This window comes from Stomoxys calcitrans, chromosome 4, assembly GCF_963082655.1.
Source record: "Stomoxys calcitrans chromosome 4, idStoCalc2.1, whole genome shotgun sequence".
NCBI classification, from domain to species: domain Eukaryota; kingdom Metazoa; phylum Arthropoda; class Insecta; order Diptera; family Muscidae; genus Stomoxys; species Stomoxys calcitrans.
Genome location: NC_081555.1, coordinates 130,226,431 through 130,298,519, shown reverse-complemented (window position 1 = coordinate 130,298,519; position 72,089 = coordinate 130,226,431).

Genomic DNA, 72,089 nt, shown 5'->3' with positions numbered 1-72,089 from the left:
GTCGGAGACTAAATTACCTTGTCTGCTGATTTACACCGGTGGATGAGAGGCTTGACACAATCCCCATAAAGGCCAAATGATATTGATATCGTTCTGAGACATTTTTACGCCCCGATATGAAAAGGAAAATATCTTTGGCCGAACAATCGGAAAAATTGGGGCTTCACGAGATAACGTCCAGTAATGGTTTGAGGTTAATAGACTCCGCCGCGGCAAAAAACATAGTAGTTAACAGCACCAGGTTCTACATAAAATAAGTAAAAACGTATAAAGTCCGGCCATTTCCACCATTTATATATGCGTCATACTATTTTATTATTACTTCACTTTCATACAATGCAAATGCAAATTTGCCCATGAACATTCCAATACGGAACTGGGACAAACTCCTCACATATCACTGACTGCTGCTTTTATAACAGAGTCCAGAGTACGACACCACAACCGCTGACAATTTTTCGTGATGTTCTTGCCAGGATTCGAACCCAGGTATTCAGCGTCGTGGGTGGACATGTTAACCTCTTCGCTACAGTGGCCTCCGCTCCACTACCACATCAATAGTTATATCCAACCAGGAAAGAGGGGCAAAAGTCAGGCGGTGCCGACTGTATACCCTACAGCTACCCTTTAAGTACAATGTGGGAGCTATATCCAATTCTGAACCAATTTGGATGGACCTTGGCGTATGTTTTCAGATGGGTTATTAAACAACCCGTATCAAATTTCGAGCAAACCAAATATGTTCAACCTGCAATAAGTACGGTTGACAAATGGCAACATTATTGCAAATTACTCAAAATCTGACGAACTTATATATTGGAGGCCACCGTAGCACAGAGGTTAGCATGTCCGCCTATGACGCTGAACGCCTGGGTTCAAATCCTGGCGAGACCATCAGAAAAAATTTTCAACGGTGCTTTTCCCTCTTCTAATGTTGGCAACATTTGTAAGGTACTATACCATGTAAAACTTCTCCCCAAAGAGGTGTCACACTGCGGCACGCTGTTCGGACTTGGCTATAAAAAGGAGGCCCCTTATCATAGAGCTTAAAACTTGAATTGGACTGCACTCATTGATATATGAGAAGTTTGCCCCTGTTCCTTAGTGGAATGTTCATGGGCAAAATTTGAATTTATATAATGGGAGCTACATCTATTTACAGACATCTAAATCATTGTAAGTAAAATTGTAAATGGGTTTCATCGGCCCATGTTTCGATATAGCTGCCCGATAAACCGATCCTGAATCTTGACTTTTTGAGCCTCTAGGGGGCGCTATTCTTATCCGATTTGTCTGAAATTTTGCATGAGGTGTTTTGTTATAACTCCCAACAACTGTGCTTAGTGCGGTCACAATCGGTTTATACCCTTATATAGCTCCAATATGAACCGATTTTAAATCTTGACTTCTTGAGCCTCTAGAGGGCGCAATTCTTATACGATTTGTCTGAAATTTGGCATGAAGGGTTTTTTGTTTATACCCTCCACCATAAGATGGGGGGTATACTAATTTCTTCATTCTGTTTGTAACTACTCGAAATTTTCGTCTGAGACCCCATAAAGTATATATATTCTTGATCGTCGCGACATTTTATGTCGATCTAGCCATGTCCGTCCGTCTGTCCGTCCGTCCGTCTGTCTGTCGAAAGCACGTTAACTTCCGAAGGAGTAAAGCTAGCCGCTTGAAATTTTGCACAAGTACTTCTTATTGGTGTAGGTCGGTTGATATTGTAAATGGGCCATATCGGTCCATGTTTTGATATAGCTGCCATATAAACCGATCTTGGGTCTTGACTTCTTGAGCCTCTGAAGTGCGCAATTCTTATCCGATTGGGATGAAATTTTGCACGACGTGTTTCGTTATGATATCCAACAACTGTGCCAAGTATGGTTCAAGTCGGTCCATAACCTGATATAGCTGTCATATAAACCGATCTTGGGTCTTGACTTCTTGAGCCTCTAGAGTGCGCAATTCTTATCCGATTGGAATGAAATTTTGAACGACGTGTTTCGTTATGATATCCAACAACCGTGCTAAGTATGGTTCAAATCGGTCCATAACCTGATATAGCTGCTATATAAACCGATCTGGGATCTTGACTTCTTGAGCCTCTTGAGCAATTTTTATCCGATTTGCCTAAAATTTTGTACGACGGATCCTCTCATGACCATCAACATACGTGTTTATTATGGCCTGAATCTGTCTGTAGCCCGATACAGCTCCCATATAAATCGATCTCTCTATTTTACTTCTTGAGCCCCCAAAGGGCGCAATTCTTATTCGAATTGGCTGACATTTTACACAGGTCTCCAACATATAATTTAATTGTGGTCTAAACCGGATCATATCTTGATATCGCTCTAATAGCAGAGCAAATATTTTCTTATATCATTTCTTTGCCTAAGAAGAGATGCCGGGAAAAGAACTCGACAAATGCGCTCCATGGTGGAGGGTATATAAAATTCGGCCCGGCCGAACTTAGCACGCTTTTACTTGTATACTTTTTATATCAATTATAACTTGAATTTTGACTTCTTAAGCCACTAGAGATCGCAATTCTTATACGATTTGTCTGAAATTTAGTATGAAGTGCTTTTTTTTTGACTTCATTAAAATATGTCAACTATGGTCTTAATCGTCTTATAACCTAATATATGTAGCACCCATATAAACCGATTTCCCGATTTTACTTCTTGTGCCTCTATATGGTGAAATTTTTAATCGATTTGGATAAAATGTTGCAGAATAACTTTTACCATGGTCGATTTGTACAGCCTGACACAGCTCCAATAGCATAGCAATTCTTATCCATTATCCTTTGTTTGCCAATAAAGAGTTATAGGGCAAAAAACTTGACAAATCCGTTACTTGGTGGTCGACCCGGCCGAACTTAGCACGCTTCTTATTGTTATTACTTTTAATAGTCTTGATAATTACTATCCATCTCGGTCCATAACTTGATGTATCTCCTATATGTTTATAAAGAAGCCACTCAATGAACGTGTCAAATGCAATCCATGTTGAAGGGTACATAAGATTCGGCCATTTTTCAAAAAAGTTTTTATTAAACCGATTTGACTTCTTGGGCACCTAAGTGGCGTAATTCTTATACGCTTTGGGTGAAATTTCGTTCAATGTCGTTGGTTACAACATTTAATATATGTGCCAAGTTTGATGCGAGAGAGCTTTAACAATGTGGCTTTATGTGCCCTCATGAAAGAAATAAACTCTAGAAATCTGTCAGTCATGTATGACTATGAAGCTAAACTTTTAGAGATGTGTTGCTATAGTTTTTGAGCTTGTCCTTTTTCTCTATTATCCTTGCTTACGGTTTAATCATTATTCAAATTTGTCTATCATTACATACGTACATTTAGCTTTAGCATATGTATGTATTTAAACCATATGATTTCGAATAAATCCCAATCCTTTCCTAAATGGTTCACAGCTTTGCAATTTCTAAGAAATTCTTCGAAGGATTTATAATTTAAATATGTAAAGATTATTAAATCCCCACAAAACTCAAAAATTTTCCCTGAGGTTGGAAATCTAAATGGGATGAAGATGCTTTATTCACAAAATAGTATGAAGAATAAATGTTGTTTAACACTCAAGCAAAAGTATCCATTTGTCCCTAAAATGTAGAGGAGAATTGAGTTTGGAGTTGGGAAAAGTGAAATATTATTCAAATGGCTTGGGATTACTTAAGTGAGCCCATGTAAATATAAAAAGGGACCTTACAACTTCAAATTTACTCAACTTATTCATCATGTAAAGCAAACGAACGAAAAACGTCAACAAACAAAAAAAAAATTTTTACCGAAATTGGGATTGGGTGACCGCTACTTTAAGAGTGAAATCCAAGCAAATTCATCTTCAGTGACGAAACTCATTTTTGGCTAAATGGGTTCGTCAATAAGCAAAAAATGCGTTATTGGTCAGTTGACAATCCATATGTGGGTTGCGAATCAAGACTTCATCGAGCCATATTTCTTCGTCAACGATGCCAATCACCACTTTACCTTGAATGGACAACTCTACCGAACCATGTTCACTGATTGTTATACCCTACACCACAGGGTACAGGGTAGTATATTGGTTTGCCCAAAAAGTAATTGCGGATTTTTCATATAGTCGGCGTTGACAAATTTTTTCACAGCTTGTGACTCTGTAATTGCATTCTTTCTTCTGTCAGTTATCAGCTGTTACTTTTAGCTTGCTTTAGAAAAAAAGTGTAAAAAAAGTATATTTGATTAAAGTTCATTCTAAGTTTTATTAAAAATGCATTTACTTTCTTTTAAAAAATCCGCAATTACTTTTTGGGCAACCCAATATGTTCATGTTCGTCCGATTTGGAATAATATTGCAATAATGTGGTAATTTGTTAATCGATTCTATCGAAATTTGGCAGGAAAGGTTTCCTTATTATTATTGTTATTGCAGTTTGAACATAATTGCTCGAAATTTAATGCGGATTGTTTAATATCCCATCTGAAAGCATCCGCTGAGGTCTATCAATATTGGTTCAGAATTAGATAAAGCTCCCACTTTGCACTGAAGGGGCAGGTGTAGAGTATCATACAGTCGTCACCTCCCGATTTTTGCCTTTGCTTATTGGTTTTTGGCCTAAAGTTGAAAATATGGACCTGGACGACACGTGGTTTCAACAGGACGCTGCCAAAAGCCACATAAAAAACGTAACAGTCGATTTATTGAAGACTAATTTTGATGACCGCCTCGTTCGTGTGTTTAACGCCTCTAAACTATTTTCTTTCGGGCTACGTCAAGTCATTGGACTATGCTAACAAGCAGACTATGAAGAAAAATTGTGGAAATAAGTCTGCCATTTTTGATCGGAAAAAGATATCATCAAGAAATTTTAGATGGTTATAGGTATTAACCAGTTGATGTGCAAAATTTCAGGGCTCTAGATGGTGAGAGGGCCAGTTGGTGGGCCTTCAAATTTGATCACATTGGCCCCTCAAAACTTAGTTCGATGAGTCTTTTCGCAGAGTCTTGTCCCTTATTTTGTTACTTGTGAAAGCATTTCTCAACTGATTTTAAATTTTTTGACTGATTGAAAAGCTGATAAAATTTAATATATTTTTGTTGCGATATATGCTAACGTCCGATCCTTCAGTCAAAAGATACGCTTTTTGCAACTCAAAAAAAGTGAAAAGTCAATTTTTGTAATTTTTTGCCAAAAAATTTAGTTTTATTGTTTCATCTCTATAGCACTGACCTAACACTTCCAATTTGGCTATTTATACCATAAAGAGGACTTAATGTAAATGTGTTTTAAATGCAAAATTTATAAATTGTGCTAAATACAACGTTTTTTTATGAAAAAACTGAAAAAAACCCTTCGAGATCTCAAAAGGCAAAGCTGATGATAATATTGGGTTGCCCAAAAAGTAATTGCGGATTTTTCATATAGTCGGCGTTGACAAATTTTTTCACAGCTTGTGACTCTGTAATTGCATTCTTTCTTCTGTCAGTTATCAGCTGTTACTTTTAGCATGCTTTAGAAAAAAAGTGTAAAAAAAGTATATTTGATTAAAGTTCACTCAAAGTTTTATTAAAAATGCATTTACATTCTTTTAAAAAATCCGCAATTACTTTTTGGGCAACCCAATATATTCTTGTTACCCCAAGTGTCCCTAATTACATGCAAAGGTTGTTTGCGCCATCCACGAATTGAGGTCTAAACGGCCATTTTACTAAAAAAATATTTTTTGCAAATGTCTTTCCACAGCAAAAGGATTGTGGATATTTTCATTCAGATTTGTGGCCAAAATGTAAGCTTTTTTTAGAAGATAATAAATACTTAAAATACTAAACAATTAAAAAGGTGTTAGAACCCATCACCTCGGGTATATATGTAAACCTCCCTTTATCAAAATCCGGTGAAAAATTCATATCTTATGCCCCATTGCATGTATATCGAAATATGTTCCGATTTGGACCAAATATTAATAATTACAATTAGTAGCTATATCTAAAAATAAGTCGATCTGAACCATATACGACACGGATGTCGAAAAGCCCTACATACGTCATTGCGGCAAATTTCAGTGAAATCGGATTATTAATGCGCTTATTATGGGGCCAAGATTTTAAATCGAGATATCGGTCTATATGGCAGCTATATCCAAATTTGGACCAATCTGAGCCAAGTTGCAGAAAAATGTCGAAGGGCCTAATACAAATCACTGTCCCAAATTTCATCGAAATCGGACAATAAGTGCGCCTTTTTTGGCTCCAAAACCTAGAACGAGAGATCGGTCTATATGGCAGCTATATTCAAATCTGGACCGATCTGTACCATATTGCAGAAGTATGTCAAGGGGCATAACTTAACTCACTGTCCTAAATTTCCGCGACATCGGACATTAAATGAGCTTTTCATGGGCCCAAAACCTTAAATCGGAAGGTCGGTATATATGACAGCTATATCCAAATCTGGACCGATCTGGACCAAATTGACGAAGAATGTCGAAGGGCCTAACACAACTCACTGTCCCAAATTTAAGCAAAATCGGATAATAAATGTGGCTTTTATGGGCCTAAGACCCTAAATCGGAGGATCGGTCTATATGGCAACTATTTCCAAATCTAAACCGATCTGAGCCATATTGACAAGGGATGTCGAAGGGCCCAACACAACTCACTGTCTTAAATTTCAACAAAATCGGATTATAAATGTGGCTTTTATGGGCCTAAGACCCTAAATCGGCCGATCGTTCTATATGGGAGTTATATTAAGATATAGTCCGATATAGCCCAACTTCGAACTTAACCTGCTTATGGACAAAAAAAGAACCTGTGCAAAATTTCAGCTCAATATCACTATTTTTAAAGACTGTAGCGTGATTTCAACAGACAGACGGACAGACGGAGGGACATGTCTAGATCGTCTTAGATTTTTACGCTGATCAAGAATATATATACTTTATAGGCTCGGAAATGGATATTTCAATGTGTTGCAAAGGGAATGACAAAATGAATATATACCCCCATCCTTCGGTGGTGGGTATAAAAAGTTGTCTAGTTCTCATTGAATAAGCAGACATTAGTATGCAATTTTCACCTTAAGCTAAAGTATAAAACATTAATTTCGAAAAGACAGTATTTAGTATGAAAATGGAGATGTTTAAACATTAACAATAAATGGATTTCATATGATACTAGCTGATCCGGGCCCCCTCCGCTGCGCCTTCTTTTACTATATATGGGACAAAAGTTTCCTTGGAATATTTATTGTCGACAATTAAAGATCTTTTAGTGAAATACCATGCTACGAAAAAAAGTATATCGCTTGACTAACAATTTAACAATATAAGTGCCTTTATCTAAATCCCATATGATCTTTATTGGTCTACGAATTTAAGTTTGGATGTAAGGTGTACTCAATTCTTAAAATACTTCATTTCAGCCCGATATTCTCATCATGTCTGATTTAGTGGTGTTTTCAGGGGAAAGGTGGTCCCCCAGATACTTGGCCCTGAAAAAATTTCAGCATCGTGCTCTTCTCTCAAACACAATTTATTTAAATCCCATATTGCCATTGGCTTAAGAGGAGTTTACAGGATGGGACAGGGCGTCCCCCAAACACATGCCCCAAAAATAGGTTATCAAATTCGTTTTCTAATCTCAAATACCTTTCATTTGAGCCACATATTGGAATGGTCGAAAAATTTTTTCCATTTGGGGGTGTTTTGGGAAAGGGGTGATGCCCCGGAAACGTGGTCCCACATTTGAATATCTGATTCGTATTCTACTCGCAAATGCCATTCATTTGAGTCCCATATTGCCATGGTCGGTAAATATGTCCGATTAGGGGTGTTTTGGGGCTTGGGGTGGTCCCCCTAGCACTTGGTCCGACAATTGGATATCAGATATGTTTTCTTATCCTAAATACCTTTCTTTTGAGTCCCATATTGTCGTGATTGGTCTAAATATATGTTTGGTAGGTTTTAGGGTGGGGCAGCCTCCGTAGGTATCCCATCCGAAATTTGGATACCAAATTTTTATTTTTAGGGTACTATATGAGAGCACACAAAATTTCGCTTAAATCGCACCACCCATCTCCGAGATCTGGCGTTTCTGAAAATTAGGGTAAGGGGGAGGGTCCGTTCGTTAGACTAAAACTCAGTTTTTTTTTATACCCTCCACCATAAGATGGGGGGTATACTAATTTCGTCATTCTGATTGTAACTACTCGAAATATTCGTCTGAGACCCCATAAAGTATATATATTCTTGATCGTCGTGAAATTTTATGTCGATCTAGCCATGTCCGTCCGTCCGTCCGTCTGTCTGTCGAAAGCACGCTAACTTCCGAAGGAGTAAAGCTAGCCGCTTGAAATTGTAAATGGGCCATATCGGTCCATGTTTTGATATAGCTGCCATATAAACCGATCTTGGGTCTTGACTTCTTGAGCCTCAAGAGTGCGCATTTCTTATCCGATTGGAATGAAATTTTGCACGACGTGTTTCGTTATTATATCCAACAACTGTGCCAAGTATGGTTCAAATCGGTCCATAACCTGATATAGCTGCCATATAAACCGATCTTGGGTCTTGACTTCTTGAGCCTTTAGAGGGCGCAGTTCCTATCCGATTTGGCTGAAATTTACCAAGACGTTTTTTATTGTTACTTTCAACAACTATGTCAAATAAAGTACAAGTCGGTTCATAACCGGATATAGGTGCCATATAAACCGATCTGGGATCTTGACTTCTTGAGCCTCTAGAGGTCGCAATTATTATCCGATTTGTCTGAAATTTTGAACGACGGATTCTTTCATGACCATCAACATACGTGTTTATTATGGTCTAAATCGGTCCATAGCCCGATGCAGCTCCCATATAAATCGATCTCTCTATTTTACTTTTTGAGCTCACAAAGATCGCAATTCTTATTCGAATTGGCTGACATTTTACACAGGTCTCCAACATATAATTTAATTGTGGTCCAAACCGAACCATATCTTGATATCGCTCTAATAGCAGAGCAAATCTTTTCTTATATCCTGTTTTGCCTAAGAAGAGATGCCGGGAAAAGAACTCGACAAATGCGATCCATGGTGGAGGGTATATAAGATTCGGCCCGGCCGAACTTAGCACGCTTTTACTTGTTTGTTTTATTTTATTAAAATTCTAGAATTTCTCTAAAGAAAAGTTACTTTCGTCCTCTTGCCTTAAGTAATAAAAGTCTTAACGTTAAATGTGCAAAATTTAATTAAAGAGTGTTGTAAATCCCCTCACTAATATGTCAGCAATGCTTGCTAATATTGCAAGAGTGTCATAAAAATGCACAAGTCACTGGTAAAATAATGTTGTTTGCAAAGTAAAGCAAAGCGTCAGCCGTCTATTAGCTGCATCAAGTAAATGTGAACACCGACACAGCAATATGCAATTTTGCTGCTTTACTTTTTCTTTCGTTTTCCCGGAAAACGGTGTTGTGTCATTTTTCACCGTTTTTCTTAAACAAAGTCAGTCCTGCTTTTCATAAGAATATGCGTGATATAACTACAGACATCCAATTAGCAGAGAATTACATAAAAATACACGCATATGCTTCAAAAGTAAATGACATCAATGGTTTAACTATCATCCAAACAACGTAGTAACTGGTTCACACATCCGTGCTATATCTTATTTTCTTTCGTCTTTGCACATAATACAATATATGTCTGCAGTTACCAATTCAAATCCCAGTAATTTTGTTCAAACATAATATTTTTATTTATTTTGTTTGCCCATTAGTGTGAATGAGCCAGAGCAATTCTGGTCATATAGAGTAATAATGAAGGAAATCTACAATTTATGTTAGCTTGATTTAGATTTAGATTAGGTTTAAGAGGTAGTCTCCCATCAGACTCACTTAGACGTTTTCGTACATTGTGATACCACAGGAGAAGAAAGGTGCTTCTAGTTCTTACCGATGAACTATACAGATCGCTTGAAAAACCCCAATAACTTGCGAAAACTTACATCCGCTAAATCGGACAAGTTCTCAAAGCAATGAGAACCTAAAGCGGAACTCCTTCTGACTGCCAGTGCGGGTCACACACACATCAGATGTAGCCTTAGTCTGTCAGCATGGTTACCGATCAGACAATGACCTGTGATGACGGACACAATGACTGAGACGTCTATTGTATCAAACATCAGGAAGGCTCTTTTTCAAGCCTAGACTAGGCTACATAATTTTGGAGTGTTCACAACCCTCACCTTGTGATCATCTGTCGTTCGTTGCCGTTTGGTGCTGGTGCTGAAGACTGCGGTTACATGTCATTAGAGGCATAATCACCGATTCCAGTTCACCTGAAATGTGTAACGTAGTTCCTAGTCTCGCAAACTTGTCTTGTATACAACCCCTTGGGATATCTCTGTGACCCGGCATTCAGAACAGATGAATTTTGAACTGTTCAGCCATCTCGTTGAGAGATCTTCGACAATCGAGGGCGGTTTTTGAATTCGGAAATAGGTTCTCCAGGGATTTAATGGCGGCTTGGCTGTCTGAGAAGATATTTATAAAAATTGTCGTTGTGAAATATTTTAAGTCATTGCACCACTTCCTTAGTTGCAAGAATCTTCGCTTAGTTCATACTACAGTGATCGATTTATTTTCTCGATATGGCCAGTCCTAGTTCTTCAGAGTACACCACAAGGCCATTTGGTCGTTTAGTTTGTAACCACGCTTATAGAAGTTTGTGCAATTTTTATTAACAAGGATATTGTAGTTCCAATGGGTTCTATCAGGAACAGTGGTACATTACTTTTTGTCAAAAAGCGGCTCTGGCAAAGTGTAACTCACACTACCTGAAACATCGGGTATTGTGCGCAGTGTAAAACAGTGAGAAAAATAATACAAGGATAAAAAAGATCTAGCCTCACAGCGTAATCCTCAACAGGATTACGACTGCACTGGTGGCGTCTTCCGAATATAGTTGTCCTCTTCGGGAAAGGAAATCAGCCAAAGAAATACCCTGGATGACTGAGGAGATTCGCAATATTGGAAAGAAGGTCCGCAGACTTTTTAACAGAACACCTCGTAAAAAAGCGGAAGTTTATTGGGATGTGTATTACACACGGTTCAAAGAATACCAAAAGATTACCAGAGTGGCAAAACGTGCCTCCTGGAATCTTTTCTGTGAACAGGTCGACAGGGTTAATGACGCCGCTAATATAAACAAGTAAAAAGGCGTTAAGTTCGGCCGGGCCGAACTTTGGATACCCTACACCTCGGGTATATATGTAAACCAAATTTCATCCAAATCCTGTAAAAATTGCATACCTTATGTCTCATAGCAGTTATATCGAAATATGTTCCGATTTGGACCAAATACTAATAAGTACGAGTCACTGTTCAATTGTGTATAACAAAATATTGGTCTTTTTAATAGCTATATCTAAACCGATCTGAACCATATACGACATGGATGTCGAAGACCCTAACATAAGTCACTGTGTTAAATTTCAGTGACATCGGATTACAAATGCGCCTTTTATGGGGCCAAGACTTTAAATCGAGATATCGGTCTATATGGCAGCTATATTCAAATCTGGACCGATCTGAAGAAGGATATCGATGAGCCTAAGGCAACTCACTGTCCCAAATTTCAGCAAACTCGGATAATAAATGTGGCTTTTATGTGCCTAAGACCCTAAATCGGCGGATCGGTCTATATGGCAGCTATATCCAAATCTGGACCGATCTGGGCCAAATTGACGAAGGATGTCGAAGGGCCTAACACAACTCACTGCCCCAATTTTCAGCAAAATCGGATAATAAATGTGGCTTTTATGGGCGTAAGTCCTTAAATCGGGGGATCGGTCTTTATCCAAATCTGAACCGATCTGGGCCAAATTGATGAATGATGTCGAATTGGATAATAAATGTGGCTTTTATGGGCTTAAGACCATAAATAGGCGGATCGGTCTATATGGCGGCTATATCAAGATATAGTCCGATATAGCTCATCTTCGAATTTAACCTGCTTATGAACAAAAAAAGTATCTGTGTAAAGTTTTAGCTCAATATCTCCGTTTTTGAAGACTGTGGCGTGATTTCAACAGACAGACGGACGGACATGTCTAGATCGTCTTAGATTTTTAAGCTGATCAAGAATATATATACTTTATAGGGTCGGAAATGGATATTTCGAATATACCCGCATCCTTCGATGGTGGGTATAAAAAGTTTCTCTCAAATATCCATATCCAAGCCCAAATTGTAGACGACATGGGAGTGAGAGCAGAGACAACGGAGGACATGTTAAGGCTTTTGATGAAAACCCATTTTTCACAGGATACAACGGGACTCATGGAGACACCGGAATCTTGGAATAATGATGGAATATTTGCGGCCTTACTACAAAAGGAGGCAGACTATCTGACGCCTCACCTGGCCAATATTTGCAAATCATGCATGGGACTTACGTATGCTCCGAAAGCCTGGCAAGAGGCAAGGGTGGTATTTATACCTAAGCCCGGCGAGACATGTTATGCGATATCATAGACCTACAGAACTTTAAGTCTTACGTCCTGGAACCATGATAAAGAGTTGGACATGTAGCGAACTGCTCAGATACAAACAGCATGCATATATTAAGGGAGGGTCGGTGGAGACTGCCCTGCACGAGTTTGTGCATAAAATATAAGAATACTTCGATGCCAAAACGTACACACAGGCGGAGGCTTTTCACAATATGCCGACCGACACACTGATCCGATCCTTAGACCAGTACCGGGTGGACCCGGTACTCAGAGACTAGATACCATATGCTAAGGAGCAGCTGGATAAGTTGTGTGTCCTATGACATAAATATAAGGGAGAGAGTGGCACAAGGCACGCCACAGGGGGGGCATTTTTTCGCCACTCGTATGGGTGACCACCATAAATGACCTATTACGAATGCCAACTGAGGACGGATTTGAACCCGTCGACGCAGACGATGTTATAATACTTCTAAGGGGTAAGGATCCAAACCAGCTATGCAAAAGGGGCGAAAGGGTCTTGTGTATGGAATATGATTGGGCTAGACCCAGAGTTTTCAATCTTAACCCAGAGAAGACTGAAATATGTCTGTTCACGATGAAGATGAAGGTGAGCCAAATTAACACACCACGTTTCCTCAATAAGGAGATTTCGATATCTGATAAGGTCAAATACTTAGGTGTGATTTTGGACAGGAAACTTGGAGATATTACCCGCACTTTAATTATTAGAATTTTATATTCTTGTTGTGCGGCTGTAAATAAATAAATTACAAATTACAAATTAAACTTAATCGGAAGAGTCACATTCAGGAGCGTACTGAGAGGGCTCACAGATGTTGGGCACTATGTAGACGGGCCGTAGGATCGAAATGGGGCCTGAATCCGAGCATAGTTAACTAACTCTACAGGAGTGTGATTAGATCAATACTACCTTACGCCTCAGTAGTTTGGTGGACTGCTATGGAGAAAAAGTGCTACATAAGGACCATACAACAGGTTTAGGGGACATGTTGTCTTGCCATAGGCGGAGCGAACTCCATTGCCACGCCCACGAGGGCATTGGAGATCGCTTTTCTTTACAAGAAAACAGAATTGTAAACAAAGAAAAATAGAAGCATACATTAAAAAAGGGTCAAAAAAAGGTAGTGACTAGGAAGTGTCACAAAAACAAGGACAATGTTTCAAAAAAGGGTCAAATTGACCCTTTAAGGTCACAACGGTATCGCTGGCTGTGATACAGGAACAAGCCATTTCTGGAAACCGGCTGAGAATTGAATAGTAGGTATACTTTTGAAGCGCTGTGCACCAGACCAAAAAGCCATATAGCATTCCCGGTACGGGATAGTTGTAAGCTCCAAACAGGCTGGAACTTTGAGGTCCAATCTGTTCATTGCTGTCTCGAGAAGCTTAGCTGCGAGCTATCGGGAGTGGCCACAGGTTGCGGATAGTTTAATGCTCCATACAGAGTAGGTGCAACGGCAGTTGCGGACAATCAACCGAATAAAACGAAGAGTCTCAGTGAGAGGCCGGGCGGCACCGGCTCTTGTATAAATACTGAGTGCCTATGATGCTCGATATGACAAGGCGAGTTATTGGCGCCGTTTAATAAACAATTGCCAACCTGTTCCCGTGGCGATCATTCCTATGAGAAGGGAACGAGCTTGCTCACCTACAGGAGCTTCATGAGGATCGCTACATCCACATGAAAATGTGGCTACAACTACAAAAACAACAATCATATAGCATTATATGTAGGTCTGACATCTGCATTATACACCCAGTGGGTGACAGATGATTTAAACCCCGATTTGTTTGCCAATGGCTCTCTTGTAGGTGTTATTGTATAGGGCATGAGTTAACTTTCTTGTCCGTTCCAAATTTTTTGATTTGAACTTCAATTTTCTGTCCAGCAAAGCACCCAAACACACAGAACTACTTCCGCCTTAGATGGATTTACGCCCAGTTCATTTTCGGCAGCCTGCTTCGCTGACGCTCGTAAAGCTTCCTGAAGGATATCTCTAAGAGTGTCGGCAAATTTTTTCGTCAACCCCAAAAGCCACTCCATTCACAAGCTTTTTCCTCCAGAGAGAATTGTATATTGTTTACTACTATATTCCAAAGTAGAGGAGACAATAAACCTTCTTGAGGAGCTCCTCCGCTGACCCACCGTTTTAGATTTACAGATCTGATGCCTGCAGTAATGCATCTTTTAAAAAGTAAGCTATCAATAAATTTTCTTAGGTAGTATTGATGCATAGCAACCCCATGATTACAATAGCAATTGCTCATGATTGACGTTGGTTTTACATTATTGAAGGCACCTTCAATGCAAAGAAATGCTACCATTGTGAACTCCTTATCAGAGGGAGGCCACCGTAGTGTAGAGCCTATGACGCTGAACGCCTGGGTTCGAATCCTGGCGGACCATCATTAAATTTTAATCGGTGGTTATTACCTCCTAATGTTGGCGACATTTGTGAGGTACTATGCAATGTAAAAACTTCTCCTCAAAAGAGGTGTCGCACTGCGGCACGCCGTTCGGACTTGTCTATAAAAAGGAGGCCCCTTATCATTGATCTTAAACTTGAATCGGACTGCACTCATTGATATGTAAGAGGTTTGCCCTGTTCCTTAATGGAATGTTCTTAGGCAAATCTGCATTGTCAGTGAGAGCAACTTCGATGTAGTCGACAAGATCATGGGGGGTTGTTTCAGTACACTTGCCCTTACTATATGCATGCTGTTGCTTAGGCAGGCAATCTCCAGCGATCTTTGCCCTATGATATGTTTCTATCAACCCCTCTAAAATCTTCAGCATAAAGGATGACAGACTGATAGAACGAAAATTGTTTACCTTCGTGTGGTAAGGCTTTCCTGCTTTTGGGATGAAAATGACATTTGACCGACCCTTCTACCTACAGGTATAGACGACATGCTGACATACCTACACGCATACACATAAAAGCAGAGTATATCCCCCTTAACCAAGGGGCCTGTCTGTCGGACACAGCTTATAATTCAACTGGGGATATATCATCAGGGCTTGCCGACTTAAAGGAGTCGAAATTTTTTATTGCCACAACGATTTTCGACTCAGACACCATTTCACCAAGAACATCCGTTAGACAATTTCTCAAAAATGTCTATTATGAGTAGTTCTGCTGTTTCATTATTAGAGATTGTCTATTCTCTGACTTTTGAATGTATTCTACCGTAATAAGTTTCGAGCATAGGATCTTCCTTAGCCAATAGGCTCAGATGTTTTCTCCATGGAGCTAAAAATTTGGTATGAAAATTTGTCAGCTCGCCCTTGTGTTTTCTTAGCTCAGCCTTATAGACGCCCCAATCGTGTGGTGCTCATTTGGCTTTCGCCCTGTTGAACAGTTTTCTGCAACCCTTCCTTAGGCCAAACAGTTCTGCGGTCCACGATGGCGGTCGCCGTTTGCGCCCTTGTTTTGGCACTAGGGTATAATGACTCAATTGAGCCATTCAGAGCCTTCGTGATCCGCTTTCTCATTACGCCTATGTTGCCCGCAATTTCCACCTTCTTTTATATTACTTTCACACATTATCATCTTTTGATGCAATAAAAAAATATTTTCACCTAAATAAATGTGGTCGTTTAAATTGGTTACACTTCGTGTCAGCTATCTTTTAGTTTGCACACTATACATTAGTGGGTCAATATTGTTAATTGGTAGTGTATTTTTTTAGTGATATGTTTTTTTACCAAGCTTTAAACAATCATCTTAGATATCAAACCGTTGTACAATACAATGGGTGTTGGCTAGTGATTTGTAACTCATTGGTGTACATTGTTGCGTATGAACAACGTAAAGAATGTTCACGGTGTTCATACGCACCCAAGGCCCGAATCTTATATTCTCAAAGCATAATGCTGCATAAACGCATCGTAAGGCAAACGAAAAGAATTTGGCAAAAATCAAAAGCGAAACAATTAATGATCAAATTGTAAAATAGACAAACTAGTCAAATTCGGTCTGGCTGAATCTTATTACCCTCCACCATGGATCGCATTTTAAGATTTCTTTCAAATATATCGAGCTACATATACCCAATATAAACGTATTGAGTTTGGGCGGGCCGAATTTTGGATACTCACCACCCTCGGATATACATATTAAACTCTTAACGTCAGGGACGCCGAGTGGTCTAACACAATTCATGAGATATTGGTTATATAGCTACATCCGAATATGGTCTGATCTACACCATATCCATGATGTGTAGATATTTAATCCAATTTATTATACCAAAATTCGGCGAAATCGGGTGAAAAATCCGCCTTTTTGGGCCCTAGAATTTAAAGTGGAAGAACGGTGTATATAACATCTATTTTTATACACTCCACCGAAGGAGCGAGTATATTCATTTTGTCATTCCTTTTGCAACACATCGAAATATCCATATCCACCCTATAAAGTAAATATTCTTGATCGTCATAAAAATCTAAGATGATCCAGCCATATCCGTTCGTCTGTTCGCCTGTCTGTTGAAATCATGTTTCAGACTTTAAAAATAGAGATATTGAGACGAAACTTTACACAGATTCTTTTTTTTTTTTGTCCATGGGCAGGTCAAGTTCGAAGATGGGCTATATCGGTTTATATCTTAATATAGCCCCCATATAGACCGATCTGCTGAGTTAAGGTCTTAGGCTCATTAAAGCCATATTTATCATCATATATCGCTGAAATTTGGTGCACTGAGTTGTGTTAGGCTTCTCGACATTGTTGTACGGCTCAGACCAGTCCAGATTTCGATAAATCTGCCATATAGATCGATCTCTCGATTTAAGGTCTTGGACCCAATCAAGCCATATTTATTATCCTACTAGCTGACCCGGGCCCGCTCCGCTGCGCCTTCTTTAACTTTATATATGAAACAAAAGTTTCCTTGGAATATTTATTTTCGACAATTAAAGAGCTTTTAGTGAAATACCATGCTACGAAAATAGTATATCGCTTGACTAACAATTTAACAATATAAGTGCCTTTGTCCGAATCCCATTTGATCTTTATTGGTCTACGAATTTAAGTTTGGATGTAAGGTGTACTCCATTCTTGAAATACTTTATTTCAGCCCGATATTCTCATGATATCTGGTTTAGGGGTGTTTTCGGGGGTTGGGTGGTGTTGTGGGGGTGGGGTGGCCCCATAGACACTTTTCCCGAATATTGATACCAGATTTGTGCTTTACTCCCAAAGACCTTTCATTTGAGCCCCATGTGGCTATGGTCGTAAATGTGTCCCCTTTGGAGGAGGTTTTTGGGAAGAGGCCGCCCCCAAATACTTAGTCTCATATTTGGATATCAGATTCGATTTCTACACTCAAATACCTTTTATTTAAGCCCAATATTCCCATGGTCAGTAAATAAGTCCTGTTTGGGGGGTGTTTTGGGAAAGGGGTGGACCCCCAGAAACGTGTCCCACATTTGGATATCAGATTCGTATTCTACTCGCAAATACCTTTCATTTGCGTCCCATATTACCATGGTCGGTAAATATGTCCTATTTAGGGGTGTTTTAGGGGTTGGTGTGGTCCCCCTACCACTTGGATCGAAAAATGGATATCAGATACGTTTTCTTATCCTCAATACCTTTCATTTGAGTCCCATATTGTCGTGATTGGTCTAAATATATGTTTGGTAGGTTTTAGGGTGGGGCGGCCCCCCTAGGTACGTCATCCGAAATTTTGATACGAAATTTTTATTTTTGGGGTACTATATGAGAGCACACAAAATTTCGCTTAAATCGTAACACCCATCTCCGAGATCTGGCGTTTCTGAAAATACGGGTAAGGGGGAGGGTCCGCCCCCCTTCAGATATCAAAAAATGTAGTACTCTATTTTCACCACGTGGTCATTATGCACCATCTGTGAAAATTTCAAGAAAATCGGTTCAGCCGTTTCTGAGTTTATAAGGAACACACAAACATACAAACAAACAAACTAACAAACAAACACAAATTGATTTTTATATATAAGAAGATTTCGCTGAGTTGTGTTAAGCCTATTGACATCCTAGTTCAATACGGTCCAGATCGTTTCAGATTTAAATACAGCTGCCATATAGACCGATCTCTCGGTTTATAGTCTTGGGCCCATAAAAGGCGCATTTATTGTCCCATTTCGCTAAAAATGTGGAACAATACGTGAAGTAAGGCCCCTCGACATCCTTGTTTAATTTCGCCCAGATTCACGATTCCGATTTCACAGAAATTTGGTATAGCTTGTTGTGTTAGGCTCCTCAACATCCATGTTCAATACAGCCCAAATCGGTTCAGATTTGGATATGGCTAAAATATATATCGATTTCCTGAATTAAGTGTTTCGGCACATAAAAGGTGAATTTATTAACCGATTTTGCTGAAATTAGACACAATGAGTTGTGTTAGGCCACTCAATATTTAGGAGTATTTATTGTTCGATTTCGCTAAAATTTGGTACAGCGAGTTGTGTAACAATCCTGTTCAATACGGTCCAGATCGGTCCAGATTTAGATGCAGCTGTTATATATAGCGATCTCCCGATTTAAAGTCTTAGAACCACAATAACAGCACGTTAGCTGGATTTCGTTAAAATTTGTGGACCTAAGAACGTAAATCGGGAGATATATATGGCAGCTATATCCAAATAAATCCAGGTCTGGACCATATTCAGTACAAACGTCAAGGTTCTTTACACAATTCACTGTGTCAAACTTAACGAAATCGGTTAACAAGTGCGACTTTTATGGGCCCAATAGCTTATATGGGGGGGATAGGTCTATATGAGGCTATATCAAGATATATCTGGTCTGCCTAAGATGCTGACAGCCTGGGTTCGAATCCTGGCGGGAACATCACAATGATTTTTTCAGCCGTGGTTATCCTTGTCTAAAGATGGCGATTTTTATGAGGTACTCTTCCATGTAAAGCCCTCTCCCCATAGAGGTGTCGCACTGGGGCACGGTGTTCGGACTCGGCTGTAACAAGGAGGCCCCTTATAATTGAGCTTTAAACTTGAGTTGGACAGCACTCATTGATATGTGAGAAGTTTGCCCCTGTTTCTTAATGGAATGTTCATGAGTCAATTTGTATTTCCAATATTTGGAATCAGCAGGTTATATGGCAGGTATATCTAATTATATGGCAGCTAAATCTAAATATAGACCAAAATGGACCTTATTCGGTTCGAATGTTGTGGTCCCTAGTGCAACTAGCTGTTTCAAATTTCAGCGAAATCGGAAAATTAATGTTCCTTTTATCGGCTTAAGACCTTTATACGGAAGATCGGTCCGAACAGGACCATATTTGGGTCTCATGTCGGGAGTCTTAGTATAACACAAATTTCAGCAAAATCGGATAATAAATGCGACTTTTGTGGTCCTATATCGGCTGAACCGTCCTAATGGTTCTATATCAATGAACCGTCTATTTGCCAGATATATTGTCTGATTTGGTTAAATCTAGAACTTAACCTGCATATGACAAAAATATGGATCTGTGCCAAATTTTAGTTCAATATCTCCATATTTGAAGGCTGTAGGGTGATTGCAACAGGAGGACAGAAACACGGGCATAGATAAGGACAAAAGCTATTGATTTTGAAAGAAGTCGGTCCAGTTTTAGATAAAGCTCCTATATATATCTCTCATTCAATATACCCTATTATCTGGCTGCAATAGCCACAGTTTTGGTCCGACCTTAAAAAACAGTTGCATGAAGTGTTCAGGTTTAAATATAGCTCCCATACATATTTTTGAGCTGATATCGAAAATCGAACATACTCTCTCAATTACTGAATAGTAATAGGCAGACTCAGTGGTGTAGGGTATTCCATAGTCGCCTCCTCCTGACTTTTGTGCTTAAATATCTCTCCCAGTTGTGTTTGCCTTGTTCAAACTAAGACAGGGTGGTGACTTTGCCACACTAGATATACTTTTCATTAATTTTACTTGGCTATAGTGTTCAGCAACATCGTAAGAGTCTGCCTGCATTCTATTCATTTGTTCGTTTTGCAGTGTGTACTGGTTGTAATGTGAACCATTTACATTTGGTTTTAGTGGTTTCGATATTAATTTTGCTTTAGATAGAAATTTTAATCTCAAATCTTGATCTTCCACTTTGCCCCTAGGTTAGCATAATGTATACTTTACACATTTGCTTCAGACAAAATAGTTTCTTGACTTGATGGCCTTGGTCAAGAGAAAGATATGATGTGGTCTGCACATGGATTTAATTGAAGTGAACTTTAGCGTTGGTAAGACACAAAAATAAAAATTAATTCAATGCTCAGCTTAGAATATCCCAACTCATCTGACCATTAAGGAAAGTCAAATGAATTTCAACCGCAATAGAGAAGAATCCAATTTTCTGTGGTTGTTTTGAAATACTTTAAGGAATGGAAGAAATATTTTAAAGAATGTGAGGAGTGTAGAAAGTTCTGCAAGAATTAATTTGACTTTAGCAAATGTTGTGCACTACTGTCATCGTAAGAGTTTCCCAAGTTATTTTTAACGAATTTCATCGATACATTTGTTCATCGAGTGTTAAGTCGAAATGAGATTTTTTAACAGACTATGTTGATGTGCAATTTGGAAGATTCGGCATACAGTTTTAATTAAAGCACTTTATCCATTAACGTTGGGTGATTCGGGGATTATTGAAAACAAGACACGGTTCTGATTGGTCTTGCCAAAATCCAGACTTATCTTGGTCTTGCTTCATCTCAAAAGTGAACACAATCCTCCCAGCGGTGGCACCTGGGCAGCTATCTTCAACATCTGTTAAAATACTGAGCTAAAATGTATCATCATTTCACCCGTAGAATGATATAAAGATGGGTAGGGCGTTGGGTTAGTAGCCCATCAACCGAGAAGAAATAACTTTGAAAGAAGTTAAGTTTAAAAATGGATCCCCCTATGTCATGAGTCCCGCAAAGGTCAGTGCTTGGGAAGCCATGGCTTGCGTATCACCAACTGGAATTATCGAACTCTTTATAGAGAAGGTGCAGTATACGTACTAACGGATATATTGGCGAAGTACAGGGCTGACATTACAGGAGGTGCGATACCCACCACCGATGGCTTGGGAAAGATTCCACAACTGCAAAGAGAGGTGACACCCTATATTATAGCTGCCAAGAAAGGGCTGTTAGCTTCTGGTTGTGTGTAGGTTGGTCTGGAAGGAAACATAGGCTATATAATTCTTTAATATCGAGAGGGGGGCGGACCCTCCCCCTTACCCCTAAAGTACTACCCAAAAATAAAAGTGGACCGATCGCGACAATATGGGATTCAAATGAAAGGTAATCAAGAGTAGAGTACGAATTTCATATTAAAAGTTGGATCCAAATACCTGGGGGGGCGCCCCAGCTCCAAAACCCCTTAAAATAGGTTTATATAACGATCATGACAATATGGGACTCAAATGAAAGGTATTCGGGAGTAGATTACGAGTATGGTCAGGAAGAAGAAATATACTTTATAATCTATTGATATCGGAAGGGAGCGGACCCTCCCCGTTACCCCAAAAATACCACCCAAAATCGCAAGTGGACCGATAAAGACAATATGGATATTAAATGAAAGATATTGAAGAGTAGAATACGATTATGGTAATAAAAATTGGGTTCAAGTACCCAGGAGTCGCCTTAACTAAATGTCGCACTAAAATGTCTAAAAACAGACAAATTGGTCGTCCATATCAATATGGGGCTTAAATGAAAGGTATAAAGGAATCTGGCATACAAAATAAGTTCGAAGTGTAGGGGATCACCCCATCTCCTAAAAAGTCCCCAAATGGGCATATGACTCATCATGACTATATGAGACTCGGTTTGTTTGTTTATTCCGTAGAATCAAAAAAAGGAAACATAGGTTATATAATTTCTAGATATCGGAACGTGCCTGACCCTCCCCCTTACATCAAAAACCACCATCTCCCTCCCCCTTAAATCAAAAACCAGCCACCCAAATCCAAAAGAGGACTGATGGGCACAATATGGGTATCAAATGGAAGGTATTGGAGACTAGAAAATTAATATCATATTAAATTTTGAGTCCAAGTACCCAGCGGGCCGCCCCAACCCAAAAACTCTTCTTAACAGAAATATTCGACATTCCTGTCAATACGGGACTCAATTGAAAAGTATCCGGCAGTAGATTACAAATATGGCATAAAAAATTAGGTCCAAGTAATGGGAGGTCGCCTCACCCCCAAATACCTCCAAATGGGCATATCAGCCGATCATGGCTATATACGAATTAAATGAAAGATGTTTGGGAGTAGATTAAAAATATGACATTAAAATTTGTGTTCAAGTCAAGGTGGATATTTTTCTTCCAAAACTACGTCAAATAGATTATTTGACCCATTATGGCAATATGGGACTCAAATGAAAGGTACTTGAGAGTAGAAAACGAATTTGATATCCAATTTTGGGTGTACGCCCAAAATCACCCCTTAAACTGAACTTCATTTCCGACTATAGCAATATGGAGCTCAAATCAACGGTATTTGGAAGTAAAGAACGAATTTGATATATATTTTCAGGTGCTGGTGGCCTCCCCAGACCCAAAACACCGGTTCATATTTACCGAGCATTACAAAATGGGGTTCAAAGTAAAGGGATTTGGGAGTGGACATGAGTTTGATATCCATATTTGAGTCGAAATGTCTCCTCTAAAAAGCAGTTCTCATTACCATGATTTCAAAAATACCAGATCTTGAAGATTGGTATTATTGGCCCAGGAACCCAGCAGAGGCAAACTTTTCATACATCAATGAGTGCTTTCCGATTCAAGTTGAGTTTATCAACGATAAGCGGCCTTTTTTATAGCCGCAGTGCGACACCTCTTTGGGGTGAATTTTCTACATGACCATGCATGGTATGGTACCTCACAAATGTCGCCAGCATTAAGAGGGGATAACCACGGCTTTAAATTTTGGATTCGAACGCAGGCGTTCATTGTCATAGGCGGACGGGTTCACATTTAGCGTGAAGTGTCCCCATCCTAAATATATATTGGAGAGTTAAAGAAAGCGCAGCGGAGCGGGCCCTGTCCAGCTAGTAAAGTATATGTTTTCTTGATCGCCTCGAAATTCTGACTCGAACTAGCCATGTCCGTCGGTCGAAAGCACGTTAGCGGTCGAACTCGTAAAGCTAGCCGCTTGCAATTTTGCACAGATACTTTATATTGATGTAGGTCGTTGGGGATTGCAAATGGGCCATATCGGTTTAGATTTGGATATAGCTCCCATATTAACCGATCTCCCGATGTGACTGCTTGAGCCCATCGAAGCCGCAATTTTTGCCCGATTCGGCTGAAATTTTGCACGTGGTGTTCTGATATGTTTTCCAACGACTGTACTAAGTACGGTCCAAATCGGTCAAGAACCTGATATAGCTACCATATAAATTTCTTGAGCCCCTGGAAGAATCAAATTTTCATCCGATTTGGCTGAAATTTTCCACATATTATTCTACTATTACTCCCCATAAAGGAGCCAAGTACGGTCTATAAACCGATTTCCCGATTTGAATTCCTGAGCCCCTAGAAGCCTCAATTTTCATCCGATTTGGCTGAAATTTTGTACATGGTGTTCTGTTATGACTCCCAACAACGGAGCCAAGTACGCTTCAAACAGGTCTATAACCCGATATAGCTCCCATATAAACCGATCTCTCGATTTGACTTCTTGAGCCCTTACAAGCCGCGATTTTTATCCGATTTACCTGAAATTGTGCTTAAAGTGTTCTGTTATGACTCTCAACAACTACGCCAAGTGCGGTCCAATTTGGTCTATAATTAGATATAGCTCCCCTATTTTAGCAGAATCCATGGGGATGGTTTCCCAAGATTCGACCCGGCCGAACTTAGCATGCTTTTACTTGTTAGAGTCTCGATCTGATGATACACAAAACCCATCTTTTTATACCCTCCCTCATAGGATGGGGGTATACTTATTTCGTAATTGCGTTTGTAACACCTCGAAATATTCATCCAAGACCCCATAAAGTATATATATTCTTGATCGTCATGACTTTTTGATTCGATCTAGCCATGTCCGTCCGTCCCGTCTGTCGAAAGCAAACTTACTTTCGAAGGAGTAAAGCTAGGTGCTTGAAATTTTGCGCAAATACTTCTTATTAGTGTAGGTTGATTGGGATTGTAAATGGGTCAAATAGGTCCATTATGAACCGATCTTGGGTCTTGCCTTCTTGTGCCTCTAGGGGTCGCAATTCTTATACGATTTGGCTGAAATTTTGCTTATGGTATTTTTGTTGAGGTTTTGCATATGTATGTGCCAAGTATGGTCTACATCGGTTGATAACCTGATAAAGCTGTCATATAAACCGATCTCCCAATTTGATACTCTGAGCTACTGGAGGGCGCAATTTTTACTCGACTCGAAGTTTGGCAGGTGGTGTTTTTCTATGACTTCTATGACTATAACTAGCTCATACATATGGTGAAATTGTCACTCAAAGATCTTAACAAATGCGATCCATGGTAAAGAGTATATAAGATTCGGCCTGGTCTAACTTAGCACGCTTTTTCTTCTTATACTTCGCTTTGCCAAGTACCGATACACATCACTCAAAAACAATGTTGGAATATAAAAATTTGAATTGCTTGGAGAGGAGTTATTGATTTTACACTGTAATTTGTCACAATCGATTTTTTGATTTTTGTCGCGTCTTGGCCCCAGTGCTATGGTGGTGGGAACAAGGATCCATGGGATTTATTGCTTGATCAGACATTATGCTTGTTTAACATTTACCCTGTTACCAGTACAAAGAGCTTGACGAATGCAAACCTGAGTGAAGCGAATATTTGTCTCGTCCCGGCAAAACTTAGCAAGCTTTTACTTGTTTCATTGAATTTTTCCGTTAGTCTCCCGCCCCCATTATGTTTCTTCGCCTTTTATTTGCTAAATAACTCTTTACCTTTTTTTCTTCCTCAAAACAGAGACTAATGGGATTCTAGGGAGCATACAAATACATGTCCCCCAAGCTCCGCGTTATATTACCATGATAATTACAAGTTAAATACGTTGAATTTTGTCTGCATGACGTTGTAGTTTAAGTTTTAATTGAGTTGTTAAAGAAAACTACGTATGAGAAGTTGACAGGGGGATAATTGTAGTTGATTTACACTAATTCTAGATTTGCTTAAAAGAACATTCACATTAAAACTGCCCTGCACGAGGTTGTGCATAAAACAGAGGAATCCTTCGATGCCAAGAAGAACCCATTGACAATGTGCGGAGTAACAAATTGGTCGAATCCTTAGGCCAGTAACGGCTGGACCAGATCCTTAGAGACTGGATAAACCATATGCTTAGGAGCAGGTGGATAAATTGTGGGTCCCTTGGCATAAATTTAAAAGAGAAAGAGGCACAAGACACTCCGATGGGGCATATAATCGTCACTCTCGATCACAATATATACAGTTACAGCAGTAGTTCTTCTATGAAAGCAGTAGCTTTGTTGCAGAACAGCAACCTGACTGCTGAAAAGTCTGTTCTTTGCTGAAAATGACTGCTGTTTTATAAAGGGTGATTTTTTTGAGGTTAGGATTTTCATGCATTAGTATTTGACAGATCACGTGGGATTTCAGACATGGTGTCAAAGAGAAAGATGCTCAGTATGCTTTGACATTTCATCATGAATAGACTTACTAACGAGCAACGCTTGCAAATCATTGAATTTTATTACCAAAATCAGTGTTCGGTTCGAAATGTGTTCAAATTTTGACAAATTTTGTTCAGCGATGAGGCTCATTTCTGGTTGAATGGCTACGTAAATAAGCAAAATTGCCGCATTTGGAGTGAAGAGCAACCAGAAGCCGTTCAAGAACTGCCCATGCATGCCGAAAAATGCACTGTTTGGTGTGGTTTGTACGCTGGTGGAATCATTGGACCATATTTTTTCAAAGATGCTGTTGGACGCAACGTTACGGTGAATGAACACATTTCGAACCGAACACTGATTTTGGTAATAAAATTCAATGATTTGCAAGCGTTGCTCGTTAGTAAGTCTATTCATGATGAAATGTCAAAGCATACTGAGCATCTTTCTCTTTGACACCATGTCTGAAATCCCACGTGATCTGTCAAATACTAATGCATGAAAATCCTAACCTCAAAAAAATCACCCTTTATATGATGGGCACGTGAGAAAAAATGTAATGAATGAAAACATTTTTGGAAAGAAAATGAAACTGATTACCCTATGGTCTGCAGCCGAAAATATCCAATTTATGAATTATTTGAATACCGAATAAATTAGGCGCTACATGTGTGAATGAACGGTACGGTACGCCGCCAACGGTGTAGGATGCAAATACAAGACGGCGACAAGCATCGATTTATAATTTAGGTCGAATTTCAATAATTTTTTGCAAATTACTTAATTTCATGCTGCATGGGCTTATCAAAACATACATTTTCCTTCGTAATTGCTAGAAAACATACCCCAATGCTTATTATGTCACCTTGTTACGCAAATAAAATTTCCTTTGTGACCTGCAAGCGAAATTTTCGGTAAGGCAAATATTAACGAAAATTTCGCTTAAGATATGTCAATACAATTCTTAAGATAACGAACATTTCGCCATAGGTGCATGCTGCCCTCAATTTTAAAAACAAGTTAAATCGTGCTAAGTTCGACCGGGCCGAATCTTTGGAACCCACCACCATGGATTCTGCAAAAAAAATTTTAACAAACTAAATTTAGATGAAGGGCATAATTTTATTCTACATACCAAACTTCTGTCAAACCAGCAAAAATTAAAGCTTTTAGGAACCGAACAAGGATAATCTAGAGACCGGTTTATATGGGAGCTATATCAGGTTGGAAACTGATTTGGGCCGTACTTGTGATAGTTGTTGTTGGAAGTCGTGAAAGAACACGGCATGAAAAATTTCAGCTAAATCGGACCAAAATAGCGGCTGGTAAAGGCTCAAGAAATCAAATTGGGAGATCGGTTTATATGGGAGCTATATTAGGTTAAAGACCAATTTGAACCGTACTTGGCACAGTTATTGGAAGTCATAACGAAACACTATGTGCAAAATTGTAGCTAAATTGGACAAAAATTACGCGTTGAAAGGGCTCAAGAAGTCAAATCGGAAGATCAGTTTCTATGGGAGCTATATTAGACTAAAGACCGATTTAGACCGTACTTAACACAGTAGTTGGAGGTCATAAGAGAACACTATGTACAAAATCTTAGCCTAATCGCACGAAATTTGTGGCTTCCAGGGGCTCAAGAAGTCAAATCTGGAGATCGGTTTATATGGGAGCCACATCAAGTTGCAGATCGATTTGAACGGAACTTAGTACTGTTGTACTGCATGCCAAATTTCAACCAATTTGGACAAAAATTGTGGCTTCCACAGGCTCAAGAAGTCAAATCGGGAGATCGATTTATATGGGAGCCATATCTCGTTCTTTACCAATTTACACCGTACTTCGCACAGTTGGTGGAAGCTATAACAGAACACCGCATACAAAATTTCAGCCAAATCGGACCAAAATTGCGGCTTGTAAGGCCCAAGAAGTCAAATCGGGAGATCTGGTTTATATGGAAACTATATCCAAATCTGAACCGATATGGCTCATTGGCAATCTCCAAAGACCACCCCCCCCCCCCCTCACACACACACACTGTTCCCCTAGTATGCGCAAGGTAGTTCTTAGTTTCGCAAGCTCCTCTGAGCTATTCAATGTGCTATCTATGTGGCCCGACATACAAAACTGTTGAATTTTGAACTGTTCAGCCATTTCTTTGAGAGATGGGCGAAAATCGTGCGCGGTTTTTGAATTCAGAAATACGTTCTCCAAAGATTTGATAGCTGCTTGAAAATCTGAGAAGATATTTATGCCAATTGTCATTATGACTTTATATGATAGCTGTTCCACCACTTCCTTAATTGCATGGTTCCCTGCTTGATACACATTGAAGTGGTCGGGTAACCTTCTCGACATGACGCATTTGGTCGTCTAGTTTGAAACCATCTTTACCAGGGATGTCGTAGTTTCAATCCGTTCTTTCAGGAATAGTGGCACAGTACTTATTATCAAATAGCGGTTCAGGCAGGGTCCTCAGTGCGGCTGTGATGGACAAACAAGTCATCCTTTGGATCCGGTTGAGTACTGAAAAGTATGTGGTCTTTTGAAGCGCCGTCCACCAGACCACAACACCATATAGCAGTATATTTGACAACTGCAGTATATATCCACAGCATGACACGTGGTTTAAACTCCAAACTATTGCCAATGGCTCTTTTGCAGGATGCTGACTAAGGAGGAGTTTGATGCTGACTGAGGAGGGATTTGAACCCGTCTGCTATGCAGACGATGTTGTAATATCTCTAAGAGGTAACGATCCGATTATGCTATGCAGAGGACCCGAAAGGATCTTGGAGATGACATACGAATGGGCTAGATAAGGGGGTCTCAATGTTAACCCACAGAAGACAGAAATCTGCCTGTTCACGAGAAAGACGAATGCGAATTTGACGCACCACTATTCCTCAATAGAACGATTTCGATGCCTGACTAGATGAAATACTTAGGAGTGATCTTGGAAAGGAAACTTAATTGAATGTGTCACATTGAGGAGCGTACTAAGAAGGCTCACAGATGTTGGCCACTGTTTAGACGGGCCGTAGGCTCGAAATCGGACCTGAATCCGAGGATAGTCCACTGGCTCTACAGAAGCGTGATTAGACCAATACTTACTTACGCCTCAGTAGTTTGGTGGACTGCGATCGAGAAAAAGAGCAACGTAAGGATAATACAATGGGTTCAGAGAACATGTTGTCTTGGCATAGGCGTAAGGATGAAGACCACGCTCACTAGGGCACTAGAGAGAAATATTGGACCTATTGACAAACAGATTTAGTGTGAGGCAGTCAATGCGGCTATGAGATTTGAGGCAATGGGATAATAAATAGTGAAGAGAAACAGATCACACCATCGCGTTATATTCGACGCGACGATTGGAAACCTGGAGAGAATGGAAGAGGTTTTCGATCTGGTACCTTAGACGATTCTTGAGGTCTAGTGCGAAATACTGCTACAAGCGGCACCGACTTGAATTGATGGAACTCTGGTATTGCCATCTGGGTGGTCATGCTATATAGATGGACCAAAGCCAGATGACAGAATTGGTCTGGGGGCCTACATTGAGAGCTCAGAGACGGAGATTTGTTTAGGGGTGAGTATCCCACCGCAGACCAACTTTCCATTGTAACTTCTTTCGAACTCAGAGCATCAATTAAGGCTAAAATATTTAATTTGAATCCTTTAATTTAAGGATAAAATATTTAATTTCAAAATCTATCCTCTTCATATCTATTTTCTTACAATAATTTGTCAATCAATGTCACTTGAGATAGAATAAAAGCAACTACAAGCAAAGATATATTTCTCATTAAATGTATGACAACACCTTTGACTTTTCTCATTAGTTCTCGTTGGTTCTTTCATTTGATCGTCTTTAGGCGTAAGCGGTGCAATTAACACCTCTCGCACATAACATCTTTCCCCTCTTATGTACAACTTGGTCTGATTTTTAAACAAAAGAATCGGCACGTCTTTCACAGCAAATAACAAAACAAAAGGATGTAATGTCATCATCATGGCAGACGTTCACACGTTTGTACCTTTAATGATACATCGGAGGTGCCATCGTCATTATCTATTGTTCTCACGCACTTGCATTTCGCTTCATTGCATCACAACACAGATTTTGCACAACGCTATTCCACAGGCAATTGTGTCATGCTATGCTTCAATGCATTATTACCCCCTACCTTTTGATTGTGAACACTATCACGATTCTTTAGATGGGAGTGATGATGACTCCGTGGCATATAATAATAAAATCCTTTGTACATGCGACACTGCTAATGGAGCTACCAAATGTAACTTTGTCATTACGTTTGTCACACATCGCAATATTCATCTAAACCAAACCTATGAAGTACACGAATGTCGTGTTTAACGCAGATGCCTGCCATCACGGCCCAAACCTGCGAGGCCTAAGGCCCAAGGGTGAATACAATGCGTCTACCAACGCCCCCACATGTGGTAACCCACACATAAGTACCAATTTGACCCCATGTATTTGGACGTGTTCACCTCCTTGGTTAGGAGCGGGGCACTACCTAAAACTCTTTCCGATCTATGGGTCACGGCACCCGAGCTTATGTTCCACCCGCGATTTGGGTACAAACCACAGCCACCACGTTGTTCCCTACTGGGGCCTCACCATTGTCAGGCTGGAATTGATGTTCCAGGGACTCCTGACACCCGTGGTACCAGATTAAAGTCTCCGGTTAGACTTCGTAGCCTTAAAATACTACTACCAATTGAACCCCAAATAGTTCCGGTCTGGTCACCTGCATGAAAAGAATCGCCCTAAGCCGACCTCAAGCCAGCATACCAAAGTATGCATCAAACATACAACAGAACGATATACACAAACAGGACACGGCAGCCCTCACGGGCTATGCCACACATATCTGCATCAACATGGGACACAACGCGGCCACCCTCACGGATGACCGAATACAACCACAACCGCTACGGGAACCAACAATGGGCAAACGCTGCTGCATCAACATGGGCAAGGCAGGTGCCAGGGCCCATGTCATGCGCAGCACCAAATCACTCGGTCGCGCCAGTACAACAACACCTCGTTATGGATAACTAGCGTGTATTCATCCCTCTACTAAGTCTTGTCCGCCTCCTAAGAAATACATCCCGGGAAAAGGTGGCCAGCCTTGTAACAGTCGTCTCGTCTTCAAGGGCCCTACTGAAATCCCGCACCGCCTTGCTAATCCCCATCGCGCCTAAATCTCTAATGATTGAATAGTACGGGCATTCTGTCAGTACATGCCTCCAGTCCTCAGTACATGCCTCCATTCCTCTGACGCAAAAATGCATTAAAGGTACCATGTCCCGTCAGTATGAAGCCCAAACTTAGACCGAAACTAAAGTCCGGGCGGTCTCGTACGAACGTCGCGTCACGAATGAATTCGTAAGTCACCCGACCATTGTCACTGTTCGTCCATCTCGTTCTCCACCTATCATCAAGATGCTGTAAAAGGAGTGCCTTGACCCGCCTAACATCCCCATCTGCAAGCTCAGAAGCAGTGAGCCAATCCTCACGCACTAATGGAATTCCCTTTTTCACACTATACAGAACGGCCATGTAACTCACGAATAAGTCAAGCTGGGGCGCGCCAAGCAATTCCTGTAGTGCATCTGTCGAAACAGTCCTACACACAGGCAAGTAAGCCAGCATTGCCACCCTCTGACAAGAGAGGATCTTCTTTTGTCCTAAGACTGTCGTTGCAATTCTGTGCCATACAGGAGCTCCATAAGTTGCGCAAGCAACAAATAGACCACCATATGTGGACCGAACAGCGCGACGACTAAGACCCCAATCGCTTCCCAGAACACGCCTAACCATACCGGCTACTCCAGTCATCTTCTCCTTCACCCAATCCAAATAGACCAGGAAACCCATTCTCTCCGAAACAATCACTCCCAGATATTTAACGAGCACTACATTCCTGATGCTAGCTCCACCAGATCGAATCGTGGGTGGACGATTCCGCGACGAAATGCCCTTGAGCAACATTGTCACGGTTTTGTCCTCCGCGACGTCAACACCAACACAATCGCTCCATTCGCGCACAATGCCCATGGCAAGCTTACCACAAGTTTCTGGAGCAAGTCTGGAATCTCCTTCAACCAGGATGAGCAGGTCATTCGCATATGCACTGATTTTGAAGGACTCCCAGGAAACCCATTCTCTACGAAACAATCACTTCCAGATATTTAACGAGCGCTACATTCCTGATGCTAGCTCCACCAGATCGAATCGTGGTTGGACGATTCCACGACAAAATGCCCTTGGGTAACATTGTCATGGTTTTGTTCTCCGCGAAGTCAACACCAACACGAGCGATGGTGTCGCGCACAATGCCCATGGCAAGCTCACCGTGAGTTTTCAGAGCAAGTCTGGAATCTCTTTTAACCAGGATGAGCAGGTCCTTCGCATATGCACCGATTTGAAGGACTTAGCCATACATCCCAGCAGGGGATCCATCATGAGGTTCCATATATATGAAGCACAGATGGACCCCTGAGGGCAGCCACGCTGATTATCCTTCCAAACTGTATCGCTAGTACCAACCACGTAAGCTCTTCTATCGCAGAAGTAACTACGCCAGAGAGAAAGTTCCCGACAACCTATTTCGCTCCTTTGAAATCGACAAATATGCCAAGGACCGCATATGCACTGATTTTGAAGGACTCAGCGAGACGTCCCAGCAGGGGATCCATCATGAGGTTCCGTATGTATAGATCACAGATGGACCCCTGAGGGCAACCACGCTGAATATTCTTCCAAACCGTATCGCTAGCACCAACCACGAAAGCTCTTCTATCGCAGAAGTAATTACGCCAGAGAGAAAGTTCCCGACAACCTATTTCGCTCCTTTGAAATCGACAAATATGCCAAGGACCGCATATGCACTGATTTTGAAGGACTCAGCGAGACGTCCCAGCAGGGGATCCATCATGAGGTTCCATATGTATGGAGCACAGATGGACCCCTGAGGGCAGCCACGCTGAATATCCTTCCAAACCGTATCGCTAACAACAACCACGCAAGCTCTTTTTTTAACACAGAAGTAACAAAGCCAGGGAGAAAGTTCCCGACAACCTATTTCGCTCCTTTGAAATCTACAAATAGGCCAAGGACATATTTGGCGCTCGATTCTCTCACACAATTCTGGACGTGGATCCAGGCATGCACAGTGCTCTTTTCCTCCCGAAAGCCGAACTGGTACGGAGAAGTACCCGCCTCGTAGTCCTCCCTAAGTCTTGTCACCATTATCCTCTCCAATACTTTTGCAAGCACGGGGAAGAGACTGATGCCCCCATACGATCTTGGATTGCTCCTCAATCGATCGGGCGATTTCACAAGGACTGCGACTCGAGCACATGTCCACGTATAAGGGAAATAAACTATTGGGTTGCCCAAAAAGTAGTTGCGAATTTTTTTAAAAGAAAGTAAAGTAAAGAAAGAAAGTTTGTCAACGCCGACTATATGAAAAATCCGTAATTACTTTTTGGGCAACCCAATACTTCGACACATCGTGTGAGGATCAACTCGACATGGTCAGGTATAGCCTTCCATGCCAGGTAACCTCCCGCTTTTAAGCCGGCACACACTGAACACTATCTCGACCCATTCCAGACTTAGAGCAGGCACGATCATCTTCACACTGGGAGCTTGTTCGTGCTCATCCGCATGGGGAAAGAACGTTCCCATTAACTCCCTAGCACACTCGTTCCAAGAAGTCAACACATTGTCTTCTACTCTAAAACAGCCCAGCCGTTGTGATTTGTTCTAAATAGTCCTCAAATGATCTGAGTTAAGTTGTGTATAATCAATAATCATTGCTAGTTGGTAGCCAAGTTTAGGCCTGACCAAAGTTAAAATTTTTAATTCATTAATTTTTAAATTCGCTACCTTTTTAAAGAAAAAAAAAAAAACGCATTTACTTTAATGAAAAAATGTCTGTCTTTATCGCCAGCTCCGCCTCATTTTTACTCATTATGAATCTTAATGGCCACCACATTGGCTGCATTTTAATTTCATTGGAAATTTAAAGCCGTCACTCAACGTATATTTTAATTTATTCCACTGAAGGATGCCAACGAAAGGCCCTGGATAAGATAATGCATGCTATGCAGACAATTGCACGCGCGAAGTTTTATTTCTCTTCACTTATGCATAACCATTGGTACATTGACACTGGCGGACATGAAAGCGCCTCATAAAATTATAGGCAAATGGATTTTGTGGTCTTATGTGACACCGAAGGAAACAAAAAAAAAAAAAACTATCCGTTTAAGTGTCTGAGCTATGCTACAGAATATCACATATGATGACCATAAAGAGTTAATGATACTGGTGAAATTCACAGAATTCATGCTCGCAATTACATATCTGCCAAGTGCTTTAAAGCTCATGAAAATTCTTAAAGTGGACCTACATAAAGTTTTTACAGAAGAATGAGAAAAATTTACTCTCGAGATATTTAAGTGGCTGTTTGAGGAAAATGAAATCAGTGTGCAAAATTAAAAAAGTTTTCAGTTCAATAATTAAATCGCCTAGAATGAGAAAAAAAAAACAAGTAAAAGCGTGCCAAGTTCGGCCGGGCCGAATCTTATATACCATCCACCATTGAGTTCCATGCGCGGTATCTCTTTTAGACAAACATAGAATATTGAATAAGAACTGTTATGCTATTGGAGCTATATCAAGTTATTGTCCGATTCGGACCATAAATGAATGCTGAACATTGTAGAAGTCATTGTGTAATATTTCAGTTCATTCGGATAAGAATTGTGCCTTGCAGGAGCTCAAGAAGCAAAATCGGGAGATAGGTTTATATGGGAGCTGTATCAAGCTATAGATCGATTCAGACCATATTTGACACGTATGTTGAAGGTCATGAGAGAAGCCGTTGTAAAAAATTTCAGCCTAATCGGATGAGAATTGCGCCCTCTAGAGGTTCAAGAAGTCAAGATCCCAGATGGGTTGCCCAAAAAGTAATTGCGGATTTTTTAAAAGAAAGTAAATGCATTTTTAATAAAACTTAGAATGAACTTTAATCAAATATATAATTGCCATTTTGTTCGATAACCTTTTGCCATCATCCTGGCAAATTTAGTATTCCACGCTCATAGAACTTCTGGCCTTTATCTGCAAAAAACTGAACCAAGTGCGATTTTATAGCCTCATCATTGCCGAAAGTTTTACCATTTAAGGAGTTCTGCAAAGATCGAAATAAATGGTAGTCTGATGGTGCAAGGTCAGGGCTATATGGTGGATGCATCAAAAGTTCCCAGCCAAGCTCACTCAGTTTTTGGCGAGTGACCAAAGATGTGTGTGGTCTAGCGTTGTCCTGGTGGAATATCACACCTTTACGATTGACCAATTCTGGTCGCTTCTCCTTGATGGCTGTATTCAATTTGTCCAATTGTTGACAGTAAACATCCGAATTAATCGTTTGGTTCCTTGGAAGCAGCTCAAAATATACCACACCCTTCCAATCCCACCAAACAGACAGCATAACCTTCTTTTGGTGGATATCAGTCTTTGAAGTGGTTTGACCTGGTTCACCATGCTTGGACCATGATCGTTTTTAACTTCTCTCCTATCTCACGCTCAGTTACATGACGATCCAATTCGAATAATGCCTTGATTTGGTCATCATCAACTTCATTTGGACGACCTGAACGTGGCTCATCTTTAAGTGAAAAATCTTCAGAACGGAATTTGCAAAACCAATTTTGACACTGTCTTCCTTTTAAGGCTTTATCACCATACACATCTCGTAACTTTTTAGCAACCTGCTCTGCGTTTTTTCCTTTACGGAAATAATAAACTAAAATATGACGAAAATGCTCCTTTGTGGGCTCCATATTAAAATTGACGCCAAACAAACAAATGTAAACAAAATTTCGCGCACTTTTTTCTAAAGCAATTACAGAGTCACAAGCCGTTGAAAAAATTTGTCAACGCCGACTATATGAAAAATCCGCAATTACTTTTTGGGCAACCCTCCCTATTAAAGTTCTAGAGCCCATAAAGTTGCATGTAATACCCGATTTTGGACCATATTTCGATATAGTTGACATATAGGCCGATCTGGCGATATATGGTGTGAATAGAAGAGGCATTTATTAGCCGATTCCGCTGAAACTTTAGACAGTGAGAAACATTAGGTTCCTCTATATCCGAACCGAATATAGTTCAGATCGGAACATAATTAGATATTGCTGTAATGTGCACAGGGGGGGGGCTAACGTAGCACAGAGGTTAGCATTTCCGTCTATGACGCTAAACTCATGGGTTCAAATACCGGAGTGAACACCAACAAAAATTTTTATCTGTGGCTTTCCCCTTACTAATGCTGGCTGTATTTGTGAGGTATCCTGACATGTTAAATCTTCTTATCAATTGGTATCGCTATGCGGCACACTATTCGGACTCGGAAGCCTCTTATCATTGAGCTAAACATTAATCGGACTGCACTCACTGATATGAGGGAAGTATTCCCTGTTCCCTAAAGGAATGTTTATGGGAAAATTAGTTTAGCTTAGTAATATGCACTGATCTTCCAAATTATGAACTCAAGCCGATTATGGGAATAGAGGATATACATAAATTATTTGAATACAGCTGCTGTGTGGAACAATATGCCTATATACGATCTTAAATAAAACTAATTTAAAAACCAGTAAGGAAAGGCAAAAGTCGGGCGGAGCCGACTTTATTATACCCTACACCACCGAGTATACGTAATACCTTTAGTAGATAGCACTTATATCCAAATGTAGTGAGACTTTAATTTTGCATACCTATTGAAATATCGAATAGAACTTTATACGATTTTCTTACGATGGTACGAAGTCGAAACGCATAAAAGATATATGTGGGAGTTTTATCTAAATCGATTTTGATGAAATTTTGCACACGTATTGCAATGTCAATTAAACCATCTCATGAAAAATTTCGTAGTGATCGGACCAAAATTTTAGCTTCTACAGCCTTAAAAATCCATATCGGATGAAAAATATATATGGGAGCTATATCTAAATTTGGAACGATTTTTATGGAACTTTGCACACATACGAGGACGTTGACTAAAACGGCCCATGCCAAGTTTTGTAAAGATCGGACCAAAATTGTAGCTTCTACAGCCTTAAAAGGCCATATCGGATGAAAAATATATATGGGAGCTATATCTAAACCTGGACCGTTTTTTATGGATCTTTGCACACATATGAGAACGTTGAATAAAACGCTCCATGCCAAATTTTGTAAGGATGGGACTGAAATTGTGGCCACTACAGCTTTAAAAGAGCATGTCGGATGAAAGATATACATGGGAGCTATATATAAATCTGATGCGACTTCGATGAAATTTTGCACACAAATTGGGACGTCACACGAAACATATCATGCTAAATTTGGTAAAGATTGGAACAAAATTGTGGCTCCTACAGCTTAAAAAGGGCATATCGGATGACAGATATAAAGGGTGATTTTTTTTGAGGTTAGGATTTTCATGCATTAGTATTTGACAGATCACGTGGGATTTCAGACATGGTGTCAAAGAGAAAGATGCTTAGTATGCTTTGACATTTCATCATGAATAGACTTACTAACGAGCAACGCTTGCAAATCATTGAATTTTATTACCAAAATCAGTGTTCGGTTCGAAATGTGTTCAAATTTTGACAAATTTTGTTCAGCGATGAGGCTCATTTCTGGTTGAATGGCTACGTAAATAAGCAAAATTGCCGCATTTGGAGTGAAGAGCAACCAGAAGCCGTTCAAGAACTGCCCATGCATCCCGAAAAATGCACTGTTTGGTGTGGTTTGTACGCTGGTGGAATCATTGGACCGTATTTTTTCAAAGATGCTGTTGGACGCAACGTTACGGTGAATGAACACATTTCGAACCGAACACTGATTTTGGTAATAAAATTCAATGATTTGCAAGCGTTGCTCGTTAGTAAGTCTATTCATGATGAAATGTCAAAGCATACTGAGCATCTTTCTCTTTGACACCATGTCTGAAATCCCACGTGATCTGTCAAATACTAATGCATGAAAATCCTAACCTCAAAAAAATCACCCTTTATATGGGAGCTATACCTAAATCTGAACCGATTTCTATGAAATTTTGCACACATAATAGGACGTCAATAGAAACACTCTGTGCCAAATTTTGTAAGGATCGCAACAAAATTGTGGCTTCTACAGCTTTAAATGGGCACATCGGATGAAAGATATATATGGGAGCTATATCTAAATCTGGACCTATTTTTTTTCACAATCAATAATGTTTGTCCTTGAACCAAATAAGAGACTTGTGCAAAATTTTGTAAAAATCGGACAACAAATGCGACCTGTACCTTTATTACAGGAACACATGGACAGACAGACAGAGTCTAGCTCTTCTCCTTCTTAGCGTTGCAAACAAATGCACCAATCTACAATACCCTGTACCACAGTGGTGCTGTAGGGTATAAAAACAAAAAAGACCACTTAAAGTTCGGCCGGGTCGAATCTTTTATGGTCTCCACCACTTGCCGCACCGATTTTACATAAGTGAGCTCGTAGTCCTATGTGTCCCGTTGTGATTCCAATAGCTATACTTACCTCCTTCTTACTTCCTTTCAGTAATAGGCTCGTTTTCTCACGATCTGGATCCCCCCATAGGACTTTCGCCGTCCTACCGACCGTTTCGCTGTTCCACAGGGTTGCATGCGCATTCATCGACCACGCTCTTAACTCGGACTGCGTCGACCAGAAAGGCTTCGGGTTTACCAAGTTTATTGACGGCATTCCTCTGGCCTTCACTGCCATATCGTCTGCCCTTGCATTCGCTTTTACTCCGTTATGGCCCGCCATCCAAACGATGCGGATTTTGCCCTCCTCAGAGAAGGCGTTAATCTCCTTCTTACACTGCAAGACTGTTCGTGACCTCACCGTCATGGATGTTGTTGCCCTTATGACAATTTTACTGTCGGTAAAGATGTTCACATTCGACGTTCTCGCGTTAGCACCACACCACTTCACGCATTCCGTGATCGCCCGGATCTCCGCCCACAGGAGATTCGGGTCAAGGAAGTCTAAAACAGATCTCAGTTCCTGGGTTCTCAATGCAGACCTCCAGGCCCACTTTGTCCTCTAGCTTTGATCCACCGTGTAACATGATCTTCCAGATGGCAATAGTAGGGTTCCGTCAATCCATGAGTGTGACGCTGGCAGCAGTGCCTCGCACTCGACCTCAAGGTTTATCTCTGGTATACGATCGGAAACCTCCTCCCTTCCTTACAGGTTTCCTATTGTCGCCGCGATTATACCGCGTTGGTATGAGCTGTTTCCATCCTCAATCCATTCTCCCATCGTCTTAAGTCTCATAACCGCAGTGGCTGCCTTACATTTAATCTGTATGCCAATGGGTCGGATATCCTAGAATAGTCTCTAGTGCCCTAGTGGGCGTGGTTCACATCGCTCCGCCTATGCGAAAACAACTTGTTCTCTGATCCTATTGTATGGTCCTTATGTTGCACTTTTTCTTCATAGCAGTCTACCAAACTATTGAGGCGTAGGTAAGTATTGGTCTAATCAAGCCCCTGTAGAGCCAGTGGATTATCCTCGGATTCAGGCACCATTTCGAACCTACGGCCCGTCTACATAGTGCTCTACATCTGTGAGCCTTCTCAGTACCTCCTGAATGTGACACTTCCAATTCAGTTCCTACCCAAGATCACTGCTAAGTATTTGACCTTGTCAGATATCGAAATTGTTTTATTGATTGCAACTAACGGACACAAAGACGGATGGATGGACTGACGGACGCACGGACAGACGGACGGATATGGCTAGATTATCTAAGATTTTTACGACGATCAATATTTACACGCTTTATTGGGTGGGGTATAAAAAATTCGATGTATTGCAAACGGAGTGACAAAATGAATATACCCCCATCCCTCGGTGGTGGGTATAAGAATGGTACGGCATTAGCTCTTTTAGAAGTCTTGAGGTACTAAAGTGTGAATGCTTAGTCATACACTTCAATTCAGAAATATCTTTGTCGCCCTTTTCTGCATATTCGTTACACTTAATCCCCTCGCACTGTCTACATTGAGAGTTCTACACATATGAAGGCAAAAATTCTCTTCTCTCGTGTGTTAAAGTTTAGGCAAAGTTTTGCCTTTGTTTTCCTTTAATTTTCTGCACCAAGTGGAAAATTAAATTCAGGCAATATTTGCGCTGGACAATAGCGTAAGTCTGACAGACATTCGCGTTACATGCGGAAAACTAAAGGGCATAAACAACAAAGGTGCTCCTCAACTCTGCCGGAAATAACTGGGTTGCAACAGGATATGTGGGTACGCAACAGTCCCAACTGACATACAGATGATTGCTCTACATTGCAGCAGGTCTCAGTACTTGGTTTGACGTTGATGAGTATGGCCAGGTAGAATTTTAAAGGTAGAATTTAAACAACTGCAATTGTTTCTATGTTACAATTAAGAATGAATATAAGGAAAATCTATGTTTGCATACGGATTAAGTATGAGGCAAGACGACGGTGGAAACCTGGCACAACTTTATCTGCCTTTCGATTCTCCGACACCGCCACCCAAGCTGCAATGACTGGTGAGGAAAGCAAAACAGGCAGGAAATGAGGTACTAAAAGGGTACGATGCGAATTCTCACCTAATATCGTGGGATAGTACCAACACTAATAAGCTGGGCCAAGCCCTGACAGAGTTCTTGAATACTAAAAACCTAATAACACTCAATATTGGTAACACCTTTCTTAATAGGATAAGTGAGGAGGTATTAGATATGAAAATATGTTCAGATAATCTGAGCGGTGAGTTTCACGATTGAAGGGTCTCCAAGGAGCACTACTTCTCAGACCATTGTTACATCAGGTTTAGAATAGCACGGCCAGCGCCGAATCCGAAAAGCTTCCGTAATAAATTAAAAACCAACTGGACAAAATTCAGAAAACTACTCAGAAGAGACCTGGGCGAGACAATTTATTGGGTTGCCCAAAAAGTAATTGCGTATTTTTTATAAGAAAGTAAATGCATTTTTAATAAAACTTAGAATGAACTTTAATCAAATATACTTTTTTTACACTTTTTTCTAAAGCAAGCTAAAAGTTACAGCTGATAACTGACAGAAGAAAGATTGCAATTACAGAGTCACAAGCTGTGAAAAAATTTGTCAACGCCGACTATATGAAAAATCCGCAATTACTTTTTGGGCAATTCAATAGATTGTCCAAGCATTGAAGATATTGAAGACAATGTCAACAACAATGATACGGCTTCAATAGTGGGGTCTTTCGAAGAAAGCTATCCTCTTCGAGAAAAGAAATCAACCCAAAAAAAACCTGGATGACCGGGCATATTTGCAATATTAGGAAAGAGGTCCGCCGACTTTATAACAGAGCACGTCCGAAAAACGCTGAGGTTTACTGGGATGTGTTTTACACACGGCCACCGTGGTGCAGAGGTTAGCATGTCCGCCTATGACGCTGAACGCCTGGGTTCACATCCTAGCGAGAATATCAGAAACAATTTTCATCGGTGGTTTTCCCCTCCTGGCAACATTTGTGAGGTACTATGCCATGTAAAACTTCTCTCCAAAGAGGTGTCGCACTGCGGCTCGCCGTTCGAACTCGGCTTAAAAAAGGAGACCCCTTATAATTGATCTTAAACTTGAATCGGACTACACTCGTTGATAGTGGGAAGTATGCCCCTGCAAATTTTGCCCATAAATATTCAACTTAGGGAATATTTATGGGCAAAATTTGCATTTTGTGTTACATAGAGCTCAAGGAATACAATAAGATTACAATAGCAGCTGCCTCCTGGAAGCTCTTCTGCGAACAGGTCGATAGCGTTAATGACATCGCCAAGATGAAAAAGTTTTATCTCAAAAACATATGTCCAAACTGAAAATTTAGTAGACGACATGAGAGTGAGAGCAGAGATATCGGACGACATGTCTTTTGATGAAAACCCATTTTCCGCAGGATACGAAGGGACTCACGGAGACACCGGAATCTTGGAATAATGACGTTGATTGAAGGCTTATCGCTACGGAATTTATGGTAAAGATAGCCTTGAGGAGATTCAAACCATTTAAGTCACCCGGACCTAATGGAATATTTCCCGGCGTTACTACAAAAGGAGGCCGACTATTTGGCGCCTCACCTGGCTAGTATTTTCACACGTGCCTAGGACTTGCATATACTCCGAAAGCCTGGCAGGAGGCAAGGGTGGTGTTTATACCCAAGACCGACAAGGCAAGTTATGTGCCACCAAAGGCCTACAGTCCTAAAAACCTTACGTCCTTTCTACTCAAAACCATGGAACGTATTGTGAATACCATGATAATGAGTAGAACATCCAGCAAACTACTCAAATACAAACAGCATGCCTATGTCAACGGAAGGTCGGTGGAGATTGCCTTGCACGAGACTGTGCAAATAGAAGAATCCTTCGGTGCCAAGACGTACACAGTGGCGGTATGCATTGACATCTAGGGGGCGTTTAACAATGTGCGGACCAACACACTGATCCAATCCTTAGACCAGTACCTTGGTGGACCCGGTCTTTAGAGACTGGATAGACCATATGCTTAGGAACAGGTGGACAAATTGTGGGTTCCATGACATAAATAAAGGCAGAAGGTGGCACAACGCACGCCACAGGGTGGCATTTTATCGCCACTCCTTTGGGTGACCACCATAAATTACCTATTACGGATGCTGACTGAGGAGGTATTTAAACCCGTCTGCTACGTAGACTATGTTATATACTTCTAAGGGGTAAGGATCCGAAACAGCTATGCAGAAGGGCCGAAAGGGTCTTGAGGGCAAATGACTGGGCTAGGCCCAGAGATCTCAATGTTAACCCAGAGAATACTGAAATCTGCCTGTTCAATAGAATCACGAAGGTGGCCCAATTACAAGCAACACATTTCCTCAATAGAACAATTTCGATATGTGACAAGGTCAAATACTTAGGTGTGATCTTGATCAGAAAACTGAATTAGAAGTGTCACATTCAGGAGCATACTGAGATGGCTCATAGATGTTGGGCACAAAATGGGACTTGGATCCGAGGATAGTCTACCGGTGCATGATTAGAACAATACTTGGGTTAGGTTGGGCTTAAGTGGCAGTCTGCCATCAGACCCACTTAGACGTTTTTATCCAATGTGACACCATAGGAACAGAAGAAGGAAGATGCCGTCTAGTTCCTACCGTTGAACCAGATCGCTCTTAGAAACCAAAAATCTTGCGAACGTTCACATCCGCTAAATCAGACAGGTTCTTAAAGAAATAAGAAGATAAAGTGGAACTCCTTACACACAGAAGGTGTTCTATAGTCTATTCTTCTTCGATGTCCTCACAGCTGCTGCAAAAGTCGTTAGCGGCAACCTTCAGTTTGTCAGCATGTTTTCCGATTAGACAGTTACCTGTCATGACGGTCACAATGACTGTGGCGTCTGTTCTATCCAGTGACAGCAAAGCAGTATACCTTTTCGAGTCTAAATTAGGCCACAAAATTTGGGAATGCTCACAGCCCCCTCTTTGTGGCCATCTATCATTCGTTGCCCTTCGGGCCTGATCCTGAAAACTTAGCTTACATGTCGCTAGAGGCATACTGGAAGCAGCATACACATTTCACTGGAATGTGTAAGGTGGTTGCTAGTCTCGCAAGCTCGTTCGCTACACAATTCCCTGGGATATCTCTGTGGCCCGGTATCCATAACATATGAATTATGAAATGTTTAGCTATCTCGTTTAGAGGTCTGCGACAGTCGAGTGCGTTTTTTTTTTGTTCAGAAATTTGTTCTCTAGGTATAAAATAGCCGCCTGACTGTCTGAGAAGATATTTATGCCAACCGTCGTTATGACATTATATCTTAGCCATTCCAGCACTTCCTTTATTGTAAGGATCTCCGCTTGATACACACTCCAGTGGTCGGGTAATCTTTCCGATCTGACCAGTTCTAGTTCCTTAGAGTACACCCCAAAACCCACCTGGTCGTCTAGTTGGAACAATCCATAGAGAAGTCTATGTAACTTTTATTACCAGAGATATCGTAGTTCCTATCGGATCTATCATGAATAGTGATACAATACTTTTTATCTAAAAGCGTCTCAAGTAGAGTGTAATCCCCACTACCTAGAACATCGGACATTGTATCAAGGATAGCGCAGCATCCGTAGCCGCCACATGATCAAGGAGAAAGCTCCCTTGGTCTGGTCCTGGGGCATAAGATGCAGTATTAAATTCGGTGAATCAGATGGTGACGTCCTCAGCGCGTCTTTGATGCACAAACAAGCCATCCTTTGGATCCGGTTTACTATCGAACAGTAGATGGACTTTTGAAGCGCCGTCCACCAGACCACAACACCATATAGCATTATAGGTCTGACAACTGCATGAGAACCCAGTGCATGACGCGCGGTCTAAACCTTCAACTTTTGCCAATGGCTCTCTTGCAGGTGTATATGTAGGGCATGTGGGGAGTATGACGAGACGTTAAGCATTTCCTATGTCTTTGCCTGGCTTTCGCGGCTAACAGACACCGGCACATAAGTGGACACACAATACAAGACATGAACCATTTTGGGTGGGGTATGGAAAACAGTTAGGGATTTAGCACGGAATTTTTGAATAAGATTTTCTTTTTATACCCACCACTGAAGGATGGGGTATACATATTTCATTGCGATTGCGAATCTAAAACGATCTAGCTATGTCCGTTCGCTTCTCTGTCCGTGTGTCTGTCTGTTGAAATCACGCTACAGTCTTTAAAAATATAGATTTTGAGCTTTTTTTTTGTCCATAGACAGGTTAAATTCGACGAAGGGCTGTATCGGATATAGCCCACAAATAGGCCAATCATACCTATTTAAGGTCTTGGGCTCACAAAAGACTCATTTTTTCCGATTTGTGGCAGTAAGCTACCTTAGGCCTCTCGATATCCTTCTTGAATTTGACCCAGATCGCTCCAAATTTGGATATAGCTGCCATATAGTCCGATCTCTCGAGTTGAAGTCTTTGGCCCATAAGAGGCGCATTTATTGTCCAATTTTGATGAAATCTGGGACAGTGAGTTATGTTAGGCCCTTCGACACTTCCCTTCAATTTGGGCTAGATCGGTCCAGATTTGGATATAGCTGCCATATAGTCCGATCTCTCGATTTAAGGTCTTGGGCTCATATAAGGCGCATTTTTCCGATTTCACTGAAATTTGTGACAGTAAGTTACCTAAGGCCCCTCGATATCCTTTTTGAAGGTGGCCAAATCGGTCCAGATTTGGATATAGCTGTCATACAGACCTATCTCCCGATTTAAAGTCTTGGGCCCATAAGATTCTCATTTATTGTCCGATTTTGTTGAAATTTGTGACAATGAGTTATGTAAGGCCCTTCGACATCTCTTTTCAATTTTGCCCAGATTGGTACAGATTTGCATATAGCTGCCATATAGTCCGAATTCTCGATTTAAGGTATTGGACCAGAAAGAGGCGCATGTATTTTCCAATTTCTCCGAAATTTGTGACAGTGAGTTGTGTTAGGCCTTCGACATTCCTTTTCATTTTGCCCTAGATCGGTCCAGATTTGGATATAGCTGCAATATAGTCTGATCTCTCGATTTTTAGTCTTGGGCTCATGAAAGGCGCTTTTTTTATCCGATTTCGCTGAAATTTAAGACAGTTAGTTGTTTCAGGCCCCTCGATATCCACCTGGAAGGCTACCCAAATTGGTCCAGATTTGGATATTGCTGTCATATTGACTGATCTCTCGATTTGAGGTCGTGGCCCTATAAAAGACGCATTTACTATTTAATTTCGCTGAAATTTGACACAGTGACTTATGTTCGACATTCGTGTTTTTGTGGTTTAGATCGGTCTATATTTGGATATAGCTGCCAAAAAGACCAATAAAAAACAAAACTTGAACAGTGACTCTTATTTAGTAGATCACTCAATATCCGTGCCGACTTTGGTCCAAATCAGACCATTTTTGGGATATCTGCTATGGGTGCATAAATAATGCAATTTTTCACCGGATTATGACGAAAGGAGGTTTACATATATACTCGAGGTGGTAGGTATCCAAAGTTCGTGCCGACCGAAGTTAATGTTTTTCTACTAGTTGGTATTTAGAGCGTTCAATATGCCTATCACTGGTTTAGGTATATATCCAAAATGGCTGCCCCATACCTCAATTAATATTCGCATCCTCTTTTCAACCTGAACTAACCTCGGACAAAAATCTATTGAGATTGGCCGGCTCTAAATGTGATATATGCATAGATCACCAGATTATGGACAAACAGACGGAATGATGGACGTGGCTGTATCAAATCAGAAAGTGATAATCGTTTGCTATACTGAATAATGTGTCTAGCTCTCTGTTCCTTGGTATTGCAAACCGATGTAAAATGCTAAGATACCATTTACCCTAAGTAAAGCAGTGCATAAAAGGTGACAAAAGTTTCTAACACGCTCCGCACTCTTTCGTTTAATCTCATTAGAAGTTTGTTTTCACACTCTTAAAAAAAAAACTCACTGCTACTTAAGAACCTGATGTTAGTTTTCAACTGTAATTATTTAATTTTTCAACGCAAATTATAGCCTGAAGTTTCACAGCGTTTATTGATTTTTTAATTGCCTCTAAACACGCACAGAATAGAATTTTCATGGCTAAAAGCCTCAGTGGCTAAATTGAATATTCACAGAAATAAGTAAATAAATATTTATAGAATGTACAGAATATATAGGGTGATTTTTTAGCTATTATCTTTTTGGCAACACTGGTTTAAACAGCTCACGCACGTTTCGTATTTTGTTTCAATGTAAACATCTTCAGTTGGTCTTAAATAGACATAGTGGTCAAGCGGCTCACGAAGGCCCAGGATGACTCGCTTGTGTTAGCATGCCCTTGTGCCAAGCCAAGCCAAGGCACAGCGACCGCCATGGTGGACCCGAGTGCTGGATGGTCTAAAGAAGGACTGCAGAAAACTCTTCAACAGAGGAAAAGCCACAAGAGCACCACAAGATTGAGACATCTATAAGGCTGAGCTAAGAAGGGCGAGCTGAGAAAGGTTCAGAACAAATCCCTGGTAGAATTCTGCAGCTCCGTGGAGGATACATCTGAGGCATCTAGACACTAGAACTACTCGTCGATACACATTTCCCGGCAAATTCTCCAAGGGACAACGTGGCGCCAGAAGAGGTTGCCACTGGAATGCATTTGTCGGAGGCTATTGGGAAAATTGTGTCTGAGCCGAAATTCCTTTGGGCGATAAGAAGTTTCGCCTCCTTTAAGTCGCCAGGCCCTGATGACGTATCACCGGTTGAATTACAAGCTGTGTGTGATAGACTGGTACCCTTGCTTAGGGAGATATACTCTGCTTGTATCAGAATGTCATATATACCTGTGTGACGGAGGGACACGAAAGTAATTTTTATGCCGAAAGCAGGAAAACCCTACCACACGAAGGCGAAAGATTTTCGTCCTATTAATCTGTCATCCTTTATGCTGAAGACTCTTGAGAGGTTGGTAGAACATATCTTAGGGGAAAGATCCCTGGAGATAGCCTGTCGCGGCAGCAGCATGCATATAGTAAAGGCAAATTCACTGAAACAGCCCTTCACGACCTAGTCGGCAACATAGAGGTTTCTCTCGCAGTCAAGGAATATACAATGGTGGCATTTCTCGACATTGCAGGTGCTTCCAATAACGTAAAACCGACATTAATCATGAAGGAGTTGGAGTTTCTAGGCGTCAACTCTACCGTAAGAAAGTTTATTAATAACTTACTTACTAAAAGATGCATTACGGCAGGCTTGGGATCTGTGGATCTAAAATCTAAGATGGGTCAGTAGAGGAACTCCTCAAGGAGGTGTACTGTCTCCTCCACTTTGGAATATAGCCATTAACAATATATTATTGTCTCTGGAAGAAAAAGGTGTAAAGTGGTCGCGTATGCTGTTGACGTGGAATTGTGGTGATTTGCCGAGTTTCCCCAGTACTCTTTGAGATATAATTCAGAAAGCTCTACGTGCAACAGCAAAGTGGGCTACCGACAGTGGTCTAGCTATAAATCCGTGCATTACAGAAGTAGTTCTTATCAGCAGGAGATACAAGTTGCCTACAGTGCAACCTGTCTCCTTGGGTGGAGAGAATGTTCCATTTACAGAAAGCGCAAAATACCTGGGTATTTTGCTGGACAGGAAATTGAAATTAAAACTCCAACATTTTGAAAAGGTCAACAAAGGCCACTCTTGCCCTGTACACCTGCAAGTGAGCCATTGGCAAAAGTTGGGGGATTAGACCGCGTGTCATGCATTGGGAATATAATGCAGTTGTCAGACCTATAAAGCTATATGGTGTTGTGGTCTGGTGGACGGCGCTTCAAAAATCCACCTACTGCTCAATACTTAACCGGCTCCAGAGGATGGCTTGTTTGTGCATCACAGCCGCACTGAGGACGACACCATCTGATGCACTGAATTTAAAGCTTCATCTTATGCCTCTGGACATTATGGCTACTCAAATTGCAGCGACCACTGGCGTGAGGTAAAGAGAGCTTTCTCATTGGTCATGTGGCGGCTACGGACACCGTGTTATCCTTGATACAATGTCCGATGTTCCAGGCAGTGTGGATTACACCCTACTTGAGCCGCGTTTTGATAGAAAGTGTTGTACCACTATTCCTGAGAAAATCGATTGGAACTACGATATTCTTGGTAATAGAAGTTACATAGACTTTGAAAAGGGCAAAAAAGGCCACCCTTGCCCTGTACACCTGCATGAGAGCCATTGGCAAAAGTTGCGGGTTTAGACCGAGTGCCATGCATTGGGTATAGACTGCAGTTGTCAAAACTGTAAAGCTATATGGTGTTGTGGTCTGGTGGACGGCGCTTCAAAAATCCACCTACTGCTCAATACTTAACCGGCTCCAGATAATGGCTTGTTTGTGCATCGCAGCCGCACAGAGGACGACACCATCTGAAGCACTGAATTTAAAGCTACATCTTATGCCTCTGGACATGGTGGCTACACAAATTCCTGCCACCGGTGCCGAGAGGTTAAAGGTGCTTTCTCATTCATCATGTAACGGCTACGGACACTCTGTTATCCTTGATACAATGTCCGATATTCCAGGCAGTGTGGATTACACCCTACCTGAGCCGCGTTTTGAAAAAAAAGTACTGTACCACTATTCCTGATAGAATCGATTGGAACTACGGTATTCCTGGTAATAGAAGTTACATAGACTTGTATTCGGATGGTTCCAAGCTAAATGACCAGGTGGGCTTTGGGTTGTACTCTAATGATCTAGTTTACCCAACCACTGCAGTGTGCATCAGTGGTTCCTTGCAATAAAGGAAGTAGTGGAGTGCCTAAGATATAATGTCATAATGACGGTAGGCATAAATATCTTCTCAGACAGCCCAGCAGCCATTAAATCCCTGAAGAAGGTATTTCTGAACACCAAAACCGCCCTCGACTGTCACAGATCTCTCAACGTGATGGCTGAACAGTTCAAAATTCACCTGTTCTGAGTGCAGGGCCACAGAGATATCGCAGGGAATTGTAAAGCGGGGAGAGCTTGCGAGTCTAAGAACTACCCTACATATTCCAGGGATACTGGCATCTGTGGGTATGCCTCTAGCGACATGTAAGCTAAGTTTTCAGGACCAGGCCCGAAGGACAATGAATGATAGATGGTCACAAAGAAGGGAGCTGTGAACATTCCAAAACTATGTGGCCTAATCTAGATTTGAGGAGGCCTACTGCTTTGCTGTCATTGGCTAGAACAGACGTCTCAGTCATTGTGTCCGTCATGAAAGGTTAATGTCTAATCGGAAAACATGCTGACAGACTGAAGGTTGCCAGAAATGAAAAAACAGTTGCAGAAGCCGTGAGGACATCGAAGAAGAAGAGACTATAAAACACCTTCTGTATGGGTGTTCCGCATTAGCAGTTAAAAGGAGATCCACTTTAGGTTCTCTTTTTTTTAAGAACCTGTCTGATTTAGCGGATGTGAACATTCGCAAGTTATTGGGATTTTTAAAGCGATCTGGATAGTCCAACGGTAGGAACTAGAAGGCATCTTCCTTCTACTGTTCCTGTGGTATCACAATGGGCAAAAACGTTTAAGTGAGTCTGGTGGCTGCCACTGCCACTTAAAACTAACCTAACCTTGGTGTATAATTTATTCATGAACGGTCTTACAAAAGAAATTATTGAATTTTAGTACCAAAATATATACTCTGTTAAGAAAGTTTATTGCGTGCTGTATTGTGTTCAGCGACGAAGTTCATTTTTGGCTCTTGGGTACCTAAAAGAGCAGAATTTTCGATTTTGGAGTGAAGAAGCATTGCAAGGGCTACCAATGCATCCAGAAAAAGTCACAGTTTGATGCGGTTTATGGGCTGGTGGCATCATTGGTCCGTACTTCTTCAGAGATGATGCGAATCGTAAGGTAACTGTGATTGGTAGGCGTTACCGTGAGATGATATCGCACTATGTTTTGCCCAAAATGCAAGAGCTTGATTTGCATGACATGTGGTTTCTACCGTACTATCGATTCAAATGAAGTCTCAGGCATTTTTCTGAATTTTACAGGGTTTTTATACCCTCCACCATAGGAGGGGGGTATACTAATTTCGTCATTCTGTTTGTAACACCTCGAAATATGCGTCTAAGACCCCATAAATTATTAATGTTCTTGATCGTCGTGACATTTTAAGTCGATCTAGCCGTGTCCGTCCGTCCGTCCGTCCGTCTGTCCGTCTGTCCGTCCGTCCGTCTGTCCGTCCATCCGTCCATCCGTCCGTCTGTCTGTCGAAAGCACGCTAACTTTTGAAGGAGTATAGCTAGCCGCTTGAAATTTTGCACAACTACTTCTCATAGGTGTAAGTCAGTTGGGATTGTAAATGGGCCAAATCGGTCCATGTTTGATATAGCTGCCATATAAACCGATCTTGGGTCTTGACTTCTTGAGCCTCTAGAGGGCGCAATTCTTGTCCGATTTGACTGAAATGTTGCACATAGTGTTTTGATATCACTTTCAACAACTGTGCTAAGTATGGTTCAAATCGGTCCATAACCTGATATAGCTGCTATATAAACCGATCTTGGGTCTTGACTTCTTCAGCCTCTTGAGGCCGCAATTCTCATTCGCTTTGGCTGTAATTTTGCACGTGGTGTTTTGACATCACTTCCAACAACTGTGGGAAGTTGGTCCATAACCTGATATAGCTGCTATATAAACCGATCTTGGGTCTTGACTTCTTGAGCTTTTAGGAGGCGCAATTCTCATTCGATTTGGCTGTAATTTTGCACGTGGTGTTTTGGTATCACTTCCAACTTTTATATGAAGTATCGATCAAATCGGTCCATATAGCTGCCATATAAACCGATCAGGGATCTTGCGTTCTTGAGCTTCTAGAGAGGGCAATTCTCATCTGACTTGCCACAAATTTTGTACAACGGCTTCTCCCATGGCCTTCAACATACGTGTGCAATATGGTTTGAATCGATCTATATCTTGACACAGCTCCCCATATAAACCGATCTTCCGATTTTGCTTCTTGAGCCCCCAATCGGCCTATAACTTGACATAGCTCCTCTCCCTCCTCCCTCCTCCGCCCATATTCATTATTCTTTGTTTGCCTAAAAAGAGATACTGCGTAAAGAACTCGACAGATGCGATCCATGGTGGAGGGTATATAAGATTCGGCCCGGCCGAACTTAGCACGCTCTTTCTTGTTTGTTTTTAAAAATTTTCCTATAGCTTTTAAAAAATCACCCTTTAGAATCTAGCAACCCGCTGGGGTGTTTTTTCAAGTAAGTAAGTGTCTCTGGCGAACATCAGAAAAAAGTTTTCAGCGTTGGTTATACCCTCCTAATGGTTACTACATTTGTGAGGTACTATACCATGTAAAAACTTCTCCCCAAAGAGGTGTCGCACTGCGTTACGCCGTTTGGACTTGACGCTTAAAATTTGAATCGGCCAACACTCAGTGATATTCGAAATGTTTGCCCCAGTTCCTTAGTGCATTGTTCATAGGCAAATTTTTCTTTTTTTTTATTATTTCTGGACCTTCTACTGATTATAAAAATTCCCACCGAACGTTGTCTTTTATGTCCCTGAATTTTAAATTTTTAAATAATAATCTAATAAATAGCTTTCAGAATCCTTTAACTTTGATCCACTTCGTATCTTAGTTAGTCTGCACTTAATAGCGGTCGACATAAGAAAACAATTACAACATTTCCCAGAAAAACGCCTGCAACTGAGTGCTTCTTAGTTATCAACATTATTTCCACTCCTATTGCGACTTGTGTTGTGCAAATGTATGCGTGTGTGTGTGTGTGTGTATGTGTTTGGCAAGCGCAATTTGAAGCTCTTCTTTCAGTTTAGCCGCATACACATCAATCATTTAGGAACGGTATTGGTGGTGTTGTTCACTTAAGTTGAGGGTAGAAATTAAATGCATTGCATTTTCCACTTGGCTGCAGGCGAATGAAACCAGAAACTTGAACGAACTTTCACACATGGGGCTTCCACGAAGTTTGATAATGTATTAACGTTCAGTTGCAACTTTCTTTTGCAGCCACCATCCATTAGCCCTAGGGGTGCATGGAAAATATTTATAATCTACCCATGCCCAACAATTAACATTTGTTTGCTTTGGCTATGGGAAGAAGAAAACTATGGCAGCAGTGTATGGAAAAAAGAACAAGAAACTCACAGGATTTAATTCTAGCAAGGACGGAATCCTGTAAAAATAAGTACAAATGTGCTAAGTTCAGCTGGGCTAAGTCTTATATACCCTCCGTCATGGCTAGCATGTGTGAAGTCCTTTATTCGGCTTCAGTTTAAAAGCAGAAAATTGAAAGCAAAAAATTCAATGGAATTTTCGAATTGCCTCCTTATGGTACTCAAGGCGTCCAATCGAGATAGATGTTTATATGGGAGCTATATCAGAGTTTCAATCGATTTGGGCTATACTTGGCATGGATGTTGTAGGTCATTGTGTAAAAATTCAGCCAAATCGGTTTAGAATTGCGCCCTCTCGAGGCTCATCGGATGGTCGATTTATATGGCAGCTACATAAAAACATGGACCAATTTGGCCCATTAACAATCCGACCTTCACTAAAAAGAAATAATAGAGATATATATATGGGGGTTATATGTTTACAAATATGAAATTTAAGAAACATGAGACTCATAAGAAAAATCTTCTTGCCAAATTTAGTGAGTATAGGTCAATGAAACATCAAAATCGGGCGGCAATATATGAGGGACCTATTGTATATCTAAAACTGAACCGGATTCTATGAAATTCAACAAAAATCTCAGGAATCTATCCTTCGTTCCAAATTTCATGAGAATCCCTTAACAAATTACCATGTTATTGCTATATTAGTTCATATTCTTGTTTGAACCTTTGAGTGGAGCGGACATTTTGTTATTTCGCTCCGCAAGAATTTTTTATAGGTCATTATTTTTTGAAGCAAAATTTAAGTCACTCAAGGATAGCTACGATAGTGATATCCATTAAGCGGTTAATGATCTGCGTCTGTTTCAAGTAGAGCGATAGACCCAGATCCCGGGAGTAGGCTTAGAATGGACTCCAACTACCCAACAGCTGCGGTGGTGGTATCAGGCAGGTGGAGCGGCTGCTTCAGCCTCCTCTAGCCTACAGACGACTGGTAAGCAGGGGCTTTTGACGAAGACACCTGGTTTGAGTCTTAAGAACAAGGCCGAACATATTCTTCGCATGCCTATAATCTTCCTGGGTCACGGGCCTTCCTCGGCAAAGCAACACCCGCTTTAAGAGGTTGGAATAATAGAAGGCGCATCGCTCTCAGGTTTATTGAGAGGCTTGGTGCGAATGATCCTAAGACTCTCACTAATAGGTCAGAGAGATTCCCCATATTGGGCTCGGGAATTCACTTCACAAGCTACCTCAAAGACTACACGTCTAGATTTGGAAGCTGCATCGCAGTCACCCAAAGGGTTGCGGCCAACTGGAAGGCATCCCATGCCTAACAAGTAAAAAGGCGTTAAGTTCGGCCGGGCCGAACTTTGGATACCCACCACCTCGGGTATATATGTAAACCACCTTTCATCAAAATTCGGTGAAAATTTCATACCTTATGTCCCATATCAGTTTTATCAAAATAGGTTCCGATTTGGACCAAATACTAATAAGTATACTAGCTAAATCTTAAAATAAACCGATCTGAACTATATACGACACGGACGTCGAAAAGTGTAATGTAAGACACTGTGTCAAACTTCAGTGAAATCGGATTATAAATGCGCCTTTTATGGGGCCAAGACTTTAAACAGAGATATTGCTCTACATTGCAGCTATATCCAAATCTGGACCGATTTGGGACAAGTTACATAAAAATGTTGAAGAGCCTAATACAAAGCACTGCCCCAAATTTCGGCGAAATCGGACAATAAATTCGCCTTTTATGGGGCCAAGACTTTAAATCGAGATATCGGTCTATATGGCAGCTACATCCAAATCTGGACCGATCTGTGCGATATTGCAGAAGTATGTCAAGGCCCTTAACCTAACTTACTGTTTCAAATTTCGGCGACATCGGACAATAAATGAGCATTTTATAGGCCCATTACCATAAATCCAGAAATCGGTCTATATGGCAGCTATATCCAAATCTGAACCGATCTGGACCAAATTGAAGAAAGATGTCGAAGGGGCTAACACAACTCATTGTCCCAAATTTTTGCAAAATCGGATAATAAATGTGGCTTTTATTGGCCTAAGACCCTAAATCGGCGGATCGGTCTATATGGGGGCTATATCAAGATATATTCCGATATAGCCCATCTTCGAACTTAACCTGCTTATGGACAAAAAAAGAATCTGTGCAAAATTTCAGCTCAATATCTCTATTTTTAAAGACTGTAGCGTGATTTCAACAGACAGACGGACGGACATGTCTAGATCGTCTTAGATTTTTATAGGGTCGGAAATGGATATTTCGATGTGTTTCAAACGGAATGACAAAATGAATATACCCCCATCCTTCGGTGGTGGGTATAAAAATGCTAAGGCGAACAATAAGAAGAACTGGGCGAACAATAAGATGGGTCCAAGATCCTTTGCTAATGTCGCCAGGGACAGTTTGGTGATGACAGTTTTCGACAAAGGAAAAAAACAGGGCTGCATACCTAGGAATAATTGGAGTGGGATAGTCAATGGACTCCGATGTCCTTCGGAATTTCCTTGCTCTTCTCCAGTTTGAGACAATGCAGGCTGGTATCTGGGCCGATATAGACCAATTGCCTCCGAGGATCAACTCTCAATTGAAATGTATCGTTGTGCGCTTAAAAAGATTGGTGTGTGCTTAAAAAGATTGTTGGGATCTGGCCAGCTGTATGAGCTGTATGACGACCATAGCATAGTTACACGTATCAAAATGCAATGGCTGCTTTGGCTAGGTCATGTTGTCAGAATGGATGAAGAAGCTCTAGCAAAGAAGTCTTTTGAAGGCAAACACGATGGTAAACGCAAACCGGGAAGACCAACAGCCCGATGGAAAGATCAAGTTGTGGGAGACACTTAGAAACTTGGTGTCAGAGGTTTTAGAATGAGCGCAGAAGATCGAGGCGCTTGGAACGCTATTCTATTGGGTTGCCCAAAAAGTAATTGCGGATTTTTTCAAAGAAAGTAAATGCATTTTAAATAAAACTTAGAATGAACTTTAATCAAATATACTTTTTTTTACACTTTTTTTCTAAAGCAAGCTAAAAGTAACAGCTGATAACTGACAGAAGAAAGAATGCAATTACAGAGTCACAAGCTGTGAAAAAATTTGTCAACGCCGACTATATGAAAAATCCGCAATTACTTTTTGGGCAACCAATACGTTCGGCTAGTGGAACAAATATTCTGTCATAGCCAGTTAAAGTAAAGTAAGAGATCTGGCCAGGTGTAGCACAAGATTTATTCAAAAAGAAAGATATTTTTTCTTGACCAATGGCGCATGCTTGGTTACCAAGGATTGCCTCAAATCCTGAATCCAAACTTGGAAGACTAAGGGAATGAAATCCCAATCTTTCAACCACCGTCTGAAACATTGGTAGATTGGATGAGGCTGATGGAGAACCGGAGACATCCCGTATTGGTACTTAACCCCTGCTGTCTCGTAGACCTCAACAAGTCTGAAGGAGTTGGATCCTACGGATTCAACAGTATGAAACTGAAGGTCTATAGAAGCGATGGGGTTGGAGATTTAGGAGACGACTCAGCAGTTGTTTTGCTGAACACTTGCCTGAGAAACTATCGACCACATCGCTAGGGTCCGGCAAAGTTTTCAAGACCAGGCCCGAAGGACAACGAATAATAGATGGTCACGAAGAGGGGCCTGTGAGCATTCCAAACCTATGTGGCTAATCTAGACTTGAAGAGGACTACTTCTTTGCTGTCATTGGCAAGAACTGAAGTCTCAATCATTGTGTCCGTCATGACAGGCCACTGACTAATCGGAAAACATGCTGACAGACTGAAGTTTGCCAGCAACGACTTATGCAGAAGCTGTGAGGACATCGAACTATCAGTCAGAAGGAGCTCCACTTTAGGTTGTCATTTCTTTGAGAACCTGTTTGATTTAGCGGATGTGACATTCGCCAGTTGTTGGGTTTTTTTAAGCGATCTGGATGGTTCAACGGTGGGAACTAGGAGGTATCTTTCTTCTTCTGTTACTGTGCTATCACAATGGACAAAACGTCTAACTGAGTCTAAAGGCAAACTGCCGCTGACAACCTTCAGTCTGTCTTCATGTATTTCCATTAGACAGTAACCTGTCATGACGGACACAATGACTGAGACGTCTGTTCCAGCCAATGACAACGGAGCGGTAGACCTCTTTAAGTCTAGATTAGGCCACATAGTTTTGGAATGCTCACTGCCCTCTCTTTGTGACCATCTATTGGGTTGCCCAAAAAGTAATTGCGGATTTTTTAAAAGAAAGTAAATGAATTTTTAATAAAACTTAGAATGGACTTTAATCAAATATACTTTTTTTACACTTTTTTTCTAAAGCAAGCTAAAAGTAACAGCTGATAACTGACAGAAGAAAGAATGCAATTACAGAGTCACAAGCTGTGAAAAAATTTGTCAACGCCGACTATATGAAAAATCCGCAATTACTTTTTGGGCAACCAATACGTTCGGCTAGTGGAACAAATATTCTGTCATAGCCAATTAAAGTAAAGTAAGGGATCTGGCCAGGTGTAGCACAAGATTTATTCAAAAAGAAGATATTTTTTCTTGACCAATGGCGCATGCTTGGTTACCAAGGATTCCCGCAAATCCTGAATCCATACTTGGAAGACTAAGGGAATGTAATGCCAATATTTCAACCACCGTCTGAAACATTGGTAGATTGGATGAGGCGGGAGACATGCAGTATTGGTACTAAACTCGGGCTGTTTCGCAGACCTCAACAAGTCTGAAGGAGTTGTATCCTACGGATTCAACAGAATGAAACTGAAGGTCTATAGAAGCTATGGGGTTGGGATTTAGGAGACGACACAGCAGTTGTTTTCCTGAACACTTGCCTGAGAAACTATCGACCACATCGCTAAGGTCTGGCTAAGTTTTCAGGACCAGGCCCGAAGGACAACGATTGATAGATGGTCACGAAGAGTGGGCTGTGAGCATTCCAAATCCATGTTGCCTAATCTAGACTTGAAGAGGTCTAGCGCTTTCCTAACACTGGCACGAGACGTCTCAATCATTGTGTCCATTATGACAGGTCACTGATAAATTGGAAAACATGCTGACAGGCTGACAGTAACTACTTTTGCAGAATCTGTGAGGACTTCGAACTAGCAGTCAGAAGGAGTTCCACTTTAGGTTGTCATTTCTTTGAGAGCCTATCTTATTTTGCGTATGTGAACATTCGCCAGTTGTTGGGCTTTTTAATGCAATCTGGATGGTTCAACGGTAGGAACTAGAAGGCATCTTCCTTCTTCTGTTACCGTGCTATCACAATGGACGATAACGTCTATGTGAGTCTAATGGCAAACTGCCGCTGACAAGCTTCAGTCTGTCAGCATGTTTTTCGATTAGACAGTAACCTGTCATGATGGACACAATGACTAAGACGTCTGTTCTAGCCAATGCCAACAGAGCGGTAATCCTCTTTAAGTCTAGATTAGGCCACATTGCTTTGGAATGCTCAATGCCTCCTATTTGTGACCATCTATTATTCGTTGTACTTCGGGCCTGGTCCTGGAAACTTAGTTCACATGTCGCTAGAGGCATACCCACAGATTCCAGTGTCCCTGGAGCGTTTAAGGTAGTTCCTAGTCTTGCAAGCTCTTCCGCTTTACAATTCCCTGGGATATCTCTGTTTGCCGGCACCCAGAACAGGTTGCCGGGCTAAACTGTTCAGCCATCTCGTTGAGAGATCTGCAACTGTCAAGGGTGGTTGGAGGGCTGCCCTTCCCAAAAAACGAACCCAAACATACAAAGCTGACCGATTGGAACCATATGGAACTCAGATGAGAGGTACTTAAGATTAGAAAACGTATTTAATATTAAAATTTCGATCTAGAGGCAAATCTAATGAGCAAATCCAACCCGCCTCCCCCAAACAGCCATAAAGTCCTTTGAAGGTTTGAGGTAATCATGACCAATTTCAAATGCTTTCTGTCAATCTATTATAAAAAATGAATGTGCTGGGAACCAATCGCTGAAAAAGAGCTTCCCGCTTTCAGGTACTCTGGGAAGACCAAGCCAGCCCTCCCTCAATGGAGAGTCCAGAGTTTCCGCAGAGTTCTGCGGAAAGAGACAAAGTTGGAGGAGAAACGAAGTGGGCTGTAACTTCCGTTACTCAATGGGGACTTCAGAAAGTGTTCTGAGGAAGGACACAAAGTCGGAGCAGAAACGAAGAGAACTGTAACTTCCCTTCCTCAATGGGGACTCCAGAAAGTGTTCTGAGAAAAGAGACAAACTCGGAACAGGAACGAAGAAAGCGCGCACGGTCCCTAAGTCTTCATTGAGGACTGTAGCTTCCAAAGGGACGCCACAGCCATTACGGAAAGGGATGATGGTCATTGAAAAGGTATGGTGTTTGCACTCATCGATTTCGCCAGATCATCGGCCCCAAGGATGATCTGGTTAACGACCGGATTTTCGGATATGTGTGGAACTATAAAGAGGGTCTATACATACAATGAATAAAAGTTGGTCGAAAATTTAAGATTTTTCCGTATTCGTAGGATCATAGCAAGGACAATGAACCCAAAGACCAAAACTTTAAAGTAAAGATGTTATCTTTAAATTAAATTTTCTACTTACTAACGGACATGGATGATCATGTTTCAAATTGTGATAGCAGGTTGGTCCTTATTTTACTTTGGCGTGCCATCTGCAATTTTCTCCCTTTTACTGATGTCATGGTTTATCCAGTCTCTTAGCACCCGGTCCACCCTGTACTGATCTAAGGATTGCATCAGTGTGCCGGTCTGCTCATTGTTAAAAGCCTCGTCGTAGGCAATGCATACCGCCAATACGTACACCTTGGCAACGAAGGTTTCTTCTATTTTATGCACAACCTCGTGAAGCTTCTCCACTGACCTTTCCTTGACATAGTCATGTTTGTATTTGAGCAGTTCGCTTGATGTCCTACTCTTTATAGTGGTATATCGGCAATACGTTCCATGGTTTTGAGTAGAATTGACGTAAGGCTCATAGATCTGTGGGCCTTGTTGTCTCATAACTTGCTTTGCCGGGCTTGGTAATAGAAATCACCCTTGCCTCCTGCCAGGCTTTCGGAGTATATCCAAGTCATAGACACGCTGTGACCAAATTGAGCGCTAGATAGTCGGCCTCCTTCTGTGGTAACGCCGGAAATATTCCATCAAGTCCGGGTGACTTCAATGTTTGGAACATCCTCAAGGCTTTCTTACTTCAAACTTCAATCGCAAGCCTACGATCGACTTCATTATTCCAAAATCCGGTGTCTCCGTGAGTTCCGTCCCATTTCGTAGAAGATTTGTTTTCAACAAAAGCCCCAACATATCCTCCGTTGTCCCTGCTTTCTCCCATGTCGTCTACTAACAATTCAGTTTGGACATGGGTTTTTGAGAGAAAAATGATCATCATAAACGTTATCGAACTATTCGCAGACAAGCGTCCAGGAGGCACGTTTTTCCACTCTGGTGATCTTTATGTATTCCTCGAGCCGTGTCCACACATCCCAGTAAATCTCCGAAACAACGATCTCAGTTGTAAAGTCTGCGGACCTCTTCCCCAGTGTATCGAATCTCCCCGGTAACCAGGGTTATTTTTGGGATGATTACTATTCTCCAAGAGGACAACTATCTTCGAAAGACCCCACTATTGCAGTCGTAATCCAATTGACATTGTCGTCTATGTTTTCTATGCTTGAACAATCTAAATAATCTTGCCCAAGTCTTCTTCAACGATAAAGGCAAATTGCAAATTAGCCCATCAACATTCTATTTAGAAACAGGTGTCAACTTCTCACATATCAATAAGTGCTGTCCGATCCAAGTTTAAGTTCAACTAGCTAGCCGGGTGCGCTTCGCTACACCCTAAAATGCTTTGTTAACCGTATTAATTTTGTTATTGGGTTGCCCAAAAAGTAATTGCGGATTTTTTACACATTTTTTCAAAAGCAAGCTAAAAGTAACAGCTGATAACTGACAGAAGAAAGAATGCAATTGCAGAGTCACAAGCTGTGAAAAAATTTGTCAACGACGACTATATGAAAAATCCGCAATTACTTTTTGGGCAACCCAATAGTATATTTGTTATATACCAGACCTTCTATTGCGGCCTTTTTTTTCCCGAATGTTGATGATATTTTTTTTGTCCCTATCTCCTATGGTTTTTTCTTGGGTTGGACAGTCGCCAGTATACTTTCCTAAATTTGAATATCAAATTCTGACTCTACTCCGGTCAGACACTTCTCAAAGACCTTTTCTTCGTGTGCCTTATTTGCCTAATTTTAATCTTAAATACACAAAGACAAAGACTTTTCAGTCAAGTCCAATTATATCCCGTTGTATTCTCCTAAAGACAGTTTATTTCATGTCTCTTTTGTGCCGATAGACATATAAGCCCGCTTTAGGTGTTGTTTGAGGTGGGGCGGCCCCCAAGAAACCCTTGAACCAAATGTTTTATATTAGAGTTATGCTTTACTTCAAGTTCAAACTTTACTCTAAAATAACCTTCATTTGATATCCATCTTGTCCCAATCGGTAAACATGTCCCTTTGGGTGGGTTTTCGGTGGGGCATCCCCCCAGATTATTTGACTCCAAAGTTTTATACCAATTTTGTCTTTTTGAGTTACCAAAATTTTCCTTAAATCGGTTCACCCATCTCTGAAATCTAGGGGTTTGATAATTGGGGAGAGGTCCAGAGATCAGATTCGTAGACCTTCCCTTTAAGTCCCATATTGCCCCGATCAGCCTATATGTCCCCATACTCTTTGTTCTAAGATTGTATACCAGATTCATAGTCTACTCCCTAAGACCGTTTTTTTGAAGGCCATTTTGTGACTTTGGTATACATGCCAGTTTTGGGGGGTTTTGGGATTGGAGAGGTCCCGTAGACACCTTAGCCCAAATTCTCATACCAGATACGTACTCTACTTCCAATTACCTTTCATATGATATCCTTATTGCCCCAATCGATAAATATGACATTTTTAGTGTGTTTTTATACCCTCCACCATAGGATGGCGGGTATACTAATTTCGTCATTCTGTTTGTAACTACTCGAAATATTCGTCCGAGACCCCATAAAGTATATATATTCGTGATCGTCGTGACATTTTATGTCGATCTAGCCATGTCCGTCCGTCTGTCTGTCGAAAGGACGCTAACTTTCGAAGGAGTAAAGCTAGCCGCTTAAAATTTGGCACATATACTTTTTATTTGTATAGGTCGGTTGGGATTGTAAATGGGCTATATCGGCCCATGTTTTGATATAGCTGCCACATAAACCGATCTGGGGTCTTGACTTCCTGAGCCACTAGAGGACACAATTCCTATCCGATGTGGCTGAAATTTTGCACGAGATGTTTTACTATGACTTCCAATAACTGTGCTGAGTATGATTGAAATCGGTCGATAAACTGATATAGCTGTCATATAAATCGATCTCGGGTCTTGAGTTTTTGAGCCACTAGAGGGCACAATTCTTATCCGATTTGGCTGAAATATAGCCTGAGGTTTTTTTATTATGACTTCCAACAACTGTGCTGACTATGGTTGAAATCGGTACATAACCTGATATTGCTGCCATATAAACCGATATCGGATCTTGACTTCTTGAGCCACTAGAGGGCACAATTTTTATCCGACTTGGCTCTAGGTGTTTTATTATGACTTCCAATAACTGTGCTGAGTATGATTGAAATCGGTCGATAAACTGATATAGCTGTCATATAAACCGATCTCGGGTCTTGAGTTTTTGAGCCACTAGAGGGCACAATTCTTATCCGATTTGGCTGAAATTTTGCACGAGATGTTTTACTATGACTTCCAATAACTGTGCCAAATATGTTTTAAATCGGTCCATACCCAGATATAGCTGCCATTTAAACCGATCTGTGATCTTGACTTCTTGAGCCTCCAGAGGGCGTAATTATTGTCCGATTTGGATTTAATACAACGGCTTCTCCCATGACCTTCAAAATACCTATCAAATATGTTTCGAATCAGTCCATAGCCTAAGAAAGCTCCCATATAAACCGATCTCTTCGTATTACTTCTTGAGACCCTGAAGGGCACAATTCTTACTCGAATTGGCTGACATTTTAGACAATGACTTCTACTATGGTCTCCAACATTCAGTTTAGACCGGACCATAACTTTAGCTCCAATATTATAGCAATTCTTTTCTTTTGTCCTTTGTTTTCCTAAAAAGAGATATCGGGAAAAGAACTCGACAAATGCGATCTATGGTGGAGGGTATATAAGATTCGGCCCGGCCGAACTTAGCACGCTTTTACTTGTTTTTTTTTTTTTTTTTGGGTGGGGCGACCCTACGGCTCTTGCCAAATTGTACTCAAACTGTATTCTACTCTTAGATACCTTTCATTTGATACCCATATTGTCGCAATCGGCAACAATGTCTATTTGGTGGGCTTTTTGGGTAGGGCGTCCCCCCAGGGTAACCGTAACTTTAACCATAAGGCGGCATACAAAATTTTGCCTAAATCGGTACATTCATCTCTCTGATTTGGGATTTTTGAAGATTCGGATAAGGGGGAGGTATCCAAAAATAAAAATGAAAGGTTTTCAGGAGTAGAACACAAATTTTATATTAAAAATTGGGTCCAAGTAACTGGGGAGCCGCCCCAGCCCCAAAACCCCCTAACATAGGTTTATTTGACCATTATGACAATATGGGACTTAAATGAAAGGTATTCGGGGGTAGATTACGAATATGGTCAGCAAGGAAACATAGGCTATATAATTTTTCGATAACAGAAATGGGCCGCACCCTCCCTCTTACCCCAAAAACACCACCCAAAATTAAAAGCGGACCGATCGGAACAACATGGGTATCAAATGAAAGGTATTGGAGAGTAGTATACGAATATAGTATTATGGCGGGCCGCCCCAACTCCCACACTCTTCCAGACAGACATATTGGACGTTCATGTCAAAATGGAGCTCAAATGAAAGGTATTCGGGAGTGAATTGCGAATATGTAAAAAATATGAAGTCCATGTAATGGAAGCCCTCCAAATGGGCATACTAGCCGACTATATGGGACTCAATTGAATGCAATTTGGGAGTAGATTTGGAAAATGAAATTCGAATTTGTGTTAAGCGGTGGCTCTTAATCTCCTTAAAACACCTCAAATGGTCCATCATAACACCTCAAATGGCCCATCATGACAATGTGGGACTCACATGAAAAGATTTTGAGAGTAGAAAAGAAATCCAGTTTTGGGGCCAATTGTTTATGGGTAAGCCCCAAAGCCCTTATTTCCCGAACATATAAAAACGGGGCTCAAATGAAAGGTTTTTGAGAGTAAAGAACGAATTTGATACCTATTTTTAGGGCAAAGTAGTGGAGCAGGTAAGGATTATTGGCGGACTTGCTTACCTCTGCGCTTCAATGACACGAATTCGATATCCATATTCGGGGCGAAACGTCCCCATCATAAAACTATACCGACCATTGTAGTATAAGACTCAAGTTAAAGGTTTAAGAGCGTTATATGGGTTGCCCAAAAAGTAAATGCGGATTTTTTAAAAGAAAGTAAATGCATTTTTAATAAAACTTAGAATGAACTTTAATCAAATATACTTTTTTTACATTTTTTTTCTAAAGCAAGCTAAAAGTAACAGCTGATAACTGACAGAAGAAAGAATGCAATTACAGAGCCACAAGCTGTGAAAAATTTGTCAACGCCGACTATATGAAAAATCCGCAATTACTTTTTGGGCAACCCAATAGAAGGTTCTGCGGAGCGGGCCCTGTCACGCGAGTAGTAGTAGTAGAATAATACTTTGTTACACCCACCACCATGGGAGGAGGGTTATATTCATTTTGTCCATCCGTTTGCAACAAATCATTGAAAACATACCAATCTTCAAATTTTCGGATTGCTGCTTGTGCCAAAGTACTAAGCATTTTTTAACTTTTTCCCCATTCTTACTAACCAAACAGTAGTTATATTATCAGCACTGCGTAATCACAAAAAACTTTTTAACAAAAACTTTACTGGCTCTCTTGCTTATGTAAACTTTTCAATGATGACCCAATCTTTGATAATGTGTTCGTTACACACAACTTCCCAAGTTTACTGGCTATTTGGCAAAAAAAAAGAAAAAAACGAAAGCAGAAAAAAGAAATCAAATCAAATCTAATCAGAATCTCATCTCAGTTAAGTAATAACCATTTTGGAAGGGAACTTGAAGCAGCTACTTCCGCAACATTTTATTTTTGGAGTGCCGCCAATTTTAGAACAGAAATTTTTCCTCATGTTTAGACTTCTGTTTTTGCCATGAAAACAAAATCAAAAACAACAACAAACTGATGTAATATGGCTTTCATAAGCATATTTTAGTTTGTCCCCTTAAGTTGAGAATTTAAGCACATTTTCTCAAGTCATCATCATAGCTATGATTGCTGCGTTGCCAGCTTTTATTGTTGTTTCTGTCCAATCATGATGGTGTCCTTTGGTCCTATTCTTCTTAAAGCCTTTGGCTATGCAGCAAAAAGTTGATAAAAATAAAACTTCCCCATTGTGCTAACAAAGGAAACTTGCAAAGTTGATATTGGAAAATGCAAATATTTGAAAATGATTTTTCTTATATTATCCCTAGACAAAAGAGTTGTTTAGGGTATAAGAAAACTGATAGCGCCAAAATCAATGAGGTTGGTGAAATAACAGTTTTTGCTTCTCCCTTTGGCTGAACCCTCTGGGTTGTAAGGCAGGTGTGTTGGAAGCTTTCGATATAACTGCGTTTTGTAAAATGCTGCAAATGAGAGATAATTTATTATGGGTGTAGGTATACCCCGTCATTTCTCTGGCAACACTTTGAAATATACGTCTATTTTTTTATACCCACCACCATTAGGGGGTATACTAGTCTAGTCATTCCGTTTGTAAATGGCATATTTCCCCATGAATATTCCCTTAAGGATCAGGGGCAAACTTCTCACATATCAATGAGTGCTGTGCGATTTAATTTTAAGCTCAATGATAGGGGACCTCCTTTTTATAGGCGAGTCTGAACGGCGAGCCGCAGAGCGACACCTTTTCGGGGAGAAGTTTTTACATGACAAAGTACTTCGCAAATGTCGCCAGCAATAGGAGGGGATGACCACCATTAAAAAATTTTGTGATGTTCCTGGCAGGATTCGAACCCAGGCGTTCAGCGTCATAGGCGGACATGTTAACCTCTGCGCTACGGTGGCCTTCATTCACCGAAATAATGATCTGAGGCCCTGCTATCTGTGGACATCACGATAGCGGCTGAACGGGTAAAGCTAGCAACTTGAAATTTTGCGCTCATACTTCTTATTGATGTAGAAAGTCAGGGATTACAAAGGGGCCATATCGGTTTATATTTGGATATAATCCCATTTTTATGGCTTCTTTAGCCCATAGAGCCTTCGGGACGCAATTCTTAGCCGTGACTGTGACTGTGACTGTGTGACTGTGACTCTGTAATTGCTTTCTTTCTTCTGTCAGTTATCAGCTGTTACTTTTAGCTTGCTTTAGAAAAAAAGTGTAAAAAAAGTATATTTGATTAAAGTTCATTCTAAGTTTTATCAAAAATGCATTTACTTTCTTTTAAAAAATCCGCAATTACTTTTTGGGCAACCCAATATATATATATATATATATATATATATATATATATATAGATTTATATCCATATCGGATCCGATATGGCCTATATGCAATTTCCAATGACCTACACCAATAACAAGTGAAATGCAAAATGCAAATTTAGCCCATGAACATTCCACTAAGAAAGAGGTGACAATTTTTCACATATCAACAATGAGTGCAGTCCGGTTCAAGTTTTAAGCTCAATGATAAGGGGCTTCCTTTTTATAGCCGAGTCCGAACGGCATGCTGCAGTGCGACACCTCATTGGAGAGAAGTTTTACATGGCATAGTACCTCACAAATGTCGCCAGCATTTGAAGGGGAAAACCATCACTGAAAATTTTATGATGTTCTTGCCAGGATTCGAACCCAGGCGTTCAGCATCCTGGGCGGATATGCTAACCTCTATAAAGGTGGCCTCCAATAACAAGCATCTTTTCAAAATTTCGAGCGGGTAGCTTTACGCATTTAACCGCCATGGTGATTTAGACAGGCGGATAGACGTACATGGCTAGTATTAGAGATGTGCGCGTGAGAGACTATCCACTCACGCTAACGCACGCTCAAGAGAAAAAGATTTTACTGACGCACGACATTTTCATACCGACTCACATTCACGCACGCTCACTAGGCAAGCTTTACCCATTTAACCGCTATCGTGATTTAGACAGGCGGATGGACGCACATGGCTAGTATTAGAGATGTGCGCGTGAGAGAGATTATCCACTCACGCTAATGTCCGTTCAGAAGAAAAAATTTTACTGACGCACTACATTTTCATACCGACTCACGTTCACGCACGCTCACTAGGCAAACGTTTTACTTACGCACGCTAACGAACGACTTATGAGGCACTCGATAGACAGTCTCGCCTCACGAAACACTCACGACTTACTAGACAATGACGACTCAGCAGCATTCACGATTCAAGAGAAAATCGCGACTCTGGAGAAAATCACGAGGCACTCTGTCCGTCTGTCCATCTGTCCGTCCGTCCGATGTAATCACTCTACAGCCCACAAAAATTGAGATATTGAACTGAAATTTGCCACAAATACGTGTTTTTGCTGCACGGAGGTTAAGTTCTTGAACGGACCAAATCGGGCCATATTTGGATATATCTGCTATATAGACCGATCTTCCGATAAAGGATGGATCTGAAGTACATAAAAGCTTTATTTATTAACCGGTTTCGCTAAAATTTGAAGCAGTGAGTTGTTTTAAGCCTCCCGACATCCGACCCAAATATGGTTCAGATCGGACTTTATTTAGATATACATCCCATAAAGACCGATCTGCCGGTCAAGCGTCTGAGCCCATAAAAGCTGAATTTTTTATCCAATTTTGCTGAAATTTAAAACAGCGTGTTGTTCAAAGCCTCCCGACATCCGACTTAAATATGGTTCAGAGTGTAAAGACCGATCCGCCGGATAAGGGTCTAGGACCCATAAAACTGTTTTTATTACCCGATTTCGCTGAAATTAGCAGTGAGTTATTCAAAGCCTCCCGACTTCAGACTAAAATATGGTTTAGATCGGGCTATATTTAGATATAGCTGTCAAAGAGATCGATATGCCGATAAAGGGTCTGAAGCCCATAAAAGCCCGATTTCGCTGAAATTTGAAGCAGTGAGTTATTCAAAGCCTCCCGACTTCAGACTAAAATATGGTTTAGATTGGGCTATATTTAGATATAGCTGTCAAAGAGATCGATATGCCGATAAAGGGTCTGAAGCCCATAAAAGATTTACTTACCCGATTTCGCTGAAATTTTTATCATTGAGTTGTTTTAAGACTCCCGACATCTGACCCTAATATGAAATCAGATCAGACAATATAGATATAGCTGTCATATAGATGGATAATCCACTGTAGGGTCTTAATTCCATAAAGAGCGAATTAAAAATTACCGAGACCAGCTCCTATTTAGATATAACTATGGATAAAGTAGTGGAGTTGTAATAAAATAGGATGATTATTGTATCCTTGGTGGAGGGTATCCAAAGTTCGGCCGTGCCGTTTTTACTTGTTTTAAACTTTATTCGTGATTTGCACGTGAATATCTCGTGACGACCTCGTGACCGCCTCGTGAGTGGCGTGTGTTGTGTGAGTTGTGAGTGGCAAGTGAATCGTGAGTCGTGAGTGTCGAGTGAGTTGTGAGTGTCGCATGAGTGTCCCGTGAGTTGTGACTGTCTCATGAGTCGTGAGTATCGCGTGTGTTAAGAGTGACGTGATTTGTTCGTTAATCGTGAGTAGTGTCGTGAGAATTATTACACTCAAGCTCACGCACGAAGAATTTTAAATCAAACAAGGTCACGCACGACCGCGTGATTGTATATAGTTCTCATTTATAGAACTCATTACTATTCTCAGTTAGAATATCGAGACGACCAATAATATATCCTCACCTAAAATGCCCAAAGGCGAAAACCTCAAAAAATCAAAAATCGTTTTTTGATTGAATCTGATAAACAAGCCATATTTGTTATCTACCTTCAAAACAATAAAAAAAAGCTACCACATGGGATATGACATTTTCCATCCAACTATCCACAGCTGGATAAACCCAAAGATACACTGGAGGGAGGGTAAACTTTGGACATATGTGTCCGTTTTGGGGGTTTTTCGGTGTGGGATGGTCTCCAATAAATCCATGGACCAAATTTTTTACATAAGAATTGTGCTTGACTTTCAAATATTTTTCATTTGATACTCGTATTGTCTTATCGGTAAATATGCCCCTTTGGGGGTTTTTGGGGCGGTGGAGTGATGCCCAGACAGCTTAGGCTAAAATTCTACTCCAGATTCGTACTCGACTTCCAATTGCCTTTCATTTGATACCCATATTGCCGCAAGCGGTAAGCAAATCTTTTTTTATGGGTTTTTCGTAGGAACGGCCCCTCGACACTTGGGGTACAATTTTGATATCAAGTTTGTACCCTACCTTTCATTTTATACCTGTTATCCCAACCGGTTAACATGTCCGTTTGGGTGAGTTTTGGGGTAGGGCGTCCTTCCATGTTATTCGACTCCAGTGTCTTATACCAATTTCGCTTGAATCGAAGCACCCATTTCGAGATCTGGCGTTTTTGAAAATTGACGTGAGGCTATGATCTTGTGAAAATTTTTCCGGAGTTCTGATGTCGTTGAATTTTCTAGGTTAAGCGACACTTCCACTCTCCCGAAATGAGTTAACCCACGACAGAATCGAATTACGGCCAGGAACGAGTCTGTAAGGAGGAATTTTAAAACGAGCACGGAAAGCACATTGTGTAGGCCCGCTGCTTCTTAAACCAGAGCATAATGACAACCGACTGGAGAGATGCGCCTCACCCCGAACCCCTACCCACCCAACTTCCGGTTCGGTAGTTTTTACAAGTATGTAAGTTTATCGGGCGCACTCTACATATATATTCTTGATCGTCTTAACATTACAAGTCAAAGCCCGTCATCTGTTCTTCCGCTCGCCTTTGGAAATCACGGCAAAAGACGAACGTATAAAGCTAGCCGCTCGAATTTTTGCACTGGTTTTTCTTTTTGATGTAGGTCGTTGAGGATTGCAAATGGGCCATATCTGTTAGATTTAGATGCAGCTCCCACTATTGAGCTCTTAGAAGGTGCTATTGTTAAGTTTTTTAGATGAAAGTTGGTATTTCGCGTTCTGATGTGCCTTTCAACAATCGTGCGAAGTATGGTTCAAATCGGTCCATAACCTGATATAGCTGCCATATACACCGATCTGGGGTCTTGACTTCTTGAGTCTCTAGAGGGCGCAATTCGTACCCGTTTTGGCTGAAACTTCGCGAAAAATGTTTTGTTATGACTTCCAACAGTTGTGCCAAATATGGTTTTAATTGGTCCATAACCTGATATAGCTGCCAAATAAACCGATCTGGTATCTTGACTTCTTGAGCCTCTAGAGACCGCCTTTCTTTTCCGATTTGGGTGAAATTTTGTACAACGACTTCTCTCTTGACCGTCAGCATGCGTGTCAATTATGATCTGAATCAATCTATAGCCTGATACAGCTCCCATATAAACCGATCACCCTATTTTACTTCTTTGAGACCCTAAAGGACGCAATTTTTATTCGAATTGGGTGAAATTTTACACAACGACTTCTACTATGGTCTTCAACATACAGTTCAATTATGGTTCGGACCTTAAGACAAGCAATTTTTTTGCATTTATCATATGTTTGCCTAAAAAGAGATTCCGGGAAAAGAACTCGACAAATGCGATCCATGGTGGAGGGTATATAAGATTCGGCCTGGCCGAACTTAGCCCACTTATACTTGTTTGTTATCTATGCTCGCATCTCACTTGATCTTGAAAGTACTGTAGCTCCCAGAAGGCCACCGTAGCGCAGAGGTTAGCATGTCCGCCTATAACGCTGAACGCCTGGGTTCAAATCCTGGCGAGACCATCAGAAAAAATTTTCAGCGATGATTTTTCCCTCCTAATTCTGGCAACATTTGTGAGTTACTATGCCATGTAAAACTTCTCTCCAGAGAGGTTTCGCTCTGCGGCACGCCGTTCGGACTCGGCTATAAAAAGGAGGCCCGTTATCATTGAGCTTTAACTTGAATCGGACTGCACTCATTGATTTATGTGAGAAGTTTGCCCCTGTTCCTAGTGGCTGGCATAGGCAAAATTTGCATTTTTACTGTAGCTCCCATATAAATGTCTCGCCTGATTTTCACTTCTAGAGCCTCGGCAAGCGCCTTTATGAACCGATTTTCTCAAATATTTGCACAACTATTTATAATGACTCCCCGAATATGAATGGGGTTTGGTCAAAATACTTTCTTTTAAATTTTAAATAATTTCGACTTAGTTTTTAGGCATTTGTCCTCCCATTCGTTGTTAATGGGTTAACATGCTTTTACTTGTTATTTTTTGTACTTTGCCTTTTTAGTACTTCAAACTATTCAAAAATACTTCCTTGCTGCTAATATCTCCCTTTGTTTTAATTGTTCACTTTCGTTGCTCTTTCTAAGTTATTAGTTTTAGTTAAAAAGACTTCACCGTATTGAAATATTTGTAGCAAAGAAAAATTAAAACGAAAATGACGACAAATGATAATGAAGCCCGTCTTCTTGATATGATTTATATGCAACTTAGCTTGCATTACAGATGCATAGTAAGAATATCTCTCCAATGCCCCATCACAGAGCTACTTGCGAAGTTTTCTAATTATATGCCATTTGAGTAGATGACATGGAAAAATAGGGGTAATTATTTTGCTGGTTATAATTATCACAGTGCGAGCATGCTGAGTGCAGCCACCCAAACAATGGCCCCACTTGCAGTAACAACAACCACTGATTCTGCCCTTATGGAAGTGGTTGCCATAACAACACTCTCGTCAGCAGTAACAAGTGAAGTATTCAGTGAGTCCAACTTCCATGCAAATCCTCATCATTATGTGGCCATCATGCCTGCAATGTTTCGAGCTCTCTCCATTGAGGATAACTGATACTCACATTTACAATGTA